Raw genomic sequence first — 62828 nt, 5'->3', positions numbered from 1 at the left:
CATTCACCCCAACACCTGGGAGACAATCACTTGCTGTTCTGTATCCAGAAGGAAAATTTCTTCCTTTTTTTCGGGGGGTGGGGGGTGTGGGGAGGGGAGGCTGCTGCTGTTGTTTGTGTTTTTTGGGATTGAGTTCTGGGTTGGCCTTGGACAGGTTTTACCTAAGTTCTGCCAGCTCCACCACCTAACGGCTTGCGGTTGGCCAAACCACAGGGCTAAACATTGGAAGATTTTCCCTCTCTCCGAACCCCTCTTCCTAGAATGGACCCAAGCTAAAGCCTGGTAATAATCCACAGGGTAAAAGATGGGGTGGAGGTTTGTTTCAACATAGTCAGAGACAGGAGCTTTACAAAAAGGCAGTCATTCCCCCCCTGGGAAAAGACAATATTGAAATAAGACGGCCTGGTAGGTGTTCTCCCTGTGAAACAGCTGCCCCGGCCCGGAGCCACCCAGTGCGGAGGCTGGTGGGGACTGAATGAGTGACTGGCCACCTGACAACCTGCCAGGGGCTGAGAAGAAGAGGGTGGGAGAAGAGGTGGGAGAAGGAGGAAGCCAAGCAGGATGGAGGTGCCGGAAGCCAAGTCTACAGCCTGCAACACCAGTGCTCAGCAATACATGATCCCCCACATAAAACCCAGAGCAGAGCGCTTTCCGGCTCCTCAGCTGTGATTCAGCCTTGGACCTTGCAATGAGACTCCATCTGCCCTGGTGTTTTCCTGAGCTTATCAGGGGTCTTAGGCTTCTGTTATTCCTGCCACCTATCTGTGAGTGATAAAGTTGATCTGGGTGACTTGTGCAACCCTTTTGTCTCAGTGTTTTCCTTCTTGGGCAGCTGGATTTAGGCAAAAAACCTCCTGCCAGATCTAGAAACCGGAGCAGAAGCTCTCAAGGCGTTGAGCCTCCTCCCGTGCGAGGGCCCCAGGTGCGTGGCATCCATTCACACACAGTAGATCCCAATTAGAAAGGGACTCCCTGAAGTTGCATGCAGGGTGCCTGGAGCTGGGAGGAAGGAGCGGAAGCTACAATTTTCACTGCAGTTCCCAATCTCCGTGGGCGATGCCTGCTGTGGGCCTGAACTAAAATAAAGAGGAAAAGTGTTCACGTTCCTGGACTCCAAGTGCCTTGCTTTACTTTACAGGAAAGCTGTTTAAAGGGGTTATCTAGGGGTTGACCAATTAGGTCCACTGGCCAAATCCAGGCCTCAGACTGTTTTTACATATTGTATTGGTCAGTTTTCTGTTGCTACAACAGAATATCTGTGTCGAGGTACTTTATAAATAAAAGAAGTTTACTTAGCTCACACTTTTGGAGGCTGAGAATCCAATATCAGGTGGGCCCATTTCTTTGGCCCCTGGTGAGGCCCTCATGGTGGGCTATATCACAAGAGAGTGGGTGACAAAGAGATCACACAGTGACACAGGAAGCCAGAGAGGCTCAGGAATGAGATGTGCTCTTTTTTTATAACAACTCTCACTAATGGGAACTGACAGAGGCCCCATGAGAACTGCATTAATCCCCTCTGAGCGTGGTATCCAGGTCCCACCCTCCCCAGGTCCCACCTCTCGATGGCCCTACCACCTCAGCCCACCATACTGGGAACATGCTCAGAACAGACAATCCACAGAAGTAGCTCACAGGCTAAGGGTGGCTTTACAGATTTGTAAAAGATGGAGAAGAAGGAGAAGACTGGGAAGGAGGAGGAGCAAGGAGAGAAAAGGAGGAAGAGAAGAGTAGATAGTGGGAGGGAGGGAGAGACGGGAAGAGCAGAGGGGAAGGAGACCCAGACCATCTGTGGCCCTTAAAGTCTAAAATCCTATAGGCCTCCCCTTATAGCAAGGGCACTCTTCCAGAACAGCTGAGACGGTGTCCCCTTCAGAGCAGGGTCACTATGTATTTCCTTTACTGTTGGACACCCAATGCCTGGGAAAATGCCTGGCACACAGAATCCATCTGTCAATATTTGTGAAATAAAGGAAGGATTAAATGAACAGAAGGTTTACAGGAAGGATCTTGGTAACCGCTGAGTCTCAAGGCCTTGAGAGCTTCTTCTCCGGTTTCTAGATCTGGCAGGAGGTTTTTGCCTAAATCCAGCTGCCCAAGAAGGAAAACAGTGAGACAAAAGGGTTGCACAAGTCACCCAGATCAACTTTATCACTCACAGATAGGTGGCAGGAATAACAGAAGCCTAAGACCCCTGATAAGCTCAGGAAAACACCAGGGCAAATAGAGTCTCATTGCAAGGTCCAAGGCTGAATCATAGCCGAGGAGCCGGAAAGCAAGCGTTCTGCTCTGGGTTTTATGTGGGGGATCATGGATTGCTGAGCACTGGTGTTGCGGTTACCAGGAGCTTTCCTATAAAGCTCTTTGAACCGCAGGAACAAAAACATACGTGCTATTTGAAGTTCAGTTCACCTGCTCATTCTGAGGGGAGGCTGACACCCAGTCCTGGCCCATGGAGCACAAGTGGAAAGGACATAGTGACATATGACATATGATACATTGCCCTTCCTGTTGGCTGGAAAGTAGGCATGGCGCTGCACCATCTTGCAGAGCCAACCACACCTGGATGGCAGAGCAAAGCAGAGGAGCCTGGGGTCCTGACAATGTGGAGCTGCCCTTCACCCCACCGTCTCCATCTGGACTTACACAAGACAGAAATAAACTTTCGGCTCATGAAGCGCCCATGCTTAGCACCGGGGAGGGCCTGGGTTCACTCCCCAACTTAAATAAGATTCAATATGTCTTCAACAGAAAATCTGGGGAGCCTGAAAAGGTGTAAATCATCACATAAGGAAGGGTGGGACCAACTCCTACTATCGATGACTGATCTTCACAACCAACACTTGCTCATCAAGTACTCAAGGGATGTAGCTCTGCAGAAAGCCCAGTCCTCAGAGAGCTTAGTTACAATCGTGCACTGCCTAACGATGTTTCAGTCCACAACAGGCAGGATGTACGGCGTGGTTCCATAGGATCTTAATGGAACTGAAGAACTTCTGCTCCTGGTGATGGGCAGGCAGAGTGTCACCGCACAACTCTGTCCTCGTATTTGCAGAGATGCTGATGTGAGCTGGCCCAGTGAGCAGACCTGCTGCGCTGCCAGTCTATCAAAGTACAATATGTACAATTCCCTTCAGTGCGTGAGGTTTGATAATGACCCTGGACCCCTGTGCTGCTGATTCCTGTTTACCACGCTAGACTTTTTTACCATTTTAGAGTGAACTTCTATTTATAAAAATACAGTGGACTGTAAAGCCACCTTACATGTATAACAGCAGCCACCAATGTCTTGTTTACCTGCGTCTTGACTGCATCGGGGGCCACATGAAGCAACTGACCTGCAGCAGCCAGGTTTGTGACAGTACACTCCATGATGTTTGTGCAATGACAAAGCCACACGATAACACATTTCTTAGAACACATCTCCGTCATTAAGCAATGCTGGACTGTATTTTACCTAATTTTTATAAGCACCTGACAGGGAAATGTGGTGATCTATGTCTTAGACATGAGAAGATGGAGGGTTAGGGATTTCCAGTGATTTGCTTGTGATGGAGGTCATGACTAGCACCTCAGGATTTGAATCAGACCTACATCATGCCACTAATCAGCGGTTTCCAAATTGTGCTCTGTGGAACCCCAAGGGTTACACTGAATTTTTTTCAGAGGCCATTGTGGATAGGGGTGGGTGATTTTGTGGAATGCCGGGATCACTTCCCCACCCCAAGATAGATTAAGTAAGAGAGAGACCTGAGGGGAACCAAAGGCCAGGGATGAGGGACAACGAGCTGTTGGGGGTGAACCAATGACAGAGGTGCAGAAGGATTGGTAACGCCGGTTACCAGTGACGAGTCCTGCTCCCTCACGTGTCGAAGCTTAACGTTAGAGAAACGCGCAGAGGCATGAAATATGAAGCAAAGTTATTTAAAAAGGGGGAACATAGACTTCTCCTGGGAGGGAGAGGGGGCCATAGCTGGTGTCCTAAGAAGCAGGTCTTCGGCTTCCTTTTTCTGCTCTCTTCCCCTTCTCTGTCTCCTTCCTGGGTTCCTGACTAGCCCAGGAGATGCTCAGAGGGTGAGAAGCAGGTGGGCTGGAGGGGCCAAGTTGGAGTGACCTGGGCAGGAAGGGGGACAATCCCTGAGATAGGTTACTTTAGTAACAGGTTGGAGCAGGGGCAGATTATCTTGATAAGGTGGAGGAAGGGCTCTGAAGGAATTAACATTTCAATTCCTCCAATCTCTGGATCTGACCCTTGCCTTTCTGCCTAATTCTGGCTTCAGGATCAGGTCGTGGCCAGAGGAGGCCCCCATGACACATAGTACCTGGGGACAAGGACTCCACAGTGATTGTGCTCAGATGAGGTCCCTGCTACCCTATTTCTTGGTATACTTCTGGGGGGGGGGGGGGGTGGGCAGAGCCCTGAGGATTGCTCAAAATGCAAATGGAGATCTAGAAAAATAAAGTCCTATATTTTTAAACACTACATCTGAGTTTGCATGGAGATTCATATCACACCCCCACAAAGATACACAAACACAGATAGGAAAGAAATGACTTAGAAATATACCGAAATGTTAGCTAGGTCCCTCTCTGGGCGATAAACATCTGGGGGATATTTTTGATGTCTTCTTATTTTCTGGTTTTCTCCATGTTTCTCAGTGAGCATTTCATAAACAGAAATCACACTAATGAGACCATGGTTTTATTTTTTTTATTTTTTTTTTTTAAAGAAAGAGTGAGAGAGGGGAGAGAGAGAGAGAGAGAGAGAGAGAGAGAGAGAATTTTTAATATTTTTATTTTTTTTTTTTTTTAGTTATCAGCGGACACAACATCTTTGTTTGTATGTGGTGCTGAGGATCGAACCCGGGCCGCACGCATGCCAGGCGAGCGTGCTACCGCTTGAGCCACATCCCCAGCCCGAGACCATGGTTTTAATGTTGCTTTTTGATGTTAGCAAAAGTTAGGGGCTATTCCTGTAACTAGGTTGTTCTGCAAGATCTTATAAATCCATGTTACCAGAAATCGGTGTCAGGGCATTTCCAGTCTGAAAACAGAGCCTCTCTGCTGCGCCCCTCCCCTGACTCAGGCATTGGCAAGGCCCTACTGAGGTGGATGGCGCAAGGCGTCCATCCTCTGGAGGAGCGCGGTATATTTCTGGGAATGGGCTGGTTTGTTTTTGTATTCCTTTAATAAGTATAGTGGCGACTTCTCATATGACCATTAAGTATGAAGGAAAAAACATGACTTTCCCAATTAATGCAACTACTTCTAAAGAATAAATCTGTTTGCTCTAAATGCAATGATTCAGTTGTGGAGCGTAAATTGTTAATGTCTAATGAAAAACCCCCTGAAGGAAAAACAGTCAAGGAAGTTTTTGAGAAATTAAATTAAAATCTAGTGAAGAAGAATTAATGTTAAGAAGACAGATTAGTGCTTGGTATTGGGCAACTTGTTCTTTCTTGTTCCTGTGCACAGTGGTTTGTGCTCTTACTCTTGTTTGATTAAAATTAATAACAAGTTAACCACTTGCCGTAACCATGGCACCGGCTCCAGACAGTAAGTCAAGAAAGAATAGTCAAGGTATAGGCCAATAGTCTGGGACATTTCTAACTATTACTAAAAGCTAACTAAGCCGAAACAGCTCAAAGCAAAACGGGAACTGAAAGTAAAAATGCTTGCTTATGCATAAGCCAAGATACATTCTTCTATTCTAATTGTAGCTGCGTAACACTTTGCTTCTTTGAATAATGATTCCTGTGGCCTTTGGTTCCCCTCAGGTCTCTCTCTTACTTAATCTATCTTGGGGTGGGGAAGTGATCCCGGCATTCCACAAAATCACCCACCCCTATCCAAAGTACTGTGAGCCTGCCAGAATGAAAAGTATATATGACTAACTTCACAAGTAAAGGTTGGGATTCAGCACCTTCACTTTGGTGTCTGTTGTTTCTCCACCCCCCTTTCGCCGACTCCTCACCATCCGTTGGTCTCCTGAGACCCCCTGTTGGAGCTGGACTCTGACAGCCCTCCCTTGTCCTGGTCACCATTTCCTAAGCAGGAGGAGGAGTCCTAGAGGATAAATAGGCTTGGGCCTTGGGGAGAACACTGCACTCTGCACTCCGGGGCCCCGGCTTTGGAACCTCCTCTGAGTCCAGCCAGCCAGCGCTCCTGCCAGGTAATCCTGATGCCTCAGCCTTCTGTCTGGGAGCCAAGGGCTCCATTTCTCCAGGATGGGGCTATACCAGGCCTGGAACGTGTGGGGCGGGAGGGGGCCGGGAGTCCTGCAGGTAGCTGCTCGGTGGCAAGGGGGCAGCGCTGGGGCCGCCACTTCTTCTCCCAGGGGAGCCCTCTCCTCCCCCGGGACTGTGTTTTCAAGCCCACAAAGGGTGGAGGTGCTTCTGGGCAACACTGGTAGATCCTTTGTGCGGAGCCAGCTGGAGTCTGGCCCTCAGGGGGAGGAGGTGCCCTCTCCTGGCACAGGGTGTCCTCTCAGAACCAGAACAAAGGACAGCTATGATCATTGCAGTGAGTCCCTCTGGGCAGAGGCAGCAGACCCAGGGGTGATTTTAGGGTCCCTATGAGAGCTGCCTTGGGGTGGGGACTTCACTTCCCACCAAGGCCCCAGGGCCAAGCAGACGGACAGGCTGCATCTCTGTCCTGAAACAGCTCAGAAACAGCCAGACCTCCCGCATGCCCAGACTCACCATCCTTCCCCTCCTGAAATGATTTGTGTGTAAAATATTATTTGATGCTTTTCCTCGGCCTGAGAGTACGGTCAACAAAAAGCTGACCAGTATGGTCAACCAAGTTGCCACAGTCCCTGGGCCTGTCTGAAGCCACTTTCATTTCCCTGGTGACAGCAGCTCAGTAACCCTCCTCCCCCTCCTGTTCCCTCTCCTTCTCCCTCTTGGCTCTTCCTCTTCCTCCCTCCACTCAAGCTGTCCCCTTCTCCCTGAATGCTGGGATAGAGTGGGCAGGAGCTGAAGGTGAGCTCCCTGTTTGCTTTGAGCTCGGCCCTCTCAGTCCCTGGTCCCTAGCTCAGGGAGTGTGGGGAGGTGGCCCTCTGGAACACATTTTATGAGCCAGAGGCCACGCCTTCATCATGGACCTTCCCCAAGCCACTTCACATGTAGAGGCAGAGACAGAGGCCAGATTGGGTTAGTCACTTGTGTGCTGCTGTAGGAGACAGGAAGCAGGTTTAGGGGCTGTAGTCAGGCTCAGAGGGCAAAACTTTTGCTGTAACCAATTAATCCCCCTGAATCCAGAATTCAGGCAGTTTCAGAACTTTATACCTGGTGTGTAATTGGAGGGGCTCAGAAGTTCACAATCTGCAGAAGTTCACACAAAAGCAGTTTTTCTTTCACTGGGCAAGTTAATCCTCTAAGGGCAGCTCCTGAGGAGGGGAGATCTTCTTCTCCCCTTTCTCCCCTCCCCTGCCAGCTGTTATCACAGAGCTCAATTAGTAACCTCTTCTCTTTGAAATGTAAACATCTCTGGCCCAAGGCCAGCAGCCTAGTTAAAAGAATCTGTTTTTCTCTTCACTCTCTGCATTTGCAAACACACTTTTACAAACTATTCTGTATGTTGTTATTTATATGAGACAGTCCATAAATGTTTGTGCAAAACTAGTAAAGAGTGTTGAGCACCTGGAGTGCTGATCTCTTCCAGCCCAGTGGCCAAGTAAAATAGAGCAACAGGAAACAGGAAGTTTAACTACATTGAACTCTTTTGTAGAGACTCTTCTGCCGATAGTCCTAAGATCAATTATGGGGAAGATTTCTGGTGAAGCTTAATTAGGATTTCCTGTGGAGGAGGGGGTGCCACTACCCTGCCACACAGCAATCACCCAAATGAAATCCAGCCCAGGTCAGAAATTCTGATGCATGTTCTGCTCTTCCTCCAACAAGAGGTCTTCCCAGGCCTGTGGTGGAAACCACCACGTGGTAACCTGGCAGAGGCTGAAAAGAGCAACCTACCTGCTGTTGGCTTTTACAATCACCATTTCCAGGGCCACCAGCCTCCAGGCACCACTCCGGCTATCTTCTGAGTCTCCTCCCAACTAACCCTGGCTAAACCGGGCACCATGCAGTGGAGGGTTTGCCCAGGGTCATACAATTGTCATCTAAGGGAGGTTCCAAGGGAGAGATCCTGCCTTCCATCCCCTCTGCCTGGGGCCTGCCGGGTGACAGGAGGAGGGGCATTCTGAGTGTCTCACCTTGTTCCTGAAAGAAGCCTCCACGCAAGACAACTCACCGGGGAGAGTTCCACTTTATTGCAAAAGGCTGTGGGCTTATATAGATCTAGGGAGAGATGGCAGGGCTTAAATAAATGGCGGGCCACCCGTTTATTGGCAAGTTCTTCCAGATATCAGTTCCGGAGCCCAGGAATTAGTTCTTATTGGGGCTAAGGTTCCCCGCCAGCGAGATTTGAAATTGGCTCCGGCGGGAGAGTTCACACCCGCGGGAACTTTTCGCGCCAGTGGAAAAAGGGGAAAATAGGAAGAGAAGGTCCTTAGGCGCCATGTTGGGTTTTTTTTCTGGGGTGCAGCTGCTGTTACACTTTTCCCAACAGTTCCCACCTGCATGCCTCCACCTGCTGGTGCCACCCTGGCACAACCCTACCTCTCTGCCCAGTTTCTCCACTGGGAAAAATGACCAAGTGACTGTAATTACCTTATGGGCGAAAGGTAATTACACTGGGCAAGTTAACCCTTCAAGGGCAGCTCCTGAGTGCACACTGGGTGCCCAGACAGCACCTACAGGGAGCGGGGGTCACAGCGCCGGCAAGGGACAGCAGAGCAGGGACAGAGTACAGGCAGGGGAGGCTGTCAGGGTGCCACCTGGCCCTCTCAGACTTAAAAGATCTTTGCTTTTCAGAGTGGAGAGAATGTCCCCCCTCCTGGCTCTAGGGCTCTTGGTGGCAGGGTTCTGCCCTGCCGTCCTTTGCCACTCACCTGGCACACCGACTCCGGAGACTCTGACCCAGGAGGCCACGGACAACCTGAGATTTGCCTCCAACAATGCTGACTTCACCTTCAGCCTCTACAAACAGTTGGCTTCCAGGAATCCCCAAGAGAATATCGTCTTCTCCCCACTGAGCATCTCTACCGCCCTGGCCTTCCTGGCCCTGGGGGCCCACAACACCACCCTGATGGAGCTTCTCCAGGGCCTCAAATTCAACCTCACGGCGACCACAGAGGCGGAAATCCACCAGGGCTTCCAGCATCTCCTGCGCACTCTCAGCCAGCCCAGTGACCAGCTGCAGCTCAGCATAGGCAATGCCATGTTCGTCAATGACAATCTGAAGCTGCTGACCAAGTTCACCGATGATGCCCAGAGCCTATATGAGGCCCAGACCTTCACCACCAACTTCCAGGACCTTGAAGCTGCAGAGAAGAGCATCAATGACTATGTGAAGGAAAAAACCCAGGGGAAAATCGTTGACCTGGTCAAAGGGCTGGACCCCCAGACAGTGATGGTCCTGTTAAATTACATCTTCTTTAAAGGTAAGTGCCGGCCTAGGCTCAGAGGAAATGGACTCCAACTCTGAGCTGTCTGTCCTGGCTTGGAGAACCAGCCAGCACTAGAGAGGAGGTGTCCGTGGTTTGGGGGACTTGGGCACCAGATCCCACTCTGTCCGTAGGCCTCATCTTCTCCCCTGTGGCTTTGTGAATCACCGTCTGTCCTTCCAGCACGCGACCTCCACGCATCCCATTAACCTAGGTGAAACTCACTCAGCCGACGAAGGAAGGGGTCCTCCTTCCAAATTCCGTCGGGGTAGGCAGGAACCACAGCTTTGTCCTTGTCCCCATGCTGCTGAATGTGGACAGGAAGACTCTCTGCCTGTGCCCTCCTGGGCATCTCTGACCTACCCACCCAGGGTAGTCCTTATCCTGGCTCGGCCTCTGTCTCTAGAGGGAGTCCAGGCAGGCCTGGGGCCATTTCTCAGGGGAAGACAAAGATGGCCCTGTGGGGCCTGGCAGCCCTGAGGGTCCAGGACTCTGGCCCGCCCCCAGGGAAGAGGCTCTGGCAAGGGCACTATGCCAGGCGGGACCCTTTCTCAGGTTCTAATTGGTCTAGTGCCACATCCCATTGATGGGAACCCAGCTAGGCCAACCTCAGCCTGTAGTTCTGAAGGACAGAGGATAGGCAGGGAGATCCTACCAGTGGCCCAGATACAAGTAAAAGAAGAGATGGGGACACGGAAAAGGACCACTGAGTCAGGGAGCTGGTGGACTAGGCAGAGCTCTGGGGAGCGCTGTCCCCGGGCCTGCAGGTGCGTCTGTAGAGGAAGGCCGGGACCAAGCCTCCCTCCTCTACTGGTCCTGGCCTGATGTGCTCTGTTGATCTTCGAATCTCCTTGTTGCTCCTCCTAACACCTGTCCCTTTGTTAGGACCCTTTCCTTCCCAGCCACACGCCAACCACCCCTGCCTTCCTATCGTCCCCTCTTCCTGGCAGGGCTGGTAACCAAGTGGTCCGTGGAGTGCCCCGGAGCTGGGTGTGCTCCTCCTCCTGGTGGGGATGGAGACCTGTGCCGCCCCTGCCCCACCTCTTCACCCCTCCCATCCTCCTGACTGACAGACAAGACCTGGAGAGTGTGGGATGGGCCTGGTCGTTGCTGGGGCTGCAGTGTGGACAGCGGGGACAGGCTCAGAACAGCTGATGAGCCCTGGCCCCTCCCCCTCCGCGTAAAGTGGGGGCCACTGGGTCCCGAGCCCAAGGAATCCTTGCAGTTCCAAGTTCTGTGGGTTGGGATGGGAGGGGGACTAGAGACTCAGAACCCAGGGCAGGTCTGAGCTGGATGCCCGTGGTCCATGCAGATGGACATGACCCACGTGTATGTCAGGGAACCACAAACTACACTTCCTAGCCATGGCCTTGGGATGTCCAGTACTCCTGACCACTGAGATCTCACAAGTGCCCACGAGCTTTATTCTTTGGTCACTCTTGGCCCTGAGTCCTGCCTCCTCACCCCTCCCGCCTGGTTCCCACTGTGAGGCCTTCTCTATCTGCCCCTCAGCAACTCTCAGGGGGCGCCCCATCTTTCCCCTCCTATTTTCACCTCTGTCCAGCATCCCCTCTTCCCAGATGCCTGGCGACCTGTCATCTAGCCCAAGTAACCAGGTCTTTGTTTCAAGGTCCCCTTTCTAATCCAGGCCCGTGGGTCTCCCCTTTCCCCCGTGGCTTTTCCACTTGCCAAGGTATTTTCCCAAACCCAGGCAGGGCCACCCCTGAGAGGGACCCTGAGTGGCTGGGAGCTCTTGCTGCTCAGGGCACGGGGCAGAGCTGGGGGGAGCTCACGTGCCCTGGTGCTCACGGTCTGCGACGGCTTGCTCCCCCTCTAGCCAAGTGGATGACGCCCTTTTACCCCATCGATACCTTCGAGGCCAGGTTCTACTTGAGCGGGGAGAAGTGGATAAAAGTGTCCATGATGAGCACCGAGGACCTGCCCATACCCTACTTCCGGGACAAGGCGCTCTCCTGCACGGTGATTCAGCTGGATTACGCTGGCAATGCGAGTGCACTCTTCATCCTCCCTGACTCAGGCAAGATGCAGAAGGTGGAGGCCATGCTGCTCCCAGACACCCTGAAGAGGTGGAGAAACTCGCTGCAGATGAAGTGCGTATCCCAGGACTGGAGCTGACGGCGCCCTTCCATCCCAGCCCCTAGGGCCCTGTCTCCCTCCACCCCAGGGTCTCATCAGGGCCCAGTGACACAGTGGTGGAAGAACCCATGTGGGGACAGGGGTTATCTGAGGCCACTCTTCCCTTTGCTGCCTGGTGGCTTTAGGCCAGATATTTTAAGAGGACATCAAATGTAACCAGGCTTCTTCTGACTCAGACATGTTCTAAGTCACAAGGCGTCTCCAGCACTGTCCCCGACCCTCACCTGCTTTCTCCTGGCCTCTGCCTCTTGAAGGTGGAGCTCTTGTTCTGTGGTCCTTGTCCTCTTGGGGTGACTTTGAGAATTGGATGGGGGCAATAGACAGGGAAGACACTTACAGAACAGAGAAGGCAAAGATCTGCCTCAACACAGACTTGAGGCCACAGCCCCAGCCCTGAGCACCTCCAGAGTGGCACCTGCTGGGGCTACCTACTCTCAACCCTCCTCACACCAGATCCCTGGAGACCCCAGGACACCTGGGTCCCGCCCTCCCTGTCCACTTATTCTCACCTTCCAAACTCTCCCTTTCCTTCATCTTTGATTAGTACAGAGCAGATCTCAATGAGAAGTTCTGAATATTCATCAAAGACATCCTATTTACAAAACTCTGATGTATCTGTGCACGTGCCCAGCCCACGCTGGGTGCTCAGAGATTTGAATGAGTGAATGAATCCAAAGACAAACAGGATGCACCCATGGAACTCGGAGTTCAATGGGAGACGCAGCCTCATTGTATTGAGCAGCTGTAAGACCAAGCATACAGTGATAAGTGTATTAAGGGTGCCAGCGCAGTGACGCACGCCTGTAATCCCAGCATCTCGGGAGGCTGAGACAGGAGGATCTCGAGTTCAAAGCCAGCCTCAGCAACACTGAGGTGCTAAGCAACTCAGTGAGACCCTGTCTCTAAATAAAATACAAAACAGGGCTGGGAATGTGGCTCAGTGTTTGAGTGCCCCTGAGTTCAATCCTGGGGACCCCTCTCCAAAAAAACCAAACAGTAACAAAAGAAATCAAGGAAGAGAACATTTTTCCTGCAAGAAGGGGTAGTGGTGGAGGAAACTGGGGAATCCAGTGCTGCAGTGGGGGAGGATGGCCACGGAGTCAAGCGATGGTCAGATCTCACTTTTCTCATTCCTTAGGTGGATAGATGAGCTCTATCTGCCCAAGTTCCGCATCTCAAGTGACTTCAATCTGGAAGATGTTCTTCGCCAACTGGGCATCAGGGAGGTCTTCTCCAAGCAGGCTGACCTGTCAGGGGTCACGGGGTACAAGAACCTGATGGTCTCTAAGGTGAGTCTGTGAACTCCGGGCAGTTCATTCTCCACGGCTAAACCTGAATAGTGAAGGCCAGGGTGGGCGTTTGGGGACTCTTGAATTTGTACAAATAACTGTATTTCTCAATGTCCAATCACCCTCCCTGGGTCTCCACCAAACCCTGAATAGCCGAGCTACAGCCCAGCCCCTCCTGCAGGGTTGCGGGCTGGTCACCCACCCCCAAACACACACACATCATGACAAGACACAGGACTTCATGGGGAGGAGCCTGGGCCTGGGATCAGACCGCGGCAGACACTACCCCATGCTAGACACCAGTGAAAAATAAGTTCAGGCTTCCACCATGAGCTTGTCCATCTGTGGGCACAGACTACTCTTAGGTAGTCTGCAGGGCCTGTCAGGACAGTCACGGTAACAGGCAACAGCCATGGTTACATGACAATCGCGACGGAAACCTGTGATGCATCAGTTCCCTAAAAGCCACAAGCAGGCTGCTTCCCTCCTGCCCACTCCTGTCCCCGCAGGTGATCCACAAGGCTCTGCTTGATGTGACTGAGAAGGGGACAGAAGCGGTTGCTGCCACTGGAGTCAGAATGGTCCTCACATCGGCAAAGATGGGCACAAGGACCATTGTGAATTTCAACAGGCCCTTCCTGATGGCCATCATCCATGAAGACGTCATTCTCTTTATGAGCAAAGTCACCAACCCCAAGCAAACCTAGAGCCCTCTGTTGAGTAGTGGGACACCCACTAGGAGCCAGGGATGGAAGTCCAGGCATGGGTCTCTGGACACAGCCTGGCTTTGATGCAGAGCACCCAGAGTTGCCTGGCCCTTTCGCTCATCCTGGGGAAGGTGACGGCAACTGCATGTGTGGCTCCCATATGCACAGAGACTCTGGGGACTGTGGAGCTCTGAGGCTCTGAGGTCTCCTGACAGCAATAAACATCTTCCTGTGCCTGGACTCTTTCCTTGTGTCCTTCTCTGCGACCATCTGAATCCCTGCTCTGCCTATGTCCCAGAGTCGAGCCCCCTGGCCTCTCACACAGTGTCATCCCACCCCAGGGTCTGGGCTGCTTCCTGCATCTTTAGCAGATTGGCCAAACCACACAAGCTTGTGACCAAGGTCACCGGGACCTCAGACCAGGGCAAAGTGGAGACCCTGCTGCCCTCTCTCCCATTCTGGCCTCCAGAGTCACCTGGTCCCAAGGCCCAGTTTCTGCCCACCTACTGCCTCTTGTAGGGACTCCTGGTCCTCTCCACATCTGGGACAACCACTGACCCTTTGCTCCTGCAATTGAGGGGGGTCTTCTTGTGGGATCTCCCCCTTCTGCACCCCAGCATCCCCGATGAGGGGAGAACAGTTATGTTCTGGGTTCCCAGGCTGAGTGCTTCAACTGCCTCCCCAGTTCCAAGAGCTCACCTGACAGGGGGGTTCCCCTCAGCAATCAGAATGCGGGGCTGGGGACCAACCACAGAGGATGCGGTGTGATGACCACACAACGGCACCGCACTCACCATCAAAGGTATTGGTGAGGGCCACCTGACACCAGAGGAGCACCCTCAGCCACCTAGTGATTCTGTGTTAGTGTTTCATAAAAGTGACCAAAATGCCTGACATAAACCAATCAAAGAAGGAGAGGTTTGTTCTGACTCACAGTTTCTGATGTTTCAGGCCACGGTCGGCTGGACCCATTGCTCTGGGTCTCAGATGAAGCAGAACATCATGACAGAGGGTGTGGTGAAAGAAAGCCGCTCAACTCATGGCAGGTGCATGAGTTGAGAGAGGGGAAGGGGCCAGTGACCTACTTCCTCCAACCAGGTTCCACCTGCTACAGTTCCAAATAATGCTTCCAAATTATTAATCTACAGGTGAGATCAGACCCTCCATGATCCAACAACTTTCCAAAGCCTCCCCCCCACCCTGAAGCTGGCTGCACTGGGGACCAAGCCTTCCACACAGGAGACTTTAGGAACATCTCCAGAGCCAAGCTGTGAGCGCTCCCAGAGATGTTCACGGCTCTGGCCCTCACGGGCCTTCAAAGCTGAAGGGGAAATGGATGAAAATAGTAGGCCTGGCCTCGAGGAGAGCACCAAACTCAGCCTGAGAGTCAGGGAGGGCTTCCTAGAGGAAGAGACTTCTGTGCTGAGATCAGAGGAGGACTAGAGGTGGTTAGGTGATCCTAAAAGGGGACGTCACTGGCCGGAGAAAGCAATGGTGGCATTTCAAAGAATCTGAAGAAGGTGGGTGGCTCTGGAGCACAGAACAGCGAGGCTGCGGGGAGAAAGGGACCATGACAGGCACCGGACGGCAGAGGACCAGGATCCTGGTGAGGTTCTGGGATGGGTCCTGAGAGTCAGGAGGAGCTTTGAAGGCATCTGAACAGAGTTTGTGTGAGCAGATTTGTGCCTTGGAAAAGTTACTCCAGATGCTGAACAAGAAAGTGGTCTGGGAACCAAGACAGGAATTCAGGCTGGGATGCAAAGCTATGCAGGAAATCCACAGACTGGCTCCAGCCCAGGGGACTCTATGGGGACTTCCCCCAAAAAAACCCTCTTAAGACGTTTCAGAGATGCTGTCAAGCTGGGTTCTTGGTCCACTTTCTATTTCCATAATGAGTACTGCGCAACTGGATAATTTATAAAGAATAGAGGCTTAGGGAGCACACAGTTCTGGAGGCTGGGAAGTCCAAGACCATGACATCAACAGCTGGTGGGGACCTTCTTGCTGCATCATAACATGGTAGGGGGTGTCGCTTGGCAGGACAGGGCAAGGGCACTAGATTAGTCTCTCTTCTCTTCTAATAAAGCCACCGATGTCATGTGGGACCTCCATGACCTCATTTAATCCTAATTACCTTGCCAAAGCTCCATCTCCAAGTACCATTAACCCATGAATTTGGGGATTAAGTCTCCAACATATGAATCTGGGGGGATATATTCCAACCACAGCAGTGGTGCTGTTCCTTGCTCAGTAAGTTCAACAAACCCAGTTGATCCACAGGTTTTCCTGGTGGTCTTAATGCCATTACTTCAACCTCAGTAAACCTAGAACTTTCTGCAGAGAGATCAGGTCCAGCAAAGAAGACTTGGGGCCTCAGGACTCTAAGTCCAATGAATCCTGCAGTGGTGAGTGACCTTGGAGATGCCTTGTGCCCCCTGATCTCCCACATTCTGTGTGTGCGACTCTATAAACATGTGGAAGTCATGGAACATGGTGGCACATTCCTGTAATCTGAGCTACTCAGGTGGCTGAGGCAGGAGAATCTCAAGTTTGAGGCCAGTCTGGGTCATTTAGCAAGTCTCTGTCTCAAAATAACAATGAAAAAGGCTGGGGATATAGCTCGGTGGCAGAATGCTTGCATGGTATTCTCCAAACCCTGGGTTTCATCCCCAGGTCTGCAAAAGAAAATGTGCATCTTATATGTCCATAGTACCTTTTCAAAATTATTTATTAACAACAAAAACAAAACCTTACAACTGCAACAAAACCTTAAAAACTTCATAAAATTGTTAACAGAACATATTCTCCAAACTTCAATGAAGAAAATTTTAGTGGATTATTGAAAGATCACCAACAAATTATAAAAATAATTAGTAATTTTTTTTAAAAAAATCCTCCTGCTAGCTATAATGGAATAATAATTACTGGACAAATTCTCCTGAAACAATCAGAAAGCTGGACAATATATGTGAGGCAATGATGTTAAAATATTGAGTAATAGGCTTTGGGCAACTATCCTACAGAGAGAAGCCAACACACAACGTGGACTCTACTGTTGCCTCTCTGATGGCCTGGAGGAAGTTTCTAGGCCTTAGGTCAGGAAGAGGAAACCCAAAGAAAGTCTGCCTCCTTGGGCTGAAGAAATAGATCTCAGAACATGAAGAGGCCAAGGTGGTTAGCGTCTGTGAGGTAGAATACCAAAGATGCAGATGCTGACAGCATGCTCCAGAGATCTGCAGAGGGCCAGCTCAGGCCTCAGGCTGGGCACTACTCTGTGTGCGCCTAGGAAATCTACCTGAGATGAGGTGAGGAACCACTACAGAGTAACATGACTGGTGATGCTTCCTATCTGCCAGCAGCCAGAGTGGAAAAATGAGAGTCTTGGGTAGAGCCAACAGAATTAAAAGTAGTGCTGGATAAGTCCACACCAAAGGCCACTCTTAATCTGTCTTTAAAAATCTTAAAAGCAAGATGGAAATCATTCCAGCACTATCTAAAGAAATAGAACAAAATACAATACCCGACAATGTGAAATTCATAAATCAGCAGGCAGCATCAAAACAGGAATGACCTTTCACCACAAGAAAAGAATCAATCAATAGAAACAGACTCAGGACAGACATGGAAATATTAGAAGATAAAAACCTTAAAATAGGTCTGGGGATGAAGCTTGGTGGTAGAATGCTTGTCCTGCATGCACAAAGTCCTGAGTTCAATCCCCAGTACAAAAAAAAAAAAAAAAAAACCTTAAACTAACTCTAATTATATGGCCTACATGTTCAATAAAATATGAGGAAATGGCTATGATTGAAAAGATATTTGGAAAAAAGTCCAAATAGAACTTTTAGAGATTAAAAAGTACAATATCTGAAATTATTTTTTTAAAATATGAACGGCAGATTAGAGAGTGAAAATAAAAAGATCAGTTATTTTAAATACATAGCAAGAGAAATTATAAAAATAAAGAACAGAGAACAAAAAGGCTGAAGTGAGAGAAGGCTGGGAAATCAGGGGCCTGTTGGAAAATTCCAGGCAGTCTTACAAACAAATAGTTACAGTTCTAGAAGAAAAGATTAGGGACAGGAAACATTGAATGAAATTATGGTTGAAATTTTTTGATGTGATTTTTTTTTTAAAAAAATGCTAATCTCAAAGATTCAAAAAATGCTAAGCTCAACAAACTCATAGTAAACATAAAAAATACACAAAGGCTCATCAAAATCATAACACTGGAAGTCAGTGATAAAGAGGAAATCTTAAAATCAGAGGAAAAGACAGAGTGTGCACAGAGGGGAAAAAAATTAAAAGAATGACATTGAACTCCCAATAAGAGACTACGCAGATGGAAGGTCATGGACTCGCCTGGTTAAGCTACTAAAAGAATTAAAGATCAAAGCAAATTGTATATTCAGAAAAGATTTTCTTCAGAACTGAAGGGAAATAAAAATATATCCAGACAAATAAAAGATTTGAAAATTTATTACCAGCAGACTCCCCTAACCACCCCCCAACAAATGTTAAAGCCAATGCTTTGAAGGAAGAAAAATGAGCCAGATGGAAATTGGTATAGGAACCTGAGAATAAACAGTGGCAAATAGGTAGAATCTTCCTCATTTATAGTCTCTTGGAAAGATGATTGAGTGCTTACAGAAAAAATAATTGTGTTGAGGATTTTATTTCATATTCCAAAATAAAAGAATAATAACAGTAGCATAAAGGCCAGAGGGAGAAAAAAGCAAGTTCATTCATAAAAGGCTCTTACACATATCTTGAAGAGATAAAATGTTATTTGAAAGCACACCATAATAAATCAAAAATTTATGTTGTAGGGCTTCAAGAAACTACTGAAAAAAATATAAGACCAAAGTATAAATGAGTCAGAAATTGAGATAAAATGGAAATGTGAAAACGACTCAAATAACCCAAAACAGAAGTTAATAGACTTGAAAAAAAATGAAATGCAGATAGACAAAATAGAAAACAAACATATTGGAAGATCTAAACCCAATGATATCAGTAACCATACCGTATACCAAAAATCATAGCAACTCATTCATTCACTTATTCACTAAATATTGATTATATTCTATGTGCTGATCATTGTCATCTTATTGAGAATATATGGTGAATCAAAGAGTCAAGGTGCAGCATTGAGAGTACTAACAAGTGCAAATAAGAAAGTTTTCAATTAAAAGTCATGTGCTGAGGGGTCATGGGGGTACAAAAGATGGTGGAATGAGATGGACATCATTACCATAGCTACATGTGTGATTGCACAAATGGTGCGTCTCTACACTGTGTATAACCAGAGAATTGAAATGTTGCGCTCCATTTGTGTACGATGAATTGAAATACATTCTGCTGTCATGGACAACTAAGTAGAACAAATAAAAATAATAATAATAAAATATATTACTAATATGATACCAAAAGAAAAAAAAATGTCCTGTGCTGTATTCCTTAGTAAACAGGAGATGTCAGGAGGGACCTCTAACCTCCACCATATATGAAATGGACCAAAGACCTAAATTTTAAGAGCTAAGGTTATCAGACTCTTCAAAGTAAACACAGGGGCAAGTCTTCAAGGTTTTTTATTTGCAACAGATTCTTACATCTGACACCAAAAGCACAAGCAAGAAAAGAAAAATACAGGTAACTGGACTTTATCAAAATTAAAAACTCTGGTGCCTCAAAAGACATTCTCAAGAGAGTCCAAAGTCAACCTACAGAATGGGTAGAGACATCTGCCAATCCTTGATATGATAAGGAAATCATACTTCAACATCTGGAGAACTCTTCCAACTCAATAATAAAATAACACACAGTCCAATCAAAAACAGAAAAGAAACGCATTTGAATACAATGTTTCCAGAGAAGATGAGCAAACTAACAAGCACCTAAATGGATGCTACCATCGTTGGTCATTAGGGAAATGCAAACCCAGACCCCAGTGAGCACCCACATGACATCCAGCAGGACACCCTTAATGTTTTAAAAAGTTGCCTAGTATGTGTAAGCCCCTGGCTTCTATCCCTAGTACCACAATCTACCAATCAAATTTAAAAAGGAAATAGCAAGTGTCATTAAGGATATGGAGAAATTGGAATCCCCCCCCCCACAGTCAGTGGGAATGTAAGATCATGACGCCGTGTCCAGGGGAAACAGTCTCTGTTTGCTCCAAAAGCAAAATGGACCCAGAGGCACTGACAGCGGGGACGTGAATAGACACATGTAGCCTATGTCCACTGCAGTGTTCTTCACAACGGCCCCAAAGCAGGACCAACTCCAGTGTCCACCCACAGATGAACAGACAAACAGAATGGCTACCCACTGATATCTTATGCCATAAAAAGAAGTGAAGTCCTCAGGGGTGATGGAACCAGATAGAGGTGGTGTTTGCACGACATTGTGAGTGTGCTAAATGCCTCCAAACTGACCCCTTTAGAAGGGTAACTTTGTTTATGTGAATTTTACCACAAATAGAGAGAAGAGAGACAAAGAGATTGAGAGAGAGAAGGCCTTGTGTATTAGGGAAACGATGACTTGGTATTTGTGATATTAAGGGATTATTGCTTTTGAGGTGTGATAAGGCTATCAGGTTCTGATGTTCTAAATCTGTGACCATGAAATGATATGTAGGATTTGCTTTAAAGCATTTCACAGGGGGAACATCAGGAGGTACCCCAAAATGGTATTGATCTTTGTTGAAAATAACTAAATCTGCTGATGGAAATACAGGGGCTTATTTGCTACTCTTTCCATTTTTGTACACTTTTGAAATTTTGCATAATAAAAAGCTTGTCTGATCCTCGAGGGCAGGATGGTGTCTTCCTCCCCAGCTCAGCAAGCAGGAGGCTTTGCGTTGCCAAGGAATGAATGAATCTCATGACAGACCCCTGCACGTTCTCCTCCTGGGAACAGAGGGAAGAGAGAAGGAAGGTGTTGGACAGACGTGGGTGTGGACGTCAAGGCAGGTGAGCAACAGAGTCCAGATAAGGTCATGCTCCGCACAACCCAGGGGAGCCCAGGCACAGCAAGGATGACTGACTCCACAAGCTGTCGGGACACTAGATGGGCTTGTCACCAGCCCTGCACACAGAGCACGCTGCTCTGCCTCTGTCTCTGTGCCCCTGTCCCCTGGGCCTGAGCCCACAGAGTGAGCAGGCGTGTGTCACCCCTCTTGCCCCCAGAATATAGCTCTAGTCCTGGCCCATGGGAGACTTGAGTGAGTGAAGGAATTTGGGGGCTGCAAGCACCAGTGTCTCACCAAAGCCACCAAGAGGCTCATCAAGCAGCAAATAGACCATTAGGGTCTGTCTATGACATGACCCCAAAGGCTCGTGTGCGGCAGACTTGGTCCCTAGCGCGGCAATGTCCAGAGACGGGGCTTTGGGTCTTGAGGGCTCTGACCTCGTCAGTGGATTAATCCACTTGCTGAATTAGAGTGGATTATTGAGAGATGATGTGCACTGTAGGAAGTGGGTCTCGTTGGAGGAAGTGGGTGACTGGGGACGTCTCCTGGAAGGTTTTACCTTCCCTAGTCCCTCCTCTGTCTCTGTCTGTCTCTCTGTCTGTCTCTATCTCTGTTTCCCAGCTGCTGTCCTCTCCCAGGCCCTTCCTCAGTGACATGCTGCCTCACCTCGGTGCTAAGCGATGAAGCCAGCCCACCATGAACTGAGCCTCGTGCAGCCGTGAGCCAAAATAAACTCTCTTCCTCTCGGTTGTTCTCACAGGTATTTTTCACAGCCTTCTCACACCGGGCGGACAAGAGCAGACTGGCTGGTTCTGTCAAGAAATAAATGATACAGAACAAACCTGCGCAGACAGACGAGCCTTTCCTAGAGGCTGTGTGCCAGCTGACCCTTCCCTATACAGAGGGGGACCTCAAATTCACTGAGGTCCAAGGCTGCCCAAGGTCACACGGAAAATGGATGGCAGAGCAAGGGAACGTGACGAGGATCGATTCTGTCAATTATTTACCCAAATCCAGAGGGGCCAAGAGGGGCCAAGTGGACTGTCGCAAGGGGAGCTGGGAATGGCCTGGTGCTGGGGGAGAGGTCCCAGAGGGCCAGGGAAGGCCGAAGCCAGAGAATGGGGTTTTGCAGAGGGTAGACCATGATCCCTCTGCTAAGCACACACCCTGCTGAGCACCGGGAATTGAGCAGTGCCTGAGACAGAGTGTCTGCCCTCAGGGGGCTTCCAGTGGGGAGCCAGATAAATACGCCATGTCATTGCAGCAGGACACAGGATAAACAAGGCCAGCAAAAGGTGGCCTCTGAGGAGGGGCCTCTGAGGAGGGATGAAGCAAGCAATCCAGCTGTGGAAGGAACTGGAGAACAGCCGTTCGAGACAGCTGACAGCAAGTGCAAAGGACCCGAGGCAGCGGCAGCGATAAGCCTGGTAAGTTCTAGAATTGCAAGAAGGCTGCAGCAGCTGGAGCCAAGGGAGGGAGGGGAAGGACAATTAGAGGTGAGGTTGGGAGGCCGGTAAGAACCTGACAGGTAGGGCTTCCTCTCCAAGTGGTGGGATGAGGGGCATAGGATTTGTCCCAATGTGAAGGGCCGGGGACATTCAGAGTAGAGGAGCATGTTCCAATTTACCATTCACAGGACCGCGGTGGCTCCTTAGGGGAGGAAAGGCCACCCAGGCCCTTACTAAAATAGATTCCAGGCTCCACCAGGGCCTCGGGTCCCTTTGGACAATAGCATGTGTCACCTCCTAGGTCCCTTTGTGCTCCTACAGCCCTGTGACAAGACGGTTATCAGCACCATCCCACAGAGCAGAAGTCAACGTCCCAAGGGGCAAAGTGATTAACTAAAGTCACTGAGGCCGCCCCTGTCCTCTGGTTCCTCCAGGCACCTCCCCTCCTCCCCTCCCCTCCTCCCCTCCCCTCCTCCCCTCCCCTCCTCCCCTCCCCTCCTCACCTCCCCTCCTCCTCTCCTCACCTCCCCTCCTCACCTCCCCTCCTCACCTCCCCTCCTCACCTCTCCTCCTCCCCTCCCCTCCTCCTCTCCTCACCTCACCTCCCCTCCTCACCTCCCCTCCCCACCTCCTCACCTCCCCTCCTCCCCTCCCCTCCTCCCCTCCTCACCTCCCCTCCTCACCTCCCCTCCTCACCTCCCCTCCTCACCTCTCCTCCTCCCCTCCCCTCCTCCTCTCCTCACCTCACCTCCCCTCCTCACCTCCCCTCCCCACCTCCTCACCTCCCCTCCTCCCCTCCCCTCCTCCTCTCCTCACCTCCCCTCCTCACCTCCCCTCCTCACCTCCCCTCCTCACCTCCCCTCCTCCCCTCCCCTCCTCCTCTCCTCACCTCACCTCCTCACCTCCTCTCCTCACCTCCCCTCCTCACCTCTCCTCCTCCCCTCCCCTCCTCCTCTCCTCACCTCCCCTCCTCACCTCCCCTCCTCACCTCCCCTCCTCACCTCTCCTCCTCCCCTCCCCTCCTCCTCTCCTCACCTCACCTCCCCTCCTCACCTCCCCTCCTCCTCTCCCCTCCTCACCTCCCCTCCTCCCCTCCCCTCCTCCTCTCCTCACCTCACCTCCCCTCCTCCCCTCCCCTCCTCATCTCCTCACCTCCCGTCCTCACCTCCCCTCCTCCTCTCCTCACCTCACCTCCCCTCCTCACCTCCCCTCCTCCCCTCCCCTCCTCACCTCCCCTCCTCATCTCCTCACCTCCCCTCCTCACCTCCCCTCCTCATCTCCTCACCTCCCCTCCTCACCTCCCCTCCTCACCTCCCCTCCTCACCTGCCCTCCTCCCCTCCTCACCTCCCCTCCTCCCCTCCCCTCCTCCTCTCCTCACCTCACCTCCCCTCCTCACCTCCCCTCCTCCCCTCCTCCCCTCCCCTCCTCACCTCCCCTCCTCATCTCCTCACCTCCCCTCCTCACCTCCCCTCCTCATCTCCTCACCTCCCCTCCTCACCTCCCCTCCTCATCTCCTCACCTCCCCTCCTCACCTCCCCTCCTCACCTCCCCTCCTCATCTCCTCACCTCCCCTCCTCACCTCCCCTCCTCATCTCCTCCCCTCCCCTCCTCACCTCCCCTCCTCACCTCCCCTCCTCACCTTCCTCTTCATGGACTCTCTGCAAGTCCAAGACCAGGAGTGAGAATCAGGTCTGGGATTTGGGCTAAGTGGATCCCCCAAGGCACAGATCTGGTATTGCGTGGAACCAGGATTCAAAGAAGGGTCCACTGGGGGAGGCTCCTGAGTTATCAGATGAGCCTGAGCAGGAGGAGGCAGGAGAGGTTGTGGGGGGCTCGTGATAGGAGTCCCCGCCCCCAGGCCACAGGAAGGACGAGAGAAGGGCTCAGCTGTGGCGGAGACCCATGGCCGCTCCCCAGCCCAGGGACGGGCCTGGAGGAGGCAGGAGTGCCCCTAGAGGCCCTAAGTGTCCCCAGTGCAGTGCAACCCGGGCTCCCTGCGGGCGCAGGTGTGGGTGCTTTGTGCAGACAGACGATGGCCGGGTGCAGGCTTCACCCACCAGCGCCACCCCAGGCTGGGTTCAAGTCCTGGCTCCACCGCCCACTGGCTGCTGGACCTCGAGCAAGTTTCCTAACCCTTCTAAATGTGTCTTCTTATCTCTCAAATGGGGGTGTAAAGACAAGGTCTCCCCCACTGGGCCGAGGACGCCTGGCACAGAGCAGAGGTGGCAGAGATGGCGGGTTCTGCCGTCACTGAGGTGCTCATTGCTGTCTTGCAGGTCGCCTCCACTTTCAGACCAAGGACCCTAGAGGATGGCGGCCTCAGGGTGGTGGCCGCTGGTCACTGTGCTCATGGCTGCAACTCCTCTTCTGGCCCAAGGAGACTCAGAGCTCACGAACCCTGGCCCCAAAGACAGCCCTCCCAGGCCGGCCCTGCCCTGCCACAGCATCTCCGTGAGCAACATCGACTTTGCCTTCGGCCTGTACAGACGGCTGGCGCTGGGCGCCCCTGGAGAGAACATCCTCTTCTCCCCGGCGAGCATCTCCCTGGCCTTGGCCACAGTTTCCCTCGGGGCCCCGGCGGCCAGCAGGACCCAGCTCCTGGAGGGCTTGGGGTTCAACCTCACCGTGACGTCCGAGGCCGGGATCCAGGGGGGCTTCCAGGATCTGCCGCTTAGGCTCCCCACGCGGGGGTCCCACCTGCTCCTGACCACAGGCCAGAGAAGCTTCCGCAGCCTGGGCCCCGGAGCCACCCAGAAACACATCAAGGAGTATGTGGAGGAGCAGACCCAGGGGAGACTTGGGGCCTGGGTGGAGGACCTCCGGGAGGAAGCTGCTGAGGTTCTGGTGAATCACGTGGCTCTCAGAGGTAAGTGCGCCTCCCAGGCAAGTCCTTCTGGGCCCCCGGCTCTGGTCATGCCCTCGTCCTGCTCCTCCCAACCAATAGAAGCTTCCTCGGCCTCCCTCGACTTTTGGATAGAAGGCACTCAGCGTCTGTCCACTGAACCCTGGGTGCTTCTGCCTGTTACCTGCAGTGATGGGGCTCCCCACCACTTCTTAATGTTAATTGTTGAGATTGTTTTCAAAGAAGAATCTCCAAACCTTTAATGTGCTTAAGAGCTCCCCGGAGAGCTCATCCCTAGGGATTCTGACTCAGTGGGTGGGCAAGTCCCCAGAGAACCAGACCCCCTTCCTCCACAGGGGACTCTGCTGCAGGGGGCTGGGGTCTTCCCTGTGCGCAGCCCCATGAGCCACCGCTGAATTACAGGGCATGGGTCCCCCTCCTCTGGAAGGTCCCAGGAAATGTGGGTTCACCAAGAGAGTCCTGAAGCAGAGGGTCCTTTATTTTTTTCCAAAAGAGCAAAGAGGCCTGCACTCCCACCAGAGGGGGTCGGTGTCCCTCACTAGCCAGTCCCGACTGATGGGAGGTTTCAGCCCATTGCTTTGGGCCCGAGCTCAGGCAGCGCACCAGGGCCCCTCCCCTGACAGAGCACAGCTGCTCACTCCACAGCCAGGAAGCAAAAGAGAGGACGAGAAAGAGCCTGGGGTCCCACAGTCCCCCCATGACCTGCAGACCTGCAACCAGGCCCCACCCCTTAACATTTTCACCACGTCCCTCTGAACCACCTTGGGGACAAGCCTTCCACACACGGGCCTTGGGGGACATTCAAAATCCCAGGTGTAGCAGGGTGGTAGTACCTTTGCAATTGTAACACTACTAAATTATTGTAAAAACAGAGAGAGAAGCTCACACAGGACGAGGGCTCGGCCCCCTGGGGTCACCTGGGTAATAAGGGCCAGGTCAGGAGCGGGTCGTGGAGCACGGGGGGCTCTGCATCCAGGACTCAGTGCCTCAGCCCCACCCCAGCTGCCACAGGTGACCCCGGGCCCTCCTCTGTTCTCTGCAAGGACAATGTGGCTTTTCCCTCCCCCTCAGCTGAGTGGGCACAGCCCTTCGACCCCGGGGCCACCAGCCTGAAGGCGTTCTTCCTGGACGAGCACAGGGCTGTGCAGGTCCCCATGGTGAAGCAGAAGGCCAGCCACCGCTTCCTCCACGACCCCGAGCTGCAGTGCACCGTGCTGCAGATGGACCACGCGGGGAACGCCACCACCTTCTTCGTCTTCCCCAACCGGGGCAAGCTGGGGCAGGTGGAGGAGGCGCTGCTGCCCGAGACGCTGATCAAGTGGGACAGTCTGCTCAGGACCAGGTGGGCTCCCAGCAGGCCGGAGGCAGGGCCTCACCTCCCTGCCCAGACCCCAGGGCGCTGTCACACCCCACGGCCCTGCCACTCCTGGGCCTGGTCACACCTGGCCCAGACAATGTCACCTCTAGGTGAGGTCCCTGGTCTCCCTGAAAGCACCATCATGGGCCCTGGACCAAGACGCTGGAATCCAGTTCTGGTCCCAGCTCTGCTGCAGACCAGGCAGCGCCCTGGGCAAGGGCCTCCCTCCCAGGATCCGGGTTTCCTCGAGGTGGAAGGCCAGTGACAACCACAGGGACATGTAAACGGTCACTCTGTTCTATGGTAGCACCCTGCCCGTGCTGGGGTCCGGCAGCCTGCACAGCAAGCCCCAGCCCAGCCGTGTCCCTAAGAAAGAAAAGGACCCAAGAGGCCTGGTGAGACAGGGCGTCCAGGAATGAGGAGCGGCCTGGCTGGTCCAGGGAGCCCGAGGGAGACAGGAACAGGGAGGAGTGTGGACAGGTGCACGGGCTGGAGCCCCAGGCCCTGGACATGCAGGCACGAGGCAGACGCTGAGCACAGGAGCTGGGCACCACAGAAAGCTCTCACCCTGCCCACGGCTGGCAGGGGGTAAGTGGGGCAGAGACCAGAGGCAGGGAGAGGCCACAGGGAGAGGCCGCAGGGCTGGTGGAGAGCTGGGGCGGAAGGGGCCCCCTGGGACTCACACAGGCCCTTCCCAGATCTGCTCAGCAAACCAATTTCTGTCTCTCCACAGAGAACTCGACTTCTACTTCCCCAAATTTTCCATTTCCAGCACCACCAGACTAGAGACGCTCCTCCCACGAGTGCCTGTGGGCGGAGGCCTCCCGGGGCAGCCTGGACGGGGCATCTCTAGGGTAAGTCCAGGCGGGGCCCAGTGGGGGCTTCTGACAGTCCCTGGAAGCTGCAGGACCCACTCAAGGTGACATGCTGTCTGCCTTAACCTTCAGGACCATGGCTTCGCCGCCCCTGTTCCACACCACTGCAACCCCCTGTGCCAAGACGCCGGGCTCTCTCTGGAGCTGGCTCAGGTCAGGCCAGGCCCCACAAAGGAATGAAAGGAAACCCACAGAGCCAGCCCCCTGCCAGGGAGGAAGCAGAAGGCAGAGCTGGAGGCTGGGGGAGGGTGACAGCCTCGCCCCCACACCTCCCTGTCCCCTTCTCAAGGACATTCACCAGGCCCAGCCCCAACCAGGTGCCACATCAGCACCCCCCAGTGGACAGATGAGGCAAGTGCTGCCATCCCATTTTGTAGATGAGGATTGAGTTTGCAGTGTATTAGTTCCTGTGCTGCTTCAGTAACAGACTACCAGGGACCAGGTAATCTGCAAAGTGACTACCTCATGGTGCCGGAGGCTGGGGAGCCCGAGGTGAAGGGGCTCCGCCTGGTGAGTACTTCTGGCTGTGTCATAACAAGGAGGAAGTCCAAGCCAAAGCTCAGAGAGAAAATGGGCCCAATCCTCCTTCCTTCAGGAACCCATTGCTGTGGTGACCGGCCCCTCGCCCGTGGTGGCATTAATCCATTTGTGAGATCAGAGCCCCCACAGTCTAATCCCCTCAAAGGCCTGCCTCTTAGTCCTGCTCCTGGCAATGACTCTCCACACGGGCCTTGGAGGGGCCAAGGGAATTACCCCCAGTGACCACGCTAGTTAGTGTCCAGCCAGGATCTGAGCCCGGGCAAGTCGTTGAGCACCGGGACCTGCATTTGTCTCCTCAACCAGCCCTGGGCATCTCCCCATTACCCGCATGTCACACACACCCCAGAGGGGACAGTGGGTTTGAGGCCAGGCAGGCCTAGGCCTGGCTTTGTCTCACCTTAGCTGTGTGGCCTTGGGCTACATCACCTCTCTGGGCGATTGGGACCCTGGACCCTGTCTCAGGGGGAACACCTTGTCCAATGTCACAGCAGCACAGGGTCCTCCAGCTTCAGGCTGGGTGAAGTTTCACACTCAGCAATGGTGATAAAAGAGATGTGATGGTGGAGTGAGGAATTGGTTGGCCCTGGACAGAGCTGGGGTACAAAGATAGAGCCGTGAGCAGAGCAAAGTTAGCACCAGGTGGATGCAGTGGCAGGACAGACCATGAGCACACAAACAGACCTGCAATAGGTCAGGTGGCAATAAACCCACAGATATAGCAGTGTAAGTGGGTGGGGATGGGGTCTGTCCAAGGAACACTAGTCTTGGAGTTCTTGATGGGAAAGTGACCTGAATAAGGGGAGGAAAGGAGTTCTTGGTAGAGTGCTCAATATGTGCAAAGGCCCTGAGGCATGACCACGCCATCCAAAGCCAGTGAGGCTGGAACACAGTAGACAAGAAGAAGTGCCGTGGGAGGTGGAGAGGACAGAACTCTTCAAGATCAATAAGACTTTGATTTCCCCAAGAGTGAGACAGAACTCCACCGAGGGCTTTAACAGAAGAGTGATGTAATGAATTCCCCTAAGTTAGAAAAAGATAATAAACTATACAGGGGTGAGAGCACAGAGCAGCTGAAAGGCGATGGATGAGGGGGAACAGGTGGAGCTGGGATTTGGACCTGGGCAGATAGTTCCCAAGTCCAGGCTTGTACGGGTGTCCACAGTGCCCTCAGGAGGCTGTGACGGCTCTATAAATGAGGGAGATGGTTCCCGTTCAGCTCCTCCCAGTCCCGTTTCTCTTGCACCCAGAACTCGAGGCCCCCTGTGATCTTCTCTCGACCCATCAGCTCACGGGAGGGTGATGTGTGGTCACGGACCTCACCTGTGACTGCCGTACCCATCACCTGCAAGAACTGAGCTGGATCCTAGAGCCAGGACGCGCCCTCATTCCGTGGCCCCGCGCGGTGTCTTGCTGGTCCTCCTTAACCTCTTTCCTCTCTAAGCATTCCTTGGTTTCCATGGAAGCATATCCTTCAGAACTCTCCTGCCAACTCCAGGATGAAGCCCCCTCCTCACTGATCTGCTTCCTCCCTTGTCTCATCCTAGCTACCTGGCCAGCCCTGTCCCCTACTGTCTCTGCCGTACCACTCCACGGAATCTCATGGGGCCATAGATGTCCTCAGCTTCCCCCTCCCTGTCTTGGCTTGGACTTTAAAACATAGGGAAAAAAAACACCTGAAGTGTCTTCACTCATCTCCAAAAATCCAAATTCTACCTCCTTTGTGGAGCTTCCTCTGACCTTATCCCTCACCCTTGCACCCGAAGCAGAACCAGTCTCCCCTGGCAAGCCCCCGCCCTTGGTTTTCGATGTCTTCTCTGCCCTATCAAACAACAAGTGCCTTGCGGGAGTCGTGCCCATAGCCCCCTGCTGTGCTTGGCACTGTGGACCCTATATACTCCATAAATATTTACTGAATCTATTCATGAATGAATTAGGGATGGAATGAATGGAAACGAATGATCAAAATAATGTGAATGAAAGAATCAGTAAAGGATGGGTGGAAGAGTCGTTGTATGGACACGGGAAGAAATGAGTGGAGAAACGGGTGGGTAGATGCCGGCGTGATATTCAAAATACACTGCAACCTGCATAATGCAGATGCCAGCAGTGGAAACTTAAACAGAGGGGCAGAGAGGTGGATCGGGAACAGAGGGGATCATGTAGGGAGGATGGATGGGTGGTGAGTGTATGGGTGATGCGTGGAGGTGGCGGGGGGAAAGATGGACGGATTGTGGATGGATGGATGGATGGATGAGGGATGGATGAGGAATGGATGGTGGATGGATGGATGGATGGATTGTGGATGGATGATTGATGGATGATGGACAAGTGAATGGGTGAGTAGATGGCTATATGAACACATAAGCAGTAGATGAATAAAGTCATAGTTAAGCAGATAGTTGACAGGTTAGGTGGATGGATTATGGTTTGCAACCATAATCCTACGATATGGCCCATGCACCACAACCTCTGTTGCAGAATCAATAAATGGGTCAGTGGATCAATGATTATGGACAGGTGTATTTAAGAGTACTAGGTGGATAGATGAGTGAATTTTTCAAAAGGCAGATGCAAGGATGGGTGATGGGGTAAGTGGATGGATGGACAAGTATGAGGTCATGCAAAGGAAGAGAAAGAAAACTGGGGTTGAGTGATGATTCCAGAATTTTTTGTACAGGTGACTCATAAGGCCACCATGACTCTGGAGGAGGAGGGCTCAGAGGCTGCGGCCGCCACCAGCATCCAGCTCACTCCCAGGCCCCACCCTGACCGTGCGCCCCCCACCCCTCCAGCCACTGGGTTCAGCCGGCCCTTCCTGGTGATGACTTTCCACACAGAAACGGGCAGCGTGCTTTTCCTGGGGAAGGTGGTGAACCCGCTGGGGTAGAGCTCTGCACCTGCTGGGTGACTCGGAGCCAACAGAGAGGAGACACTGACTGGGACACGGAGTCATCCGTGAAGACACCCCGGTGACGTCATCAGGTTGTCTGAGACTGGGTCTCTTTGGAAGTGAAATGGGAGCTATTTTGCCTCAGTGGAGAGGGCGAGACCCCTTGGACAGTTTCACACAGCCACAAAGATAAGCCTGGCCCACGCACCACGACCTCTGTTGCAGAATCAAGTCTCATGAGAAGCGGCGGATGTCCAGCTCACTGGCTCGGTTTTCATGAGTATCCACAGGTGCAAAGAATAAGAGGAATCCAGGCCATGCCCACCATGTGCACACAGGCAGCGACCATGGATGAACTCCCTCTGTGCACCGCTTGCTTTATAGATCATATCTCATTTAAAAATAATATCTCTCAGCAACCCAACGAGTATGAGGTGCGATCATAGGAAAGTGGCTTGTATTTGGCCCATTTTTAAATTTTTTAACCTACAAAAAAAGGGCTCTCTCTTATGGTTGAATCTAATATTATTTCTCCCTTTTCATAGTTGAGGATTAGAGAAGCTGAGAAATAAATCCAAGAGGGCTCAGCAGCAAACAGCAGTCCTGGGATTCGGGCCATTTTATTTCAAAGCCTTGACTGTGTTGTTCTCATCCATTTTGATGAGTTAATGATTCTCAAACTCCACTGTACATACTGACCCCCTGGGGATCTTGTTAAAAAGCAAAACTCTCTTCAACAGGCCAGGGTGGGACCTGAGGGCCTGCATTTCTCAGTGATGCTGAGGCTTCTGCTCTGGTGGCCACATGTTGAGTAGCAGGTCCCAAATGCTCTTGCCCCTGTGACAGCAGGAAGGGTGAACCTTGTGTCACTAGCAAGGCAGAAGAGTGGCATTGGGTCTTTGATCCCCTTATGGAACTGAGCAAAGTTTCTGGCAATATCTGTTTGAAATCTGCAGACAAAGCTTGCTTTAGGGTCACCTATGAATGGGTGTCCTGGGGGAAAACAAGTGTTCTAAATATTTCTCCTGGTTTTAAGCAAACCATGGGTGTGTATCACCCTCCACCTCAGCCCTCGCATCTGAAGGGAGCCACACAGGCCTGGGACCAGACACATGAGAGACCAAATCCCATACCTGGTGCAAAGCAAGTCCACTGAGGACCAGCTTGACTGAGTCCATTGAGACCCATGCAGACAGGTTACACTAAGCCGGTGTATTACAAACAGGCAGGAAAGGGTAACAGAACCCTGGGGTCCACTGTGAGCTGGTCCCCCAAAGCCTGGCAAAGCTGCTTTGTCTGTGCATGGCCCACTTGAAATCCAGGACCTCCAGCCTCATCTGGGTCCTCTACCCCAAGCCCACAGAAGATGTTAAGCCAAAGTGCTTACCATGTTTGCTGGGCGTGGTGGCGCACACCTGTAATCCCAGAGGCTGAGGCAGGAGGATCACGAGTTCAAAGCCAGCCTCAGCAAAAATGAGATGCTAAGCAACTCAGTGAGACCCTGTCTCTAAATAAAATACAAAATAGGGCTGGGGATGCAGCCCTATGGTCGAGTGCCCCCAAGTTCAATCTCCAGTACCCAAAAAGCCAAACAAAACAGAACACCGTGTTTCTAAGGAGAAGTAGAGCAGAGCCCAGTCAGCCCTGGCCAGTCTTTCCCTATCCCAGGCCACTGCTCTCCCTGCACCTTCTAGAGAGATTCTGGAGAATTACAAGTGAGTAGGAGGGGGGAGAACTGGGTCTATGGTGAGGACTGCGATGAGCTGGAGATCCCCTGCCTGATCCAAAGGGGCACCAGTGGTTAGCTGCCTATGAAAGTGGCTTAGACTAGTTTGTATTTGTCCTCACGTGCCAGGGTGGGCTGGCGTGTAGTTCACCCAGGCATCAGGAGCCCTGGCTGGTGGAGCATGTGGGTCTGCCATCCCAGGGGTCTTCTCCACTTGCATGCTCGCAGAGGGCTCACAGCGCCTCCAACTTCCAACCAGCAAGGAGCAGGCAGGAGAAGGGGAAGGACAAACCCATTCCCATGAATGATTCAGCCCACAAGTCACACACGTCTCCAGCTCATACCCCAGTCACATGGTGCACCCCGCTGCAGAGGCAGGAGAGAGAAGGAGCGTCTGTCTCAGATGACCACCTGCAGGACAGACCTCAGGGCTTCTCTTGAGAAGGAAGGATGAATGGCTGCTGGAGAACCCCTGCCTCAGCCTCAGCTCCCGCCAGCCTCCGGAGGTGTCTCCTGCTGACCCTGTGGGGGTGGAGGCTGCAGCAACTGAGGCCTGACAAGAGCCCAGGGCAGCGGAGCCCCGGCTCCTCGGCCCAAGAGAGGCCAAGAGCCAGAGCCAGCAGAGATCCCAGCACAGGATGGGCTGGCTCTCTTGAAGGCCCTTCCATCATTCATTCCACAAGCATCAGCTGAGTGCCTGTGGGAAGCCATTCTCGCACGTGATTAGTTACCTCCCTGGCTGGGTGAGAGGCGCTTAGACAACTGTGTCAGAGCCTTCCCCACCCTGTCCCAGGTACGAGGGCTTGTCTGTGTGGAGGTGTGCCTGGCCACTGACCCGAAGACCAATCACTGACCCTGACCTTGGAATGCTAGCCCCCTCAACCTTCATTGAAGTGCCTGCTGTATGCCAGGCACTGGGCATGTGCTCACAGAACTTAAATGATGGGGGTGAGAATGGAGGTAGGAACCCACCCTGCCAGAGAGCCCATGGAGAAGACAAAATCATTTGGCACCCAACACCCCAGTGAGGAGGGCCCTGATATCCTGATCTCAGCGGCTGCTTTAGGGTAGGGTTTTGGGGCATATGGTGAAGAGTGGAGCTGATTTTATATTTTAAGAGGAAAGAAATTATAAGATCAGGCCAACATAGCATGTTTGGAGGAATGGTCAGAGCCCAGGGGCTGCCATCTTGGACCCCAACACCCCTGGACAATTCAGTCTTTCAGAGAAGAGTCCAGCAAGAAGTCCAGCCTGCACCCATTGGTCCTACCAGAACACCTGTCTTCAGGCCCATGATGTGTAACACCCGGAGGCAACAAGTCCCTAATAGTAGAGGAGCTGGTGACATCTCCATGCCCGCCAGTGACCCACCTCGCCCAGGGGCACAGCCACCTACTAGTTAGGAGCGAGTTCATCTCCCTGCTGGGTCTGTACTTTGTAGCACATTTCACTCCTCCATCTCTGTATAAATGGTCGGGAAGCACCCTCATCATGCACGGGGGTGATGTTAGCACCTGCCCCACAGGGTGTGGAGGTGGAAGGAGTCAATGAAGGTGAGGTGTTTAGAGCTTTCCTCACAACAGGTCAGTGCCAGAGGAGGGCACACTCCTGTCACCACCTGAGTGGTTGGACAGTGGCCCCCAAAACGTGCAATCCCTGGGCCTGTGACCTTGATTAGAAAAAGGGTCACCACCGGGTCTCTGCGAGGACTGAAGCTCGGTGCACCCTACCTCTGCCCATCTCCACTGAAGGGACTCATACTGCTTTGTCCCTCCAGTTTGGCCAGGCTCCTGGCCCAGACCCACACTCTGAGAGATGATGTGGTTCAGACATCTCACAATACCTAGGCCAGGAGGGGCCCTCCAGCTGTCATGGCCCCAGAGTCCTGCAACGAGGAAGCTCAAAGGCCAATATACCTCTGGGACCAACAAGCACAGGTGACATGGGACAGACCATCCTGCCACACTCAGGCTAGCCAGAACTCAAGGAGCTTACGGCAGAGGGGGAAGGACTGTGCTGGCCAGAGGTGAGACAATCGCGCCAGGACGGAGCAGATTCAACCCAGGAAGGACAAGGAGAAGCCAGTGGCACTTTGGAAAGACTGTGGGGGCCAGGGGAGCTAGGAGATGACTGGATGCCAGCCACCAGCTGTGTGACTCTAAGTGGCCTGGTCACTCTGAGCCTCTGTCCCCCCCTTGGTAAATGGAGGCCAAGCACTGTTTCAGAACTTGAGGGGTATTCCCCCGCCCTGGGAACCCTGCCTCAACTAGGGCTCCTCGCATTTGTCAGCCGAGGAAACTCAGGGACAGAGTCTCCCAAACAGAGGTGAAGTCTGCCTCCCTCCAGATCCCATAGCACCCCCCAAGCCTCTTCTGCACCCTGAGCCCCCTGGCCTGTGCATGTCGGCAAGGGTCCACCTCTGGCTCCTACAACAGACGGAACCGCATCTGAGCCAACTCTGGATCTGCGGGCGATCAGGTCTGGCTGGAACCCACAGCAGACCTGGGCGGTCCCAAGAGCACAGAAGGGAGCAGGGGAGAAGAATCCCACCCTCACACGCATGCACACGTGGAGCATGCTGGGGAGAAGGACAGCAGAGCCCTGGACGTGGCTGGCAGAGGGAGGCAACCGGGAGACAGGACAGAAAACTTCACAGACCCCCAAAGCAAAGCAGGAAAAATTGTTTCCAGGGAGCTTGGAGCTGGCCTTCTGCCCCTACAGTGCTGTCACTTCACGGGTCTACAGGTCTCCCTGAAGACAGAGTCAGAGGGGTGGCCCGGGCCACGGGGGCCTGCCGGACAAGATCTCACCAAGCCAGCCTTGGCGTCCCCTGACTGCCCTGCTCCTGGGGAGGGCGACTAAGGAAACTGGTCTAATATGGTCAGCAGCACGAGCCCCAGATGCCCCACTGCTCATTAGGAGAGCCCAGAAGGTGTGGCCCTTAAAACCAGCTGGCTGTGCCCGTCACACGTGGGGCTCTGCCTACTGGACCCAGGGCTGGCTGAGCCCACACACGGAAAGCTCCCGGGCTGCTCAGAAGGAAATGCATTGGCAAGTCAGCTGGGCCTCTGAATTCCTCTTTTCTCCCTTTATTATAAACAAGAAATTTTAGCACGAGATCTACCCTTTATTCAGGGCACAGCACAGTCGTATTAGCTGCAGGCACAAGGTTGTACCGCGGATCTCTAGAACTTATTCATCTTGGATAATTGAGACTTTATGTCCATTGATTGGCTGCTCCCCATTTCCCCTCCCCCACCCCAGCAGTCGCCCTTCTACTCTCTGTGTCTATGGGTTTGACTGTAGTGGAAACCTCACGTAAGTGGCATCACATGGTAGTTGTCCCTCTGTGACTGGAAAGTGGTCTAATAGGGACATTTAGCAAAATGTCCTCCGTGGTCATGCGTGTTGTCACACATTTCAGGATTTCCTATTTTTTTAAAGCTGAATGATATGTTATTATATGTACATGGTGAGTAGGCCACCTCTGGAATGGGAGAAAACATTTACAAACTGCATATCTGACAAGGACTTAATGTGAATAATACATAAGGATCTCCCACCAATCAAAGAGTGGGGAACTAGAGCCTCATCTCTCACCCTGCACAAAAATGAACTAAAAGAGGATCAGAGACCTAGGAATTAGAACAGAAACTGTGCAAATCCTACAAGAACACTCCAGCACATAGGAACAGGCCATGGCTTTCTTAATAGGACCCCTGAAGCTCAGGAAATAATGCCAAGAGTTAGTAAATGGGATGGCATCAAATTAAAGGCTTCTGCAGAGCAAGGGCAAGAGCTAAGGATGTGAAGACAGAGCTACAGAGTGGGGAAAATCGTTGCTATCTATTTCAGATATGAATCCTCTGACAGAGGATTCATATCTGAAATAGATAAAGAGCTCAAAACACTTTACACCAAGAAATCAATCCCATTAATAGATGGGCAAACAAATTAAACAGATACTCCTCAAAAGAAGAAACACAAATGGCTGACAAATCTATGAAAAAAATGTTCAACATCATTAGCAATTAGGGAAATGCAAAACTACACCGAGATTTCATCTCACTCGAGTCAGAATGGCAGTCGTCAAGAAAACAAACAGTAACAGGTGCTGGAGAGGACGTGGAGGGAACACTCTTACACTGTTAGTGGGGCTGTAAATTAGAGCAACCACTGTGGAAATCAGTATGGAGCTTCCTTAAAAGACTCCTCAGTGTTTATCCTGAAGAATTAAATCAACATGCTACAGTGATACACACATACACAGGTTTATAGCAGCATGATTCACAACAGCCAAACTCCGGAACCAGCCTAGGTGTCCATCCATGGATGAATGGATCAAGAAAATAGGGTCTATACACATGATGGAGTTTTATTCAGCCACAAAGAAAAACTAAATTATGTCTTTTGCAGGAACATGAGTGGAACTAGAGACCATTGTATTAAAAGAAATGAGTCAAACTCAGAAGGTCAAGGGTCATGTGTTCACTCTCATATGCTGAAGCTAGAGAGGAAAAAGGAAAAGAAAAGGGGGGTGGAGCTCATGAAGATCAAAGGGAGATGATCAGAGGAAAGTGACCAAGGAGTGGGAGGAGTTAAGGAGGGGGAAACGCTGGGGAGTGATATTGGCCAAGTTACATCCCTACACTATGTACATGTATGAATACGTAACAACAGGTCCCATCTTAAGTACAACTATAATGCACCAATTAAAATGTGGGGAAAAATTGGGGAAAGGACTCCTCTCCAAAAAGACATACAAAAGACAATGGACATATGGAAAGATGCTCAACACCCCTGTCACCAGGAAATGCAAATGAAAACTTCACAGCAAAGCCAGCTCAGTGGTGCACACCTGTAACCCCAGCAGCTTGGGAGGCTGAGTTCAAGGCCAGCCTCAGCAACTTAGCAAGATCCTGTCTCCAAAAAAAAAAAAAAAAAAAAATTCAAAGGGCTGGGATGTAGCTCAGTGGTAGAGCATCCCTGGGTTCAAACCTCAGTACCCCAAAACAAACAAACAAACCCCATGAGGTAGCACCTCCTGTCTGTTGGGATGGCTATTATCAATAAATAAGAGTCGGTGAGTTTGTGGAGAAACCAGAGCACTTGGTGTGCGCTGCTGGTAGCAATGTAAGATGGGGTGACAGCTGTGGCAGGGATGGTGAGTCCTCACAACATCACACACGGACCCACCGTCTGATCCCACAATCCCACTTCTGGGTACAAAAGAATTGGAAGCAGGATCCCAGAGAGGTCTCTGCCCAGGTTCACTGCCACACTCTTCACGTGAGCCCAGAAGTGGGCACAAGCTGCACGTCTTCAGTGGCTCACAATTTTCTGGCTCTTCTTCTCTTTCAGTCTTCACCCACCGCCCTGGCTAGCGGGGGACAACCCCTGCTTCTCCGAGGGACCAGCTTGTGGCCCTTGGCGTCCCCACCCTGCTCCAGGCTGGTTGTTCTGCTCCCTGTCTATTTAGGATCTCAAGTGAGAAGGGGTGGATTGCAGTGCTGAAAATGTTCAAATTTTACACAATACCTCGGGTCACATGATGTAACTTCTTATTTCTATGGGAAGGAGAAATGGCCCTGAGTATCCCCAGGCCCCTAGGTGATGGGGGTGAGAAGCTGGCTGGGGGCTCACGGTTGTCCCCTGAATGCTGCCCTCTAAGCTGTGTGATGTTGGGCAAGTTGCCCGGCGGGTTTCGTACCCCCTCCTTGTGGATCAGGGCACTAAAGCACTGGGTGCACTAGTCACAGGCAGCCTCAGCGGGTCCCGGCTGCTGCTCCCAGGCTGGGGGTCCTGGACGCCTGTTCTGGTCTCAGCCTGGCCGTGGGGGGTTCCTCTCCTGCTCAGTGAGGGTGTTCGTCTAAGGGCTGGTTCTCCACCTGGGCTGTGCAACAAAACCACCTGAGAGGCCTTCTAGTGACCAGGATCCCTGGACCTCATGCCCTCAGTTCTGATGTCATTGGCCTGGGGTGGGCCTAGGAATCTGTGTTCGTTATAATCCCTGGTGATCCTCGTAGGCCGCCAGGGCTGAGAAGCACTGCTCTAGCTAAGTTTAAGTTCCCTTCAGCTCTACCACCCCGGGGCTGGGCTCAGCGATGCCAAAGCTCTCGCACAGAGCACTGGATATTTGGAGCCCTGGGCTAGGTCCCTGGTTCGGGTGACGTTTCTGTTTGCTTCACTGCTTGGGAAGCGCCGTGTTACTTAAGCTGGGAGTTCTCAAAAAGATGCTTTCATGGCCTGATATCAAACTGCCGCCCCCTTGGCAACCTCCCCAACGAAAGAACCTTGGAAATAACAGCCCAAGGTCATCGTCGGTGGCCGTGAGAGACAGGAAGGAAACGGTCCTGGAGCAAGTGGACTGGCCTCAAGCTGATGTGGGCTGGGCCTGTTTCCCGCTCTCTGCCTCCAGCTTAGTGACTTAAAAAGAGTTTGGAGAAATTAATGACTTTCACTGAAAAGGAGCAGGAGAAGGAAAAATAAGGGAAAGGAGATGGAGAAGAGGAGGGAGAAGAAGGAGGAAAAGAAGGAGGCAGGGAGAATGGCCTCTTTCTCTTACAATAACAGTGACAAACCCTCAGGAACAAACCTGCGACGTCAGCGAGCCCGAGGTGAGGAGGAATCTAAAGTGCTGCTCAAGATCATAAAGCCGTGGGCAATCAGAAGGCCCTTGGAGGACTTGGGTAGGAGCACGCAGCACGCACTGAGGACAGGCTGGTTCTAAGAGTCCTGTGAAGCCGGGCCTGGCGGCCCACCCCTGTAACCCCCGACTTGGGAGCCTGAGGCAGGAGGGTCCAAGTTCAAGGCCAGCCTCAGCAACGTAGCAAGACGCTGGCTCAAAATAATAGAATAGGGGTACTGATGTACTTCAGTGCTCAAGTGTCCCGGGGTTCAATCCCCAGTGCCATAAATAAATAAACAAGTAAACAAACAAACAAATAAATAAATTCCTATGAAAAATAAGTCATTAAAAAGTCAGTAAAATTCTGGGGAAAAAAAGGCTTTGGAGGGAGGACTAGCTCTACAAAATACTAAAGCATATTCTAAAACCCTTAACAGTAAAATTATAATCTATTAACCATAAAATATATATAGCTTAACAACAGAGATACATTTTAAGAAATGCATCATGAGGTGATGTCACCAACGTGCGAACATCAGAGTGACAGACCCAAGCCGAGATGCTGCAGCTTCACAAGGTGGTGTATTGTAGGGCCACTGTCGTGTGGACAGCTGGCCATCAAAATGGCGTGCAGTTCATGACTGTGATTAAAACTGTGCCCTCCGTGAGTAGAAAGACTGATCGATAAAACAGAACAGGGAACATGTAAATTGTCCAAATAGGTAATAGAGTGAGAATATAAAAGACACTTCAAATCAGTGGAGAAAAGTGGGTCGGTCATTACGTAGGGCTGAGACGGCAGTTATCATCCGGAAAGAAAACATTGACTCTGTAAGTTTTGTGAGTGATCACTGCTGCTGTTCACAGGTATTCTCATTGCTCTCTCCTCCTGACCTTGGGATTTGCTTCAATCAACCAACGTGACAGAAGCACATCACCTTTGAGTGGAGGCAGTTGGAGCCAGATGTTCACCTCTGTGTGCCTCTGCCCAGTGGCCAACGGTTTATATGAATGATGTCCGGTGCACACAATGGATAGGACGCAGACAAGAAGAATTAATAAACTCTGTGGTCCTCCGTGAAGTGACACGGAAAGATCACCATTGTACACCAAGGACGCAGACCAGTGGGGATATGGGCTTCCCTTTGTGTATGAATAGGTACTCCTAAGTGTTTGCCTTGGGAAAGGGACTTAGGTGCCTGGGAGAGGATTAGGGGAAGACTTTACCTACTCAAAAGCCAACCTGAAATAAAGATGGGAACAAAAACCAAGTACTGTCACCCTAGATGCCTCAGAAATCTCATACCTAGAAGGTTCAAGGCGATGGACCATAATTTCCTGCTGCATTGAGTTTCTTGTATTTCTCAAGCATAAGATGAATTGTCCCTTTGAAAGCCCTAAGTTTATTTTGGTGATCTTCCCATAGAAAAGCTTAAGACCCGGGCTTGGTGTCTCTTAGAAGGTCAGCTCCCATTCCATCTTGGCAGAGAGGTGTGGCTTTGTTTTCTGAGTAAACACCCAGTTCCCCCAGAAAGGCACGCGGACTCTCCAGCCTCTTACCTTAGAAGCTGCCTTTGCCCTAAGAAAGCCGAGAACCATCGTTAACGCTGCAGATGGAGAATTTCCTATTCCCCTAACCTGCTGTCGGTGAATATCACTTTGGGGAATGGCAATGATACATCCAGGACCCTGGAGAGGGTCCCTCCCCCGTGGAAGCATCCCTGCTCCCTGTTGGTCCCTGCCCTTCCCAACCTGCCTTCAGCTCCCCAGAGGCATTCCGGAACCAACACCTCACTCGTCACTCATAGCTGTCCTCCCATTGTCCCTCTCTTTGAAGGCGTGTCCCACGGCCTGCCTGGCCAGGTGCTCTTGATCTGTGTGCTGTCACCAGCCCTCACTGGGAAAGTCCTGGTCTTTTTTGCCAGGACATTGCTATTGACAATGGATGGAGACCCTTCCACAATGTCCCTGTGGAGCGCCTTCCCCCTGCTAAGCCCGAGGCCCACGAGCCGAGGACAGTCATCGACACAGCGTCTTGCCTTTGGGGGGACAGAAAATGGACAGCCTTGCCCAAGATTCCTTAAGAGGAACCACCGAGAGTCAGAGCCTTTAATCACTTCAAATCAATATCACGGATCCTCCCATTAGCAGGCAGCTGGACTGTGGGCTCCTGAAGTCCCTCCCGTCTTCTGAATTCGTGACTCAAAGGATCTTGATTTCTAAACAAGGACCCGCCTTCTCATCATCATCCCACTCAGCTCGTCCACAATGCAGTCCTTGTGCCAAATGACTCCCAAGGACCAGCAGCGTGACATTTTTATCCTACGTGGTTATGGGAAAGTGCCAGCCCTGGTGACGTAAGGCTTTCAAGTGCACACAAAGTTCATTTTCAAATTCTTTGATGCTGTGTCTTGACAGAGAAACCCAACAGGAAGTGGAACAATAAATAAAAAGTCTCCAAGTCAAGGGCAAAACATCCTGTACCCACAGTAATCTGACGGTCCTCGGCACTCTCCAGCACCCTGGGGAATCAGCCCCACTCAGAAGTGCTCGGACCCAGAACCCTGTGCCAAGGAGCCCTGACCACGCAGCCAAGCCACTCAGCCCCTTCTCCAGACGTCTGCCCAGGCTCAGCGGGGTGGCTCTGGTACCCACTTCTGCCTTTGGAGTCCTGGGTTCCCCAGCACCTTGGCAGAGCTTGTCACCCAGCCCTAGCCTTCGGAAGCCAACCCCAAGGCTGGCCAATATCCAGAGAGAAATAACCATATGTGGGCTGGAAGAAACCAGTCCCTGAACCCGAGTCATGCAGACCCTGGGCCAGCAGTAAGGGGTACTCTGCAGACAGACGTGCACTTTGTTCGAACAGCGGGGCCCTCAAGGCCTGAGGAAGCATGTGACAACCCCCAAGTTAGGAAATTATAAAACAGCACTTCAAACTATTAAACTATATTGCATTGGAAATATAATACGTGACCTTTATTGAAAAGAATAAAATGTGGGCCGGGGTTGTGGCTCAGTGGTGGAGCGCTTGCCTACCATGTGTGGTGCACTGGGTTCGATCCCCAGCACCACATAGAAATAAAGAAATAAAATAAAGGTATCGTGTCCATCTACAACTAAAATAAAAAGGAATAAAATGTTAAAATGTTAGACTGAACTCTAAGGAATCACATTTTTGCAGATCAAAAGTGGTTGTTAACAGTTTCAAGTGGTTCCGTCCAACAGCACTAACCCTCTGAGGGTGGGACTTGTTTTACAGATGAGGAAACGGAATCTCAGACAGGCAAAGTGCCTTGTCCAAAGTAGTTTGGAATGAGTTTCTGCCCTTGGCTGCTAATGGCTGACTCTGGAATGTTCAGGAAATTCGCCCTGACTCCTTTGGTTAGCCCTTGATGCAGTCTCCCTCTGATCCCCAGATTCTGTCATGACAAATAACTGACCATCCTTCAAGTGATGCTCGTAGAAGCTGCATCTCCTGCCCTTGGCCACAGCCCACCAACCCCCAGCATCACTCACTCACTCCACCAGCGTCTCCCCTCTTTCAGCCTCCCTCGGCCTTCACTTCCCTCCTCCCCCAGAGCCCAAGTCCGATTTTTATAACCATCCCCTTGCATTTATTTTCAATTCTTTTTTCCTATTCCCCTCCAATGTGCATACCCAGGAAACTCCCAAACCTGCCAATCCCCTAACAGCTACACAGGGAAGAGGTCAATTGTGGGGATGCCCAAAGCCCTGCAAAGACTGGAAGAGCATTAGCTCTGTTAAAGACAAGGTTGAGATCAAAACAATAAGAGGAAAGAAGCAAGCAGGATTTTTAAAATATCAAATACACAGAAAAGTTAAACGAATTGCACAACCAACAGCCGTCTATCTCCTAGATTTACTAGCTAATGATGTCATACCACATTTGTTTTTGTTCCTCTTGATAGATAAATGGTAGATGGATAGACTTGAGAAATATACCTATGTAGGAAAGTATATATATAATGTGTGTATCTCTCTGTGTGTGTATATAGACACATTGGTGGTAGATCCATGTGAAGGTATGTTACAGGAACACACACACACACACACACACACATATATATATATATATGCACATACAAATGAATTGAAGAGCCGGTGGCACCTCTGTCTCTGAGAGTCGGGTGCTCAGCGTTGGCCATACAACCCTAAACACGCATTCTTATCCGCTGACACCGTTCAGGACCCCTAGAAACTGAAACACTCCTCTTGTCTCTCATCCACGTCATCAGAACAAAAGATAAGTGTGTGCCGGAGCCGGGAGGGATTGTGGGTTGTGTTTCTGTTGATTTTGGAGACAGACCCTGCACTGAGCCTGGGAAAGGCAGAGTTCTTGGGAAGAGGGAAGACGAATACGCAGATTTGCCAAACAGTCGCTTCAGACAGCAAAAGTGCAGGAGGCTCTTGAGCAGTGGAGTGTTCTGGGAGTACGGCTGTCCCTCTCTCTGCTTCTTTTTGTGTTACAACAGGTGCTTCTGAAGGTTCTCGTGAATTAGCATATTTCCAGATGCTCACGACAGCTGAGGAATGTTTTTAATGCTAAGAATTCATATTACTCCTAAGTTTGTCTAAACATCAATCCATACAGCCACACATGGCATCTCTGCTAGAACTGCAGATGGTTTTATATTTCCTAAAATATGTAATAAGATCTAATTAAATTTACATTTAAGTTCTGCTTTATTTCAATAATTCTGACTTAAAATTGTACATTAATTATATTTGTATAACCTTATCTAGTAAAAGATAATTTTAATATATTAGAAGAAAAAGATCATGATTCAAAAATAGGAAAATTCTTCTTTTACATTTTTATAAAAATATACTCATATTTTATATGTAGTACTTGGCATTCAATTATATTTTAGCTGGGCATGGTGATGCATGCCTATAATCCCAGAAGCTCAGGAGGCTCAGGCAGGAAGATCGAAAGTCCAAGGCCAGCCTCAGCAGTTTAATAAGACCCTGTCTCAAAATAAATAAATAAATATGATTGATTAATTAATTAATTAATTAATTTAAAAGCTGAGGATGTGGATCAGTTGCAGAGCACCCTTGGGTTCAATTTCTAGCACCAAAAAAAAAAAAAAACAAGTTTATTTTTAATCCTTTAGCTCATTACTATCAATAGAAAATATTGTGTGCTAATATTGATTACAATGACAGGAGATTTTGCTGAAATGTAAGGATTAAAATACTGTTCTTAGGATTTCATGTTAATATATTCTATTATATAACCAGATATTGTCTATCACGAGAGCAGCCAGACATACACACATGGTAATGAGTAAAGTCAATTTTTTAAAAAATATCTTTTTAGCTGTTGATAGGCCTTCATTTTTATTTATTTATATGTGGTGCTGAGAATTGAACCCAGTGCCTTGCACATGCCAGGTAACTACCATTGAGCCACAGCCACAGCCCCTAGAGTCATTTTTTAAAAAATATTTTGCTACAGTGTGGCTATACTAAAAAGTCATAAAAAGTCATAGCTTTATCCATTTTTTTTTTTTTTGGTCATTGGATGAGTATATTTGAGAAGGCAAGATAAAATATGTTATTTAGTGGTTCAGCAGTTTGGTTCGCACCTTTTCGATGCCTAGGCACAGAGAGTGTGGGCTTCTGTCTGTGCTCTGCCCCAAGGGCCATTTTTCATAGCCTCGTTGTCTTAGGTCCCACAGATGTCAGGACTGGCCTGGACTCCAAGCCCTCGGGATTTACACATGCACACCCACCCACACTCATCCCACTTACACAAAATACAAGTGGAAAACCAAGTAAGCATTAGCAAACCCAAAGACCAAATTTGTTGGTGACAGCATCCACCAGGACCAAGTCGAGTCACTTGGAAAGCCAGCTGTCTTATAGCAGCTAATCTACTACATAATGAAAAGCATGTGTGCGGTCTTAACGAATGTCACAAGGGCAGTTAATAAAATTTGGTATTCATCCTTAATCTAAATCTTTAACATTTTTCCTCAATTAGGAAAAGCAAAATGTCAAACTTCATCTCACATTCCGTGGGGAAGCGTCACAGATATGTCCTTAAGCTGGAACAAGAAAAGGATCCGGGGGCCTGTGTCTATTAGGCCACATTGTTCCTGAATTCTCACGCAATGCAACTCTATACAGCGTGCACATAAGAGAGATCTGGGGGAAGAGATGAAATCATGTTACTGTCGGACAGTACGATACATCAACAAAGCCCAGGAGAATCATCAGAAAGCTATTAAAAAATAATGAAATTCAGTCATGGGGCCAGATACAAACTAGTGGGCCAAAATCAATAGCATTTTTTTTTTTTACCAGCTATAACAGATTTGAAGCCATGAGGGGGAAAAGTGACTCCTTCTTCAATAACAACAATAAAAAAAAATCCCTAAGGATGACTCTAAAAAGATAATGGAAGAATCCATACGAAAGCAAAATATAAAACTTTACTGAGGGCTATAAAAGAAGATTTAAGAATATTGAGGGAACATGTTCCCAAACGGGAAGACACTCATGGGAAAAAGATGTCAATTCAACCCAAATTAAATAAAGATTTAATGTAATAACAATTAAGCCAACAGAAGTTTTTCGATTTTTATTTGCTTATTTCTATGTGGTTGCTGAGGATTGAACCCAGTGCCCCTAGAAGTTTTTCAAACTTGACAGAAGCAATTACAGAGTTACTTTTGTAAAAAGTTAGAATAGCTGACATAATTTTTCAAAAAAGAAGAGTAAAGTACAGTTGTTATGCTTCCAGCTACAAAAACCTGTTGTAAGTCCACATCAACTAAAACAGTGTGGTACGCGTGTGAAAATAGACCCATTCAAGGAAAAGCAAACCCTGGTCTGCAGCTCTTTGATGACCTTGTCTTCATCCTCCCCAATTCCTGGCGACCTCCTAAATAACCATTAGCACCAATTCAACCAAAGCACAATCTACACGTGTCCTCAAGAGAGAACTTTATTTAAATTTTATTTTCTGATTATGAAATACATATACTGTTGCTTCTCAAGTTCCAACCAGGTTGTGTCCTGATAAGTCCATTGTAATTTAAAATATCCTAAATTGAAAATGGTTCTTAATACACCTAACTTATCAAGCTTCCCCACTTAGCAGCTCAGCACACCGTAAAGTGGATGGTTTACCCCCTGATCATGCGGTTGACTGGGAGCTGTGACTTACATATCGCATCAGTAGGCTTGGTAAAAAAAAATCCAAAGCTGAATTCAGAATTTTTAATTTTACCATGGTAAAATCAAAATACTGGAAATCCAACTAACACAAGCCAGGGCTTCTATAGTTGAAAAATGTAAAACCTAAAGCAATGAAAATATTTTCCTGGGCTGGAGTTGGGGCTCAGTGGTAGAGCGCTTGCCTAGCACACGTGAGGCACTGGGTTTGATCCCCAGCACCACATAAAAGTAGATAAATAAAGTAGTTATTTCATAAATAAATAAATAAAAACAGACATTTAAAGATATTCTTCGATATCACTTCTTAGAGACAAAACTGATTATGTCTTTTGTAGATTATTTTCATACTTGTTTCAAAGTGAAAAAAAAACACAAGTGACATACCTAGCTATACATAGTGATAATTAGAAGTATAATGTTTATACAGTTTCAGCAGGTTTTTAAATAAAATAATTATTTTACAAGCCCCCATGGTGGTCTATTCTATGGGTTTTATGTAATTTCAAGTGGTAATGTTCTGGCAAATGTTCTCTGGGTGCTGGGGAGGTGACCCCTATTTGCCTCTTCATACCATTTGCCAATTTCCTTGATGCAAATGCTTCCACTGAGGTCAGTTTTATGACATTACCTATGTAATGTCACTGTCACTGAACATTGTACACCATCAGCTCTCTTTTGTGAATACAAGCCAGCTCCAGGATTCAGATTTAAAGTTGACTTTAAAGCTCCTGAATGTTGAAGGATGGACATCATGTTCTTTGAGACATTTTGGTATCACAAATAAATATTGTTGTGTTTTATCCTATTCTACAAATTAATATCTCTGGTTGTTTTTATAAGGTAGATTCCCCAAAACAGAATGATAGATCCAGGAAGAGTACCATTTGGAAGCTTTTTATGGATGTTTCTAAATTTCTTCACCAAGATGTACAGATTTACTTTACTACCAGTAATGTGTCTGCCTCATTAAATTCTCTCTCCCAATATTAACATTTCCAACACAGTACTTGCAGGTAGTATAGGCCCAAAAGAAAGTTTGCTCTTCAATTATTAGTATTTTTTTTCCTATTTTAATCTTGGTATTTTGTCAATGACTCCTCTAGACCTACTTATTTTCATATTCAATTGCCTATATTTATTTATTGGTTGGAGTTCTTTATAGTTTAAATATAATCCTTTGTCCTACTTTGAAAGGCAAAAAGCTTACATTTTTTAATTTTTAAATTTTATATATAGCACATTTCATGTGCAGAAATTTGACATTTACATTGATCTCTACATTGTAGTTTTTCCCACTATTTGTAATATTTTTCCATTATTTTTAGGCTAAAAAAATCCTCTCAATTTCATCTTTGACATTTAAAGAAAGAAAGAAGAATCTTCAATCATTGTCATCAGGATAATGCAACCATGCAGACAATTGATTTTGACTTTCTTATTTGTAATGCAAATACATTCCAGATGAAGTAACAATTTAATGTCAAAAATGAAATGTTTAAAAACTATAAAGATGACAAGATTAATTTTGTATTTATAATATGTATGTACATGTGTGCCTGTGTATGTGTGTGTGTCCTCATCAGGAACTGAAGTCCAAAACCCATAAAAGAAAACGTAATTAATTTGGCTATGAAGCTGGGCGCTGGGCACACGCCTGTGATCTCAGTGACTCAGGAGGCTGAGGCAGGAGGATCCCAAGTGGCCAGTCTGGGCAATTTAGTGACACCCTGACTCAAAATAGAATTTTAAATTTTGGGGGGGTTTACTTCAGTGGTACAGCACTTATCCCATTAAAAGAAAGAGAGAGAGAGAGAGAGAAGTGGTAGGGAGGGAGGGTGGCAAGGAAAGAAAGAAAGAGAGAGAGAGAGGAAGGGAAGGGGGGAGAGAGGGAGGGAGGGAGGGGAAAAAAGGAGGGAGGGAGGGAGGGAGAAAGAGAAAGAGAAACGAAAAAAACTGAATGGGGAGGGAGGGGAAAAGAGGTGTCTTCACAGAGGGGAAGGTACCGGTAGCATTTAAATACACAGCTCATGTTAAACAAAATCTGCAGCTTCAGTGTTTATTCATCTCTCAGGCTGAGAAGGAGCTGATGAGTGAGATAGGTGGCAGTATGTTGTGTAGCCAAGGTAATGAGAAAATAGGCACTTGCAGAAACTTGAGTGAGTATACAAATTTTACAGCATTTGTGGAAAGCTTTTTACTATTTTGCTATTTTTATCAAAATTCATAATGCTCTCATCGACTGTTTTGCTTGTTCCTAAGAATTTATAGGATCAGACGGGTGCAGTGGCACATGCCTGTAATCCCAGTGACTCAGGAGGTTGAGGCAGGAGGATCACAAGTTCAAGGCCAACCTTGGCAATTTAGCAAGGCCCTAAGCAGTTTAGCCAGACCCTGTCTCAAAATAAATAAATAAATAAAAGAGTTGAAGATATGGCTCAGTGGTTAAGTGCCCCTGGGTTCAATCCCCAGTGCCAAAAAGAAAAAGAAGAAAGGAAGGAAGGAAGGAAGGAAGGAGGAGGGAGGGAGGGAGGGAAGGAAGAAAGGAAGGAAGGAAGGAAGGAAGGAAGGAAGGAAGGAAGGAAGGAAGGAAGGAAGGAAGGAAGGAAGGAAGGAAGGAAGGAAGGAAGGAAATTAAATTTATAGGAACACGTTCCAAGAAATCAGTAAAACAAGTATCACACACAAAGAACTTCACATTTGCAGGGCGACAACAAAAGCACACAGATATTCATTAAAGCATGATTTTAGTGCAAACAACTGGAAAGAAGCTAACAATGAGACTGAGGAAATAAATCATGGAATGGTCACTGGATTTGGCCCTGTGCTGCCTGTCTCTCCCAAGACCAGCACTGCCTCCAGCTCACTGAGCAACTACTGAGAAGCAGGTAAAAGAGTGCCCTCTATCCGTGGCTGGAACAAGCAAGGCCGTCTTCCTGCAAATCCACCCAGAAGCAACAGCTACAAAATCCTGAAGCGCGCGCCCTCTGCTGGACAGGGGAAGCAACCGCATGACTAGAGGTGCCTTAGCTCTTGGTGCAATCAGACATGGTCGGAAATCTGCTAAACTTCAGATTTGCACATTTTCCTTCCATTGTCTGGTGTCCAGAGGTGGTTGGCACTTCAAAGCAGAACTGGGCTTCCAGAAAGCAGCTGTTGGTGTTTTTCAGTAGCTGACAGGCTTTATGATCCCAACCTTTTTGCGGACACCAACCTATACACCATCTGTGTCCAACTGTGACAATTTGCAAAAACACACGCAGCTCACCACCTTTCTTGGGGCAGAACATCTTTAAAAAGCCACTTGATAGGAAACACTGCATTTTTAAAAAATGAATCTTTCTCTTCTTCCTGTTATTGGTGGTTCTGAACATCAGGTGTCTTTTTGCCCCTGGGGCCCAAAGGTACCTAAGCACTGTGTGATTGCTGGGCGGCGGGCAGTCATGGAAAACGGGGACAGAAATCAGATCCAGGCAGTTTCCGTTTTCCTTTGTGTGCAAGTGTTAATATAAATGCAGGTCGTACAGCTTTCATGCAATAAGAATGATAGTGAACAAGTTGCAGAAATTCAACTTTTTATAATAATATTTTAAAACCTTGTCAAACTTTTATTGGCAATACCAGAATCTGGATTTAAAAAAAAAAAAAAAAAAAGTAGACTTCTTATTGATGACATCTAAATAGTATGGGAGGCTTCTTCTGTTGTTCCATGCATTTACTGTACTTTTCCGAGATGTCCTACATGCAAATTCAGATTTAAAATCATCTGTCCTCTGTGCTCTTCCTGTAAGCTTGCTATTAAAATACATTAAGAGTTTTAGTCAGCTTTTTCGTTGCTGTGACTAAAGAATCTGACCAGAATGATTTTAGGGGAGGAAAAGTCTATTCGAGGGCTCCCGGTTTCAGAGGTCTTAGTCCATAGGCAGCCGACTTCATTCCTCCAGCTGGAGGTGAGGCTGCACATTATGGAGAAAGACTGTGGTAGCGAGAGCCAGCTCACATGATGATCAGGAAGCAGAGAGAGCTCCGTTCTCCAGACACAAAATATATACCCCATGGCCACGCCCCCAAGGACCCACCTCCTCCAGCCACACCCGCTGCCTCCAGTCCCCACTGTTAATCTCATCAGGGATGAGTTCACTGATTAGGTTAAGGTTGTGGGCCGATCATTTCTCCTAAAAGCGTCTTGCATTGTCTCACACGAGAGCTTTTGGGGGACACCACATCTAAACCACAACATGAATCTATATTTTTTTAAAGAGAGAGGAGAGAGAGAGAGAATTTTTAATATTTATTTTTTAGGGTTTTTTTCGGTGGACACAACATCTTTGTTGGTATGTGATACTGAGGATGGAACCCGGGCCGCACGCATGCCAGGCGAGCGCGCTACCGCTTGAGCCACATCCCCAGCCCCAAATCTATATATTTTTTTTTTAAAAAAAGCAGACCTACACATCCCAATAAGAAATGATCGGTTGCATTTTGTGAAAGGCAAGTATGAAACAGTGAGAGGAATGTACTTTCATGTTAATTTTTTTAAAAAAATACATAGAATCCCTCTAAAAGAATACACCAGAACTGGCAGTGATTACGAAGGTGACCTTGGGCAGGGGCTGGGGAGGTGGAGTCTAGGGGCGGGGCGAAGAGGGAAAAGGCAGTTCTGAGTGACGCACTGGTGCCATTGAACTTCTCAGCACACACGAGTGACCCAAATAAGAGTATGCGAAAGTCTCCCTCCCAGTTCATGTACGCAATCTCTTACGGTTCCTCCCAGCCTTTTACGCTGTTTGCTTGAGTTCACTTTCAGGTGTCCAAGTGGAATTGGTTTGCGGAACTGGTGTGAGATCGTTTGCAACTCTGAGACCCCAGGTTTCCGTGGCGGACCCCGGGGCGAACCAGGGACAGGGTGCTCAGGCAGGCAGGGCCCAGCTGTGCAGAAGGACCCTCCTCCTAGAATCACCGGGAGCCTGGGAGGGAGAATGGAGCTGCCTTCCTCTGGTCTGTAAACCAACCCCCCACCTGGACTCTGCCCTCGGCAGCACAGGTGGAGAGGAGATGTTAGCGGCTGGACTTGATGGTCAGGGGCTCAGAGGCGGGCCAAGTTTAGTGGTGGGAATGTCAGAAGAACTGAGTTCTCCTAGTCACGTGACCCGTGGGAGCAAAATCAGTGAATAAAAACTAAACCCTCAACTTTGGAAAGTCTGACTGTAACTTGGCCTTAGGAAGAAATACACAGAAAGTTCCAGAACATCAGTCTCTTCACAAAGAGTCTGTCACAAGCTGGGGGGAGGCACACATATAACGCTGCTCAGGACATCAGACAGGACGCAGGCCCTCAAGTTTCAGGACTCACATTCTGATAAGGACAGTGACATGCCCCAGGGCCCGGCCAGGTGCGGGCGCAGCAGTGTGGCATCAGCAGAGCTTTGTGGAGCCATGCCCAACCTGGGCAGGATCACCCGGGAGAGACATTCTGAGACCAGCATGAGTCACCCCCAGAGAGGTTCGTCTCCTAAAACTCCGGGGTTCCTGAAGGCGCTGGCCCTCAAGTTTTAAGAACTTCACATTTGCAGGGCGACATGGGACAGGAAGAAAAGAGAAGGAGGGAGAGGGAAAGAGGAAAAAAAGTAAAACCCCAATCAGTCAGACTCCTGCCTTCAGAGGGATGGAGAATGTGGCCCCCTGGGAGGCCAGAGGCAAAGCCGAGAGGAGTCCTAGGGCTTGGCTGGTGGTCACTGTCACTCAGGGTCGGCTCCCCTAGAAAACTGGTAGGATCAGGTTCCCTGCTTTGTAGGATTCAAGGAGGCTGAGTGACACAGCGCCCTCCCCAAGAAAAAGACTAAGTCTGGGCTGGGGTGTCGCTCAGTGGCAGAGCACTTGCCTCGCATGTGTGAGGCACCAGGTTCCATCCTCAGCACCACATAAAATAAAATAAAGATCCTGTGTGTTCATCTACAACTAAATAATTTTTTTAAAGAGAGAGAGAGAATTTTTTTAATATTTTAGTTTTCGGTGGACACAACATCTTTATTTGTATGTGGTGCTGAGGATCAAACCCAGCACCGTGCGCATGCCAGGCGAGCGCACTACCGCTTGAGCCACATCCCCAGCCCACTAAATAAAATTTAAAAAACGAAAAAGAAATAGGAAGAAAGAAAAAGACTGGGTCTTGTCCACCTACTGCCTTAGGACTTCACCAAGACCATGGGTTTAAGCACCTTCCCATGAAAGTCCTGACGGAAAGGCAAATGCATAAGCAATCCTGCAATTCAGTGTAAAAATTTTTTTGAGAGCTTGAAATCAGTGCCTCGTGCATACTAGGAAAGTGCTTTACCATTGAGCACCAGCCTATTTTTAATATTATTTTTAGAACATGTGATCCTCCTGTCTCAGCCTGTCCAGTAGCTGGGATTACAGGCATGGGCCACCATACCTGGAATAAATTAATTTTTAGTATTTTTGTGCCACTCCAAAGGAGCAATGAATAAGGACATCCAGAAGCTAACAGAGCTTAGAATAGGAGCAGGGTAATACTAATTGTAATTTATGCCAAGTGTCCCATCCAAGTTTGATAGCAGGAAGCATAAGACAGTGTTAGTTAGCAAGCCCCCCAAGAGCACTCATTGTGGATGCTGGGTGGGGTGGGGCGGTGTCAGGAGATTAGAGACCAAGTCAAGACACTGAGATTCCTGGGGCTAAGATCTTCAGCAAATTTCTTGACTCTCTAAGCCTCAGTCTCCTCAACTGTAAAACAGGAACAAAATTAACTGCGCTGTATGCATGTCCCCCATGTCAAGGAGACAGGCGTGAGTGGGGTGGCCACGAGTCATCAAGGATGAGCAGGACACCTTGAAGGCTCCAACCTCCCCATACAGGATGGTCAAATGTTATACGAGTTACTTTTCACTGAAGCCCAGACACCTATAGGGGCACAATGTGCACCAAATATTCCCACGCTCCGAGGTGATGCCTAATCAGGATTTGCAGAAAAGGTAGAGGGAACCCTGGTTGGTGACCTCAGCATCATACCAGGTAGCCAGGTTGAAGACAGAGAGAGGGGGTTTCTTGGGGAGAGCTGCAGACTAGCTGAGTTTTTCCTCACCTGGGGGGACATAATCCTTCTCCCTTCCCTGAGAAAAACACATAAGCAGGGGTCATTTCAGCAGGTACAGGAGAATGGACACCTCGGTGTGTGCACACACAGCCATTTGTTTTCCCTTTAGGGCCAGCCTCTGTTCTCTGACCCTGACCCTAGCAAGCAGGTGTCACTGCCTCTGGGGCCCACAAACACTGCCCACCCCTGACCTGGATTCTATCCTGCTGAGGCCAACTGGACAGAGGAGGCTAGGGCGGGGAGTGAAGGGGGGAGCGGAAAGGAGACAGATGGGGTGGGTGGGATCCATATGCCTCCTTTTCCTCCTTTCTTTTATATAAACACTGTCATTTGCCATTAAATGTGAAGACAATGTTGATGAGAGAGACTGCAGGGCAGCGTGGTGGACGGCTCTCGCTCATTGGGAAAACATCCAAGGCCTCACTTTTAATTACCTACGGAGTGCCAGAGCAGGGCAGTGCCTGCCAACAGCATGGCCTTCCCCTGCGAGAGGTCAGAGGGACCCCCGAGGGGGCTCCAGGAGCCTGGGACTGCCACCTCCTCCCTGGCTCTTGTAGGAAAATGTGTTTATCCAGAGAAGCAGGGTCACCCTTCCATCAAGAGGCCACTACTGAGCTGGGAACCGGCCCCCATTTCCTGAGGGCGATTTCCCTCTGGTTTTCGCCCCGAGTGCTATTCTGGGTGGAAGGACCTCCTTGGACGATGTTTTCTTTGGGGGAATGGAAAGAAAATCAACATTGGGAATGCAGCCTGCCGGCGAGCCTCAGAGAGCAGGCCACGCCAGGGCTCCCAGGGCTCCCAGGTCCCTCCTTGAAGTGGGCGGCGCGGCACAAGTCTCCATCACATGCCTGCACAGAGCGCCTACTGTGTGCCAGCTCACTGCTGCGTGTGCTGCATTCTGAGATGGGGAAGAAGCCGTCTGGTCTGCCCGCCCCGCGGCCCAGCTCCACAGGGAGGAGACACAAGAATAAATAGGAACGATGGCCTCTGTGGGTCTGGGCTGGAGGTCAGCACAGGTCCCTGCGGCACAGAAGAGGGGACAGGAGGAGGAACTAAGAAGAGCTCTGAAGGGGTGACAGGGACCAGGGGTGACCAGGGAACAAGGGCAGGGAGCAGCCATGGGAGGGAACCAGGGCAGTGGAGAGCTCTGAGATTTCACAGACCCAGAGAGGGACCCAGTACATCTGGAAGACCCTATGCTGCGCCTCAGCTTCCCAGAAGTCTTGCAGTCACCTCCTGAGGGTCAGCATGTTCCTCTTAGGCATCCTAGCGAGGGCTAGAACCAAGATCACGCACCAGTCAGTCTCTGTCCCAGCCTCCCTGGCAGCACCATATGACCTTCAGGCTGCCACTCAGCTGTGAGGTGAGGACAGAGAGAGCCCACAGACCCCTGCAGACTCCATCCTCCCAGGCGGCAGTAATTGCAGCGGTGGTGCACAGCGCAGGGCACCATCCCTCCGGCTTAGTGGCGCTGCCCTCTGTTTGGGATGGAATGTGGTCTTGCACCTGCTCATGAGCCTCCAAGCCCACGCTCCAGGCTCTCCCAGAGATATGGAGAACGGCTCATATCCTTGAAGATCTTTTCTCTTTACTAGAGTGACAGCTGCTGCTTGTTACCTAGAGTTCTGATCGGGACCGCAGGGACATAAAGGACTAAAAAGACAGGAGCAGCACCGCAGACGGCTGGCAGTTCCCTGGAGTTTCCTTAGGGCTGAGATGGGGGCGTCTGCACCCCCCACCCCCAGCTGCTCTGTCTCTGTCTCTTCCACACACTGCTGAGCGTCCGCATGCAGACTGTCTCCACAAAAGCATGTCGGGGACAATGGTGCACGTTCTCAAAAGCTGTCTGCTTGCCAGGCACTGGGCGCGGGGCAGTGGGTATGTTGGGCACTTGCATTTTCCAAGAAGGCCAGAACAGAACCCCTCAGCTCACTGCTCTTTCTGCAATGTGACCTTCAGAGCAACTCCACCAAGAGGCAGAGTCCCTTCCTTCCCTTGGATCTGACCAGGCTTGTGACTACCTTGGGGGGACGCTAGGTGACCTCCGAGGTAGATCGTAAAGCTCACAGGGCTTCCACCTGCTTCTCCATCTCCGAGCCCAGCGCCCCGCTGCAGGGAAGGTCTGCCAGACAGTGAGAAAGCCTGGCGATGGTTATGGCCCCGCCACCAGGACTGCTTGACTGCCACTGTGCAGGAGACCCACATGAGAACCACCCAGCTGGGCCTAGTCAATCCTCAGATGTGGACAACAAAATAATCACCACTGTTTTATGCTGCCAAGTTTGGGGTTGTTTTGTCATTGCAGCAATAGATAACCGAATACATTGTTTAAGCAATTTAATATTCATTTGGAGTCCTATGAGATAGGTATTATTATTCTTTGTTACTTGTATTATCCTCGCCTTTACAAATGAAGTAGCTGAAGCACAGAGACGTTGATTAACTTGCTCAAAGACACATAGGTGGCTAAGATCAAGCCCAGTCTGGCTTTGGAGTCAGTGTCTTTTCCCATAAGGGGTGCCGCTCATCCTGAGCATCCTTGATGTAAGCAACAGAGAGTCACTGGAGGGTTTTCAGTGGGGAGGAGGAGAGGGACAGCCACAGTCATGTTTGTGTTTTAGAAAGAGGAGGGGTTAAGGATTCAGGGCACAGCTGGGGCAGAGAGGTGACCTTAGACACTGCAGCATCCAAGTTAGTCACAACCAAGGTGTGGCTGTGGGGACAAAGAGGGATGACAAGAGGTGAGAGGCAGCTCAGGGACAGGTCCCCGGGCTTGGTCTGGAGGGGAGGGTAACAGAGACGGAGAATCTGAGAATGTGCCCCGGTTTTTCTGGGTGGCAGAAAGATAAGTGACCAGTTACCAATTAACCTCATTGATTTCTGCAGTCACTACATGAGTCACAGGTTCCTAATTGTCAGCCATAGGTCTCTCGGCTGTCGCTGTGGTCATTAACCATCTTTGCAAGGGAGAGGGGGGCTGAGGCTTGTATCAGCTCAGAGGTCCTTGGTTCTGCAGCGCGGACACCTCTAAAATCTCAGGGGCTTATGTGGAAACCATGCTCGTTCCAGACGTCCTCTGAGGCCAACCTAGGGCACTGCCCGCGTTCCCCTCCTCTGTGACCTCCATTACAAACCTTACTGATCACCATCCTGAAGGGAAAGAGCTTTGGGGAATCTCAGACCAGCAATGAAACCGGCCAGGTCACACCCACTCGTGCTGATTGGCCAGAACTGGTCACCTGACACACCACACCGTTCAACCTCAACCCAGGGGCTGAAAACCAGGTCTCCTTGAGCATGCGCACCGCTGGGCGTGTCCTGCCTGCAGAGCCCCTCCTGGCTCCTACCTTGACTTAATTTTGATTGACTTTGAGGTATTTGCTCATCTTTCCTCTGGCTGAAGGTGAGCTTCTCAGGGCCTTTAAAGCCCATCTCATTCCTGTCCAAGCAGACACTTCCCACTGATCTGGGTGCCTATTTCAATTAAAAGTTCATTTTTAAAAGTACAATAGTCCCCCTTACCTGAGAAGGATACGTTGCAAGACCCCAATGGGTGTCTGGAACCTGGGATAGAATAGGACCCCCCATAGGTATTGTGATTTTCCCTATAAACACACACCTACGATGAAGTCTAATTTATAAATTATGCACAGGAAGAGAGGAACAATAACTAATAATAAAATAGAAGAGTTATAACAATATACAGTAATAAAAGTCACATGAATGTGGCCTCTCTCTTATCTGAGTTTTCCAGGCAGTATTTATAGACCCCAGTGGACCATGGGTAACTGACCCCATGGAGGGCAGAACTGAATGGAAGGAGCTACTGAATAAGACCCACGGACTGCAGCAGGGGAAGCGCCTCGAATGCTGGATTCTTAAGAGTGTGGGACTGGTTCATTCATTGGTCAGCTCTACTGCCTTAGAGGTCAGAGAGTTAATCCTCAGCCTGGCAGCTGTCAGTCAAGGACCCAACCAGCCTCCCCACTCACAGAGTATGGGCGGTCTGTCTGCCTTTGGTGGAGGCGGGGAAGGTGCACCGTGGGTTAAGCCCATGGACAGGCAGTGGGAGCCTCTCAGGCTTACGTAGTCCATTCGCCTGGAAACCTGGGCGAGGAGACACATTTGTCTCCTGGCTTGGGCTCTTGGGACCTGGCAAACATCTGACCCCTCCCAGATGACTTTTCCAGGGTCAGCCTATTATGAACGAATCCTGACTAATTCAGTCACCCTCCCATTTCTCAAGCATGATTTGTGGCTTAATTGCAGCAGGAAAAAAATAATGAAAAGTGCACAGCTCGGGCCGTATCCATAATTCATAGCTGCAATAAAACCTTGACGCGCTGTCGTGACTTATGGAAGGCTGAGTGTGTGCACCCTGGGGCCCGCGGAAGACCCAGATGTTTCCGTTCCGGGACATTTTAGAGTTCACAGGCTGGAGAATCTGGGTTCCCCAAATATTATGGCAAAGCCCAGTCCTGGGTGGAGGCGAAAACCAGAGCTTTCCTTGGCTTGGGGGCACTGGGGACCCAGGCACATAAGCCCCTGCCCAGGAGGGTCAGCCCTCAGCTGCCCTGGAAAGCAGGGCATGTTGGAGTCTCAGAGGTAGAAGTACCATCAGCAAAGCAACTACATAGCATCCCAAGCCTACTGAATCCACTTGGTGTGCAGGAGGGCAGGCTGCGAGTGATGGAAAACCCAGGTCAAATAGGTTAAGCCATAAAGGAAATTTATTGGCTCACAGAAATGAAACATGCAAAGATCATTTAGGCTTCAGGCAAGGCTTGATCCAGAGGCTCAGCAATGTTATCAGAGAAAAGACATCTCCCATCATTTCTCTGCCTTCCACCCAGGGCTCAATTACCACGTGAGGGTAAGGCAGAACATGCTAATTAACTGAGACCATGCTAATGAAGTTCAGGTCCACAGAGTCCATGCATTTGGAAGTGTGGGAAGGGTAGAACCCTGAGAGAAGGCTTGTTTTACCAAAAGAAATAGAAGTGGAGATGCTGGCCACGCGCAGGGTAGGGGTGTACTACATAGGCCAGGAGTGGATAAACTGGACCCAAGCGCCCAAACTGAGCCCACCTCTTGCTTCTGTAAATCAAGTTTTAGGGGAATGCAGTCACACCTACTCATTTATGTCCCGCCTTTGACTGCTTTTGCACAACAGTGGCCAGGTTAAGTTACCCCAGCGGGGCCCCTCTGCCTGGCCCACAACACCTCAGAAAGCTACTCTCCGGCCCCTTAAAGAAAACATTTACTGGGCCCCCACAGGGAGGAAGGCTCGTTTCCACGTGGCCTTTGGAGACCGTGGCTAAGTGCTAACAGCGGAAATTTTTGGTGTCCAGACACCTTGCAATCATAGTCGGCACCTGCTTCTGCTTCTGCCCACACTGCTGAAGACCCAAGTGGGGGGGGGGGGGGAGAATGCAAGGAGAAGCCAGAGGACGGGCACCTGTCCCAGTTTGCTGCCCGCTGGCCTAGTCACACACCTCTCCTGGCTGGGTGGATGGAATGGCCCCGGGGCTCTCAGGCCCTCTGCAAGTCTCACAGTCGGTGTGTTCTTGCGCATGCCAGGAAGGAAACCCCCTCCCCAGGAGCTGGCCCAAATTTGTCTGCAGGAGGCGCATCCCACCAGCAGGGGGCGCCGAGAGGCAGCGACCCTGCCTGGCGGGGGCAGGAGGAAGGCGACCACCCTCTGGCACTGCAGCCCCCGCCCTCCGCAGGCTCTAGTTACCGTACCACTCGGGAAGGACGGGAAGAAGGAGGGCTCTGAAGTCGAGAGGCGCGCCCGCCACAGTGACGAGCATCTCTCTCCCTGGGAACCATTTGTCCCCTGAGCCCATCACCTGCTGGGTCCCGGTGTCTGGGGGCGTCGGCTCCTCCTCAGAAGGGACAGGGGCTGTTTGGCCCTGCTCTAAAGACCCGAGGATCCACAGGGACTTGGCCTGCATGCCCCCTCCAGTGCTCTCTATGAGATGACTTGCCCTCCCAGAAGTCTCAAATGCAAAGGAGCAGGACTCTGGGTGGTGTGCAGTCCTCCGCCACCTCGGAGCCCTGGGCAGGAGGACTCCACCCCTGCAGACCTCTTCCTTGAACAGTCCCAGAGGGACCCACCCTTCCAATCCATCCATTCAATTTGGGGAAACAGCCTGGCCTGGACGTTTCCCCTGAGCCTTTCCCCATCCGCTCTCCCCTGCCTGGATGGGCGCCCACGAGGGGGCGCTCTGTGCACTTCTGTCTCCCCTAGGAGCCTCAGAGCTGCCCTTCCACATAGCTCTCCTGTCCCTTTGTAGGTGACAGGCCCTCACCTGGTGACAGCTCGCTGCTACTGCTCTCTCTGGGGAACTGCACTCCCCTGTGTTCTCCCTGGCCTCTGCTGCACCGTGTAAATGGCCACTTATTCAGCTCTCCTCAAATTACCCAAGTTGAGAGGCCATTCCTGTTTGTTGGGACCCTGTCCACCCACAGTCCAGCCACACAGCCTCAGGGGGGCCAGGAAGCTAAAGAGATGGAGAACATGGTGTGGCAGAAGCAAGGCCAGGTTCCAAGGGAACCAGCCTGGATTCCTCTGGTAGCGGCCCACCTGTCCCCAGTGCCTGCCTGCAAAGATCGCCCACGAGGCTGGCAGCACAGCCACCCTGTCCTGCCCAAGCTGCCTTGGCAGGGCCCAGTGCCCCTCAGGCTAGAGAACTTTGGCCAGTTTCTAAAGGGTCTGTTTGCCTGGTGTCTGTGCACTAGATGAGGCAATGAACTTGGAGCTCTCTCCAAAGCACCCACACAGCCAAACCTCACTCAACAAACACCAAGAGGGGCCACTGCCAGGTGAAAGGGGAGATGATTTCAGGTCTGCTTTCAAAGAGTTTTCTGTCTGTAGAGACAGACGAGCCACGATCCAAGAGAAGACTCCAACACCAGCTTGCAGAGTGTTATGATTCAGGGCAGCTCCAGGAATTGGTAATCAGAGACTCGAGCAGTCAGGAGGCTGCTGCGTGCAGAGAAAAGGAGGGCAGGGGAGAGCTAAGCCAGGGGAGAAGGAGGGAGGGTCCTCGGCAGAGGAAGCAGGTTTCAGGCAAGCATAAGAGAGGCTGCCCAACATGGCCCCTCTGGAGGGCCCCTTGTGTGAAGAGTCTTCCTGTCTTCCCTGTCACTTGGCTGTGTCCACCCCTTATTGGCAGATTGTAAGTCTCAAACCTCCTGATTCCAGGGGTCTGGAGTGCTCATCTCTGGTGTGGTATAATGGCTGATTGCCACTGGCCACTGTTTTTTTTTTTTCTTTCTATTTATGATTATGGGTGACTCACACTGGTCTCTGGGTCTGGACCAAGTGCACACAGCAATACTGAGGAGCCCTTGCATCTGCCGGTCCCACATAGGCACACGCATGCACACATGTGCAACTGTGCATGTGCATGCAGAGCCCCCAGCAGCCCCTTGACCATGCACCAACGTATTCATTGCACACTCGGGCATGCTTTCAATAGCACCTCTGTGTGCAGAGTGACATCATGACTCTTAGGAGATCCTAAGCATGGAAAAGCTTACGGAGGTTCCTTACCCCCCACAAGGGAATTTAAAAGAAAAGGTTGTTTTTTGTTTTTGTTTTTGTTTTTTTTAAATGTCAGGAAACATGTGTGTGCTGAAATGACGAAATTTTTTTCTGAATTTTTTTGATTGTAACTGGAAATTGTGTCTTCTGTGTATATTTATTTGTTTGGCTCATTCTTTTTGGCACCCCTGCCCTGCTAGAGCCCCAAGTGTGACGGTATGATCCTGCCTTCCAGATGATCCGGCAAGGACGAGCCTGAACGTTCACACAGCTGCCCCGGGGTCGGTAAGCAAGAGCTCATGCACGTCCTGACTAGTGCTCTCCACGCGTGCGTGCAGGCTCACACATTTGAGCACACACACAGGCCCAGTGTGCATGCGCATAGCCTATTGGAGCTCCAAGCCAGAAACCACGAAGGGACAGACGCAGAGCCAGCCCTCCAGCAGCCCCAGCCAGCACTGCTGTGGGACACCTCTGCTCCCTCCTGGTGTTTTGGCCACTGCAGGCTGCAAGCTCAGCAGGAAACCAAAGAGTGTTCACACATAGCTGGACTCCGACCTGGGAGGTGGGGAGGAGTCTGGTGCAGAGGAGAGGCAGAGAGGGGCCTGAGGAGGCGTCAGGAGGAAAGGGGAAACACACCAGGAGGACCCTGGAAATGCCACTTTCTGGGGAGGACAGAGAGTGGGTGGCCCAGGATGGCCCCAGACAGGGATGAGCACTGTGCCCTGGCTGTCTGGTGGGTGATCATCATACCCCCCCTTGAAAAAAACACCATCAAATTACAAGGTTGCCCAGCCTCAGACCCAGAGCCTGGTCCAAGTCACGAATTCCATTTAGAGCTTTATATACTAAGGGAGGGCTGAGGTGTAGCTCAGTGGTAAAGCACTTGCCTAACGAGGCCTTGGATCCAGCACAAAAAAGAATCATAAAGAAAAACTGCTGGGGTGTGGGTCCCACCTGCATTCGTTTGGATCTAATTGGCCTGGGTGGGGCCAAGTTCTGGGCTTCCAAAACCTTCTCAGGTGGTTCTGACATTGCAGCCAAGGTTGGGAGCTTCTGGTCTACAAGACCTCTGGTCAGCAAATGTGACAGGGAACTCACTACCTGCCCTGGCAGCCCCCTTGCCTTGGGGACAAGTTCAGAATCCAGAGCCTTTCTCGGCTGCAGCACGGTTCCAAATTCCCAGAAGGGTAAGAGCAAGCCCAGGGAGTGCCCTATGGTTGTGATCAGCTGGGAGGTGTTCACTGCTCCTGCTGCCTCCACCCCCAGCAAAACGTGCCTCCTCAGAAAGCCCACCGGACTGCTTCATCTGCTAGATCCTCCCAACCCACCCCCAGCCCATTTTCTATCCAGGGACAGCGGGCACTTTGAGAAGGTGGTAGAAATGGGGGGAGAGAGCACAGGGCTGGGTTCTGGCAGATGGGTGGCCTTGAGCTCTCCTCCAACACTCAGAGCCTGCTTGCTTGGTCCCTGGGGGCTTTCAGGGGAGACATGCACTGCTCACAGAGGGTCTCCCTTGGGGTTCCCACCCCAAGCTGGGTTCCTGAGGGGTAGGACCACCTTCTCTGTTTTACCCAGAGCCCATGATACTTTTAGAAAGCCCCCAAAATATCTTAATGCCTTAACAGAAGGAAAGGATGACCATGATCTAACCTGAATGGTACTTGTCTTCATACCAATGATGTTGAAAATACACATTGTAAATTCATTATGAAGGAAGGGACCCACAGAAGCCATATTGGGACCCTGAGGTGTGGGGTGGTATCAGGCCTGGCCGAAAGGAAGGTAGGGGTCTCTGTGCTTCCAGAGGAGCACCTGACGGACAGGGAGGGGTAAAGGGACTTCTCTAAGGTCACCCAACAAGTGAACCGGAGAAAGGAGCTGGTATCTAGTAGCCGGAAGTCCCAACAGGGCCTGTTGCCCTCTAAGTTTCCAGGTGGGATCAGACCTCAGAGGTTAAAGTGGAAAATTCCCCTAGGACCACTGGGCTCTTATCC

The 62828-nt window shown here is 50.4% G+C and overlaps 2 protein-coding genes across 2 annotated transcripts; both read left to right on the top strand.

Annotated features, from left to right (window-relative positions):
* The first annotated feature begins 6084 nt into the window (after positions 1–6084).
* On the top strand, positions 6085–13898 carry LOC114104713 (alpha-1-antichymotrypsin-like). The gene is made up of 5 exons (XM_027950920.2): positions 6085–6172; positions 8874–9502; positions 11343–11616; positions 12801–12951; positions 13461–13898. The coding sequence occupies exons 2-5, from the start codon at positions 8884–8886 to the stop codon at positions 13656–13658; spliced, it is 1242 nt and encodes a 413-aa protein (XP_027806721.2). The 5' UTR covers positions 6085–6172; positions 8874–8883; the 3' UTR covers positions 13659–13898.
* Positions 13899–24390: 10492 nt separating this feature from the next.
* LOC114104722 (putative serpin A13) lies at positions 24391–31215 on the top strand. The gene is made up of 4 exons (XM_071607572.1): positions 24391–24946; positions 26015–26285; positions 27034–27154; positions 30393–31215. Exons 1-4 carry the CDS (start codon positions 24391–24393, stop codon positions 30600–30602), a joined length of 1158 nt encoding a protein of 385 aa, XP_071463673.1. The 3' UTR covers positions 30603–31215.
* Positions 31216–62828: the final 31613 nt, after the last annotated feature.

Source organism: Marmota flaviventris, chromosome 2 (genome assembly GCF_047511675.1).
Source record: "Marmota flaviventris isolate mMarFla1 chromosome 2, mMarFla1.hap1, whole genome shotgun sequence".
NCBI lineage: Eukaryota > Metazoa > Chordata > Mammalia > Rodentia > Sciuridae > Marmota > Marmota flaviventris.
Note: the sequence above shows the minus strand (reverse complement) of the source record. Positions and strands in the feature narration are given on the sequence as shown.

Excerpts from the sequence above, each read along its gene's own strand:
- LOC114104713 (XM_027950920.2), top strand. The coding sequence starts at position 8,884 with ATGTCCCCCCTCCTGGCTCTAGGGCTCTTGGTGGCAGGGTTCTGCCCT. Across the intron at positions 9,503-11,342 it reads AAATTACATCTTCTTTAAAG|CCAAGTGGATGACGCCCTTT; the intron begins GTAAGTGCCGGC and ends CTCCCCCTCTAG. Across the intron at positions 12,952-13,460 it reads AGAACCTGATGGTCTCTAAG|GTGATCCACAAGGCTCTGCT; the intron begins GTGAGTCTGTGA and ends CTGTCCCCGCAG.
- LOC114104722 (XM_071607572.1), top strand. The coding sequence starts at position 24,391 with ATGGCGGCCTCAGGGTGGTGGCCGCTGGTCACTGTGCTCATGGCTGCA. Across the intron at positions 24,947-26,014 it reads GAATCACGTGGCTCTCAGAG|CTGAGTGGGCACAGCCCTTC; the intron begins GTAAGTGCGCCT and ends CCTCCCCCTCAG. Across the intron at positions 27,155-30,392 it reads CTGGACGGGGCATCTCTAGG|GTGACTCATAAGGCCACCAT; the intron begins GTAAGTCCAGGC and ends TTTTTTGTACAG.